Here is a 72,089-nt window from a genome sequence, read left to right as displayed (position 1 = left end):
TCATAAATTTGTGATTAAATTGTTATCCATTTTTGAGCCAATTGCAACATATTTACACAAATTTCCAATCAATTTTAATAAATTTTAAACAGATCCCGAACAAATTTATCACGAATTAAGCTTCAGACAAGTCTGAGCGCTAAAGAAAATTTGGATTTAACAAATTTTGCAAACTATTTCAAGAAGTTTTCATAAAAACTAGGAATAAATTTTGAAGAAATTCTGAACAAATTTCAATCAAGTTTTCAACCCACTAATTATGTTTTAGCCGTACTTGAACAATGGTTTATCAATTTTTAAATCTCACAAATGTTGGACCAAATTTGAAAACGTTTTAATCAAATTCTTTTTTTATTCTGAATTAAATTTAACAAGTTTTAAACATTTTTTTTGCTAACCTATGAATGAAGATTTAAATAATTTCAAAATAAATTTTCATGAAATTTTGAATTGATTCTCAGTTATTTTGGAAGCAATTTTTATCAATTACTGAAAAAAAATTCTTTGTGTAATTTGCTTTAAAACTTTTGAGCAAATTACAAATAATAATTTGAAACAAAAGATTCTGAATAATGTTTGAACGAATCTAAAGCAAAACTTGAACATTTCTTTAACAAATTTAAACAATTTTGAAAAGGTTTTGAACACACTCAATATTACATATTATTGATATATATTATATACTAGCTGAATGACCCGGCGTTGCTCGGAAATGTTTCGGGAAGAAAAGGCCGAACAAAATTCCCGAAGTTTTCCTACTCAGTGTAATACTCTGAGCAGTTTTATGTTGTTATTAATCAATTTTACCTTACACTTCCCATGCTTGGGTAACTTGCTGCACTCCCTCTCCCTTAAAATAACCTTTTAATCTGCATTGACATAAAAGTAGTATCTGTATTTGTCAAGATGCATCGTTTCTCGTAGAATAAATTTTATATTGAGCTCCCCTTTTTAGTGAACTTACAAAAGCTCTTTTCCATGACAACCCTTATGACCACCTCAATAAGGGCAGCAGTACTACTTAATTAAAATTAACGATAGCAATACTATCTAGCACGACCTTGACATTCTTGCCCCTCTCTTATTTTATAAAAAATTCAGGATGAAAATTGATTTTCAAGACCCCCTTCTCCTAGTCTGAATCCTTCCCCCTATCTTGTTTGACGACGAATAAGAAAATGTTACAATAAACCTTTGTAATGAATATCTCCCCACCTTAAAATATCCAACCTAGTTAGGTGTGGTGAGTTTGAGTTGTTTTGGAGTTACGTTCGATTATATTAACAATTTAAACTTTGCTCCCCTCTTGGATGAGACCCTTACTTTATCCACCCCCTCCAACTCCCTTTTTAAAAATGCTCTTAGGATCATCTGAAGCGCTAATAATATCTCTTCTCAGCTAGAAGTATCGTTTTATTGCAAATTCTATAAACTTCACATTAAACTTCCTTTTTTAGAGGCACTCATTATATCCACCCCCCACAAATATCCTTAAAACCATATTTGAGTTTTTCAAAATGTATGCATGGTTTTAAAAAATATCAATTTTCTTTAAATTAGATCAATTTCGACATGACCTCCTCAAGTTAAGAACGCTTGCTACACACTCTCTCCCCTGAAAATGTCCTAATGATCATCTCTGAAGAGCAGGAAGTACCTGTGCCAAGTTTGATAGCAATACGTTCAGTAGTTTTGCAGTTATGCCGTTAAAAACATTACACCCCCCTTTTTAAAAGTACATCCAACTCCCATTTAATCATACCTACGAAACGCAAAATGTTTCTATGGTTTTCAAAAAGTATCGATTCTGGTAAAATTAGATAAGTTTGGTCATAGACCCCCCAACCCCTCTTTTAAAGACCCTTGCTACGCTCCCGCGGTAAATGACCGATAGGTTAAAACTGGGCTAAAATAAACCACTAACTAACTAACCCTTGCTACGCTCCCTCTCTCATAAAAATACACATATGACCATTTCTACAGAGCAATAAGTGCCCAGTTTGGTGGCAATACGTTCAGTATTTTAGGAGTTATGCCGTTATAAACATTACACCCCCCTTCAAAGGTACTTGCTACATCCACTCCGCATATAGTCACATTTAAGGTATTCAAAATGTATCTATGGTCTTCAAAAACCAACCCCCATCCCCCCTGTTAAGGACACTTGATACGGAGCGTGGCACATGATCATGAGGGAGCCTCCCCCACAAAAATACCCTTATGACCATCTCTTAAGAGCAATAAGTATCTGTACCAAGTTTGATAGCAATCAGTTGAGTAGTTCCGGAGTTATGCCATTACAAACATTACACCCCCTTTTCAAAGACACTTGCTACATCCACCACCCATATAATCATATCTAATATATGCAAACTGTTTCTATGGTCTTGAAAAAGCATCGATTCTCGTCATGTTAGACAATTTTTTTCATGACCTCCGCCTGTTCAGGACACTTACTACGATCCCTCCCTTATTTAAATACCCTTATGACCATCTCAGAAGAGCAAGAAGTAGCCGTGCCATGTTTGGTGGCAATCCGTTTAGTAGTTTCGAAATTTTGCCGTTTTAAACATTACACCCGCCCCCCCTTTTTAAAGGCACTTGCTACATCCACCCACCGTATAGTCTTATCTAAGGTATGCAAAATGTTTCTATGGTCTTCAAGACGTATCAATTCTCGTCAAGTTATATGAATTTTTTCTTGACCCCCTCCTGTTATTGATTCTTGTTTTGCTCCCTTCCCTATAAAAATACTCCTTAAACCATCTCTGAAATCCAAGAAGTAGCTGTGCCAAGTAAGGTTGCAATCCGTTAAGTAGTTCCGAAGTTATGGCGTTACAAACATACAAACTTAAATCCATTTTTATATATATTTATAGATAAAGAAATTATAAACAAACTTTAAAAAATGGTGCATAAATTTTAATCAAATTTGATTAAATTTGGAGCAAATTTTGAATGAATTTTTAACATGGTTTTATGAAATTCAGGTCCGAATCTGAATATATTAGGTTTTGTTTTAGGCAAGCTAGAATTTCCAAAAAAGTATGCAACAAACTCCTAACAAATTGCGTGCGAATTTTAATGAAATTTTTCATTATTTTTGAGCAATTGATTATTGATGTAGACAACAATCAGATGGAGCTAATAAATAAATAAATAAGTAATAGAAATAAACAAATAAGTAAATAAATGAACAAATAACTAAAGATATAAATCAATAAATAAATAAGTAAATAAATAAACAAATAAATAAATATACAAATATATGAAATAATAAATAATTGAATAAATAAAACAAAAACGAAATTTGAAAGCAGTTTAGAAAAAAGTATGAATAATTTACTTATAAGCTGCTGCAGCGCATAATTCCATGAATTTGTGATTTTTCAATATGCTGTAGGGATTCGTTTCTAGCATTCAGAAGGACCAAATTGAGTAACTCACTACGATATTCAACACTTTTCGGAACATTTTTCTCGAACGATTTGTTGTACAGCAGCAGATATTTTGTTCTCTTCCTTAGAACGCGTTCTGATTGGCTGGTGTTAACATGGAGCAAATGAGACAGGTTTTTCAATAGTGTACTATTGAAATACTTCAATGCTTTTGCTATACACGATTAAGTTGAAAAATTTCGATTCTATTGGTAGTTAGATTATATAAATCCGTTCACAGATCACTGAGCTATGAGCTTTAAAAATACGAGCAAGGCAAACGCGCCTTATGGATTGTGCCCTTTGGCTTTGATACTCGTTTATACCAAACATTTCAGAAAAGTTTAATTTTGAATTATTTGAGATTATGTCACACAACTTAAAATTTTATCATAAAATTGTGATCATATTTCCGATGGCATGTAGCAAAAATTATGTTGATTCGTTAGATACAACAAGAGATATTCACGATCAAAAACTTATCACTCTCTCAGAGGGTAAATTTTGAAAAGGAACCCCATAGTAAAGTAAGTCGTATCCACGGCAAAAAAAATCAATTTCGTCAACTGTACGATTGTATCGCCGAAACGTGAAGTGTCTGCAAACTTCGAAATCGACCCACAGCCGAATTTGAGGTTCGAAAGAGCTTAAAAAATTTTTGGTGTCGGTTAGTGTTTCTGCCTATTCTTTCGCACTTGCTCACTCCCCATAGTGAAGACAAGGGAGACAATGAAAAAGGGTAGACTACTTGGCACTACAAACTGAGCAAGCAAAATTTCAAGTGACTAGGTAAGGTTATTAAACTGACGATGAATTCTGGGAGCTTCGGCAATAGAAGTAAAATGAATGAGAAGGGATCGTATATTTATCCTGAAACTGAACAACACATTTTACCACAGATAGATGAAGATTTTGCAGATCCATATTTGTCGCTGTTGTCTAATTTATATCTATAGCTTTAACTCTATAGTGATTGAAATTTGAAATATTTGTTTTTCTTACATTATCCTAATATCTTTAGAAAAGTCCACTTACATCATATGAAAACAGCGAGGCTCGGAAAAATCAACAATCATGTTAGTAGAATCGATAACTTTTCCATCTGAAACAGCCAAAGCAAGAATCAACAATTGCAATCCGTATGAGTCTTGGACGAAATCGAAACTAGGAGAGATCAAGTTCGTGGGTCGCCGATTCAAAGAAATAACAATAAATCACATTTCCAGACAAGGCTGTCCCAATGACTAAATGTCAAAAATATTATTCTTGAAGGTGTTGCGAAACCACCAAATATCACCGAGTGACACTAAATCCCAGTAAAGACTCGGTACACGATTAAACCTTGGCTGCACTTTGGATGTAGGAGTAATCCAGCTCCGGCAAATCAGGCTTATCCAAAAAGAGCACCAGTAAACGGGTTCAACTGAGAAGTTGTTTCCTGTTTTCGACGGCAACAAACATTCAGCCCCCGCCTTGGCGCACCGCGTCGGGTTTCGGTGAGTGGTGCGATTGCTCTACTTTACGTGTTACTCAGACAGTATGAATTATTCATTTTTGATCTGCAGTTTGCATGTTGCGATACCAAACTTGGGATGAAATTAGTTGAACTGTTGAATTTTGAGAGAGAAAAAAAAGTGCATTCAGAGACCATCGGAAGACACGCGTAGATAACGAAAACAACAGCAACAACAACATCAATAAAAACATCCAAATTGACGGTTCGTGCATATCAATTATAATGTTCAACGATATGGGTACTGCAGAAGGCAAACAACTGCACATCCTCCGAAGCAGAGAAAATAAAATAAAATAAAATAAAAACAGAGTACTTGTCACAACAACAGTAACAGCAAACAGCAACCAACAAAAAAACAAACGAAACAAAACCAGAAGCATCACAGCACAGCACAGAACGTAATTCAACCGGAACACCGCGCCGCATCTTATCATAACGAGCATGTGTAAGCTCGATATGCGGATTAAATGAAAACTGTAGCACATGAGCAGCACCCCTAATAAATGGCATCAGATCAGTAGCGTAATGGAAGTGAGAGGCAACAACAACAACAACAGCAACAATCGCAACGAGAAAAAACCCCTCTAAAGTGAGTGGCATAACTGAAATGTTCAGTCGGGGGCTAGCAATAAAACTGAATGCTAAATGCTGACACAAAAAGCAAACAAATAGATTATCGCCATTGCAACCATTCTTCACTGTGAATACGCTCGTTTTTTTTTGTGTCGCGATATTAATAGCAAAGGAGTGTAATTTGATCTCACACTGTACGGGAATAGTAATGGCGGGTTTGCAATTGCTTTGAAGCTTCTAGCAACAACAGTGCCGATTCCATGTTTTATGTTGGGAATTGGGTACGTTACACACAAAAACCAAACGTTCTAATCGTTCTTCCATTCCTTGGTCGTCATGGGTTTTTGTCAATTTTTTATTTATGATCCAAGGTTTTCAACCCTTCAACTCGAGAGTCGTATGACAGGAATGGGCTTACGACTTCTGATTACTAGTTTAATGCCCTTTTGGATTGGGGCTCTCGGTTTTGGACACTTGGACTCTTGGACTGAAAAGTTGATGCACATCATGAAATGAACAAATGAAAATTAGAATATATGTTGAACTCAGTAACCTTTGATTATGTATGAAGTAAATTAAAATCATTTTAATTAGTTGTACCGTTCTAACCAGACGTCTTTTCCATTCTATCAGGTTATGGACCTGACGTGATGTCATAGAAACGGGTCAAATAGTTGAAGAAAAGTTTTCTCCAGGAGCTTTATGCCGATAGAGCGGTCTTCAGTGCGAAGTAGAGATGAAAGTATTTCGGAAGCGGTGCAAGGTTCGACTGTTTCCGGTATGGAGATTTCAAACGGAGAATCAAGGAGCGATGAACTCCCGAACGTCGCACAGTGGTTCGTGTTTGTGCATTAACTAGTTTAACATACAGAATAAAACAGTGCTTTGATTGCGTAGGTCATCCTTAAGAAAACGAAGTGGGTTCACTATTATACGCACTCCCGGCACCGAAACCCGAGAACCAGTATAATCAAAGTCGGTTCGTACGGCCACCAACTAACATGACATACAAACTCTACTAGTACGCACTCTAAATTACGATTTAAATGTTTGTTGCATCCGAAAATATGCAGTAATTTTTTTGTAGGACCATAAGACCTTTCAATTCACCCTAAAATTGGGAATAACGGTTTAATGTCCAGTTTATAACATTTTTTACGGTTTTGTTCCGCCAGTTTAAGGTGAAATGTAGCGGAATGCGAAAATCGCGTTTTTGATCAATTATTCAAAAACTTGACCGATTTTCGAAAAACCAAAAACACTTAAGTTTTCGAAATCAAATTTATCATAACTGAGTATTCTTAGAATTTTGAAATTTTGCTTTGGCGAGCCGTAATTGGTTTTTGAAATGTATAAACGGTCACTGTTCCGTTTCACGGGGCTGATTTTAGAACTGAAAAGTAGTGTTTGTAGCAGAATTTCACAAAGAATTTGAAAACGCAACTCAAAATTATAAAATATTAGCTAAAACAACCGAAAATTAAAAGTTTACATAAACCTTTCCGCATTTTTTTATTGCTTGCGCGCTGCTGTTTCGTATTGAGGTGGTGTGAGAAATGCACGGTGGGCACGGTGGCATTATATCGTGAGCAAAAATTACATATAAAATTATGACGCGAATTTATGCATCATTGGGTTTTGTGTTGAAATAAAAACGAGTTGAATACAATAAAATGGGTATTGTAAGAAATTGTTTATTTTCTAAGTAACTGTCATTTATAATGCTAATAATGTCTAATTCGGTTGAGTTCAATGCATTGATGTAGCTGAAGCAATAAAGCTTGGCTGTGTAATATCGTATAACAGGTATTATTTTAGATTGTAGCAAATTTTATAGCAAAACTATTACTTCATCATTGACAAGCTACTGAATGAAATGAATACAAGCCAAGTATTATCGTTAATTAACCTGTGATACAAACAATGTGATAAAAATTTAGAGTCAGCTTCGAGTCAGCTTATGAATACAATGAATAATAATGAACTGCGAAATAACTTTATATTTAATTTCGTGCCCCAAATATGTGCTTGAGAAAAGATTCACTAAATAATTTTAACTGCATGGTAAGATGAACTCATGCGAGTCAAGTAAAAACTTTTACGTATATTATATCACATCGGCGGGAAGGGCCTGGTGAACTACTGCAAAGATATCGAAAATACTTGAATGTTCTCTTGTCTTCAATCGTTCTTTTGAAGGAGAATCCATGCTTGCTACTAAACTCAGGCATATACATGGTTAGCAAGTTATTCAATACATATACATATAACCTCATGTTAGTCATTCATAATTACTCATGATTTATAGCTCTAGTGTAAGACTAATCACTAACAATAACGATTGAATTAGCATATATTCAAAGTGTGAAGGATTCAAAATCCATTACGTCCAGTCTTTTTTACAAGCCAACATAACGAGAGGTAAACCCACTGCGCTCAATCATTGCAAAAAGTTCTTGTTTCTATGTGTTCGTTTTTCTTGGTATGCTTTGTGCGACGGTTCGTTCAACTGAAGCGGATCAAATTTTGCGCGCATTTTATGACGCTACATTTCACCTTAAGTGACGGTGTACAATATTGAACACACTTTACCCTATAACTCCGGAACCGGAAGTCTGATCCGGATGATATTCAGGAATTCCGCATGGGACCGGAAGATCTGGAATGTGGAAATTGATGGTGAGACTATTGATCGCGTTAGAGAAATGAAGTATCTTGGAGTCATAATTGATTAAAAGTTAACATTCAAATCTCATATCAATAACATCATCAAGAAGATTGTCAAAAAATATGGTGTGTTATGTCGTTTGAAAAATGACTTAACGACCCATAGTAAGATTCTTTTGTATAAAACAGTCATTTCACCACACATTGACTTTTGCCCATCCATTCTGTTTCTTGCTAATAACACACAAATCTTGAGATTACAGCGACTGCAAAATAAAATCATGTGATTAATTCTAAAATGTAGTAGATATACCACCTCAGATTTTCTACTGAACGCATTACAATGGCTTTCAGTGAAACAGAGAATTTACTACTTAACCATGGTATTTATTTTCAAGATCTTAAATGGCATGCTGCCTCGATATTTGTGTGATCGAATTGAAAGAGGAACTGATTTGCATAGGTACAATACTAGAAACGCATCTGATGCTAGAACACTAAGCATTTTGTTAGCCAGATCGCAAAACTCATTATTGTACAGGGGAATAAGTGCCAAGAGAAATCAAACGCGCGGCGACATTGGTGGAGTTCAAAAAGTTATGTATTTCACACATAAAGTTCGCTTTGTAAGCAAATATTTAGTTAGTTCAATTTTTTTAGATTTTTTATTTTTTTTACGTATTACGAAGATTGTATTTTTTTTTGTTTATATGTATTATTGTGAGACGTATTAAGTTATTATGTTCGGTATGATGATGATGGATTTTTAGTATGTTTGAGAGTTAAAAATAATGAGCAGTCTACAAACGTTTGAGCCTCGCGCGCGAAACAGGTAGTGACTATTTGGAAAGCGAACAGGACTGGCCGAAGAGCCTTTGCATTCGGTGTGTTAAGTTTGCTCTTGACCTTGATCGCAAGGTTTGATTAATAATTTAAGGAATAGATTCGGTAAACTAATTGGGATCGACAGTTGTTGATGGAATTGGACTTGGCTCTGCTCATCCGCAGTCTCGTTACTCCATCGTAGCTGATGTGTGTAGCGATGAACTGGTCCGGCGGGAAGGGCCAGGTGAATTACTGTCTGATACTGGTAAAGATATCGGGTTCGATTCCTGATGTGATCAAGGATCTTCCCGGGTTGGAAATTTTCTTGATTAACCCTGGATAGTAAATCCGAAATATTTGAATGTTATTTTATGGTCAGTCGTTCTTTTGAAAAAGAATCTACACCTGCTAGATTAATCAGATCGTTTTCTTTTGTTTACTGGTTAAGATGTGTGCAAAAATATTAATTATCATTTAGATAACTCGTTCTGCTCACACCTTTGTAGGGGTATGAGGTGGGCCATCATCATCATCATTTTTCATTTAAATCTAAGTTTGTGGAAATCGGTCAAACCATCGCTGAGAAAAGTGAGAGATTCATTTTGGTATATATGGCCACTATTTCCGGTACTTCCGGAACCGGATACCGGGAACCAGGATAGCCGGAATCGGTTTGTTTAGTTGCCTACTGATAATGACTATCGATTTGTGTAGTTTTGAGACCAGTTAAGAATTTTTTTTTACGTTTTTTGTTTCGCCGGTTTAAGTGACGGTGTACAATATTGAACACACTTTACCCTATAACTCCGCGGAACCGGAAGTCGGATCCGGTTGAAATTCAGGAATTCCGTATGGGACCACGAGACCTTTCATTTGAATCTAAAGTTGTCAAAATCGGTTTTGCCATCACCGAAAAAACCTACTGAGATTATTTGGCACATACACACACACACACACACACACACACACACACACACACACACACACACACACACACACACACACACACACACACACACACACACACACACACACACACACACACACACACACACACACACACACACACACACACACACACACACACACACACACACACACACACACACACACACACACACACACACACACACACACACACACACACACACACACACACACACACACACACACACACACACACACACACACACACACACACACACACACACACACACACACACACACACACACACACACACACACACACACACACACACACACACACACACACACACACACACACACACACACACACACACACACACACACACACACACACACACACACACACACACACACACACACACACACACACACACACACACACACACACACACACACACACACACACACACACACACACACACACACACACACACACACACACACACACACACACACACACACACACACACACACCGACATTGTTTAGCTCGATGAACTGAGTCGAATGGTATATGACACTTGTCCCTCCGGGCCAATTTTCACTAGTCGGTTTTTCAAGTGATTACATAACCTTTCTATATAAGAAAGGCGAAACGTGGATATAAATCAGTAGCTGTCAAACCGTTCTTTTAATGCATATAGTTGCTTTTAAGAAATTATTTACAAATATATACCGCGTAATTTGGTTCTATCCCTAATTGTTCATGGCCTACTTTGACAAAAAATATAACCATAATAATTTTCTTCTGCAAAGTTTTAGAACTATTGAAAATAATTTACTTTGTCAAATGTACCAAAAGTCTAGGTCGCACCGTTCCGGATATACAAAGCGTTTTTATGGCAACCCCCTTAAAATCAGTATATTATTTATAACTTGTTTCGAGTTATTTTTTTATGCATACTTTCATTGGAATAATTGAAGAAAATAAAAAATTCCATATTTTTGTTGAAGGTAGTACATAGGTTTGTTGTTTCCTGGCAAAGTTATACAACATTTTACCTTTTTTTACCTATCATAAACCCTTACACCGAAGCGAAATATGCAACTTTATGCAGCTGATTTTTACAAAATTTATAGGAAAAGATATGCCCAACACTATAAAAAAAATCTAAGTGGAACTCTATGCTTATCTAATATTGCGAAGAAGTAAGAGCTCGGCACACAGGTCCAAGATTTCTGCTTCGATCGACTTGAAAACTTGACAAAACATTCTTGAAATGTTTCATTATAAAAGATAACAAAAGAAAAAAAATGATTTTGTGAAAATGTTAGACCCTACGGGCTTCCTTGATTAATAAATTGTTTCCATTAATTTTATAGACAAAAAACTTTGAACGCATTTTTCTCGAAAGCAGGTTTTGAAAGTCCGTGTCCATCGTCATTCAAAAACTACTGAACCAATTTTTTTTTTCAAATTTTGCATACCCTTTCTACATGTAAAAAACCAGACCCCAAAGTTTTCCTGTTCCTTACTTGTTACTTTGGGGAAGTTTTACAGCTACAAAATGGCGAAATTTTTCATGAAAAATCATAGTTTTCACTTTGAAAATTTAAAAAATTAAAAATAAATCAAACAGAAACGTTAGGGTCTAGAAAAACATCTACTCTATCAATGCTGCTTTGATTTGTTGACTTCTTATCAGTCTGCACTGAGATACAGTGGACACCGCAAATTATGATTTTTAGGAAGCGTTCACCAAAATACCTCTTCACCGACCTATTTCTCAATATTTTCCCAAGAAAATATTACAAAATGTTGTTCGAATGATGCTTTTTATCATGCAAAAATATTGAAAAAAGATGGCTTAATCGAATTTCACAAACTACAAAGGAAAAGTCTTACAGTTTCATACGGAATTCCTAAATTTGTTGTGGATACTACTTCCGGTTCCGAAACTACAGGGTAAACAGGATTTGTAGAGTTTGCTAGATTAAGTCCAAACTTCAATGAACAGTTTTTCGCGAATTCCACAGTATGATGTATGATGTTATAAGTAATATGCGAAAGGCATCATTACACAACTAGGTGGATTAAAACAGGTTTTTTGTTCTGTCTTAGAAATGCATGAAACGTTGAGATCTGGTATTATCTCGATTTTTTTTAGGTCAACTCTCTGAATTTTCGATTTTTTCCTGATTACACCAGATCTCGACGTTTCATACATTTTCGATCTTCCAAAGTCGATTTAAAAAAATTTTTTTGAGGTTACACCAGATGTCAACATTTCATTTGGTATAAAAAAAAATTTCGAATTAAAAAATCTTAAAATTTTCCATTTTTTCGTTTTTTTTAAAAGAGATTACACCAGATTGCACTAGATGTATTTCGTAGATATTTGGCATCGAAAAAAAATTTTTTTTTTCAGTTTTGCGATTTTGTACGCGAATTTTCAGAGTTACGCGGATTTCCAAAGTTAGACGGTTTTTTTACGGCGCGGTTTTTATGCAGTACGTATCGTTCGCATAAAAAGAGACCTCGGTGTCAGTAAAGGAAATAAGAAACTTCTGGCAGTTTGAAGGGGAAAAAGTTTTTTACCCCCAAATTTATACTAGACGCACAAAACAAACTGCCACAATCTGTACGACCAGCAAACCGAAACTTGTTCCGTTCGAGACGTCAGTTTAGACGTTACACTTCTTGTGTAATAAAAAAGAGTCCTGCAAATAGCATTAACTTTACATCTGCTCAGCGGATTATGTTGATCCGGGGGTTTGCGTCAGCTGACGCACTGATGAGTCGAAGACTAAACGTATACATATGAAGAAACTTCTGCAATTGTCGCCCTTTACGACATGGAAGCAGGAACCCAGTACCTATTCTTGGATAAGTTTTTTTTCCCACATGGCATCTAGGCTGCTCCTGTCCGGAGAAAGGCAATAGGTACTAATAATTTCCTATTGGATCCCAGCTCCTCACAAAGTTGATTAATCTTTTCATTCCATACACAGTTTTGAAGCAAAGTGTTTAGTTGTTTAGCATTTTACCGTTTTTTTCATCTTCCCTCTAAATGACGGTTTGAAATTTTAAAAACACTGCACTCTCTAAGAATAATGTTTGACATTATTTGAAACATACACACACAAACACATCTCAACTCTACAAACTAAGTGAAACGGTATAATCAAATTGGCAATTTTTACAAGTCGGGCTTTCGAGGACAATATTTCTATTTTTCTCTTTCTCATAAAGGGATTTTTCTCTTTCTCGGAGGGCCGAGTGTCATATACCATTCGACTCAGTTCGTCGAGATCACAAAATGTCTGTGTGTATGTGACAAATAATGTCACTCAATTTTCTCAGAGATGGCTGAACCGATTTTAACAAATTTAGATTCAAACGAAAGGACTAACGGTCTCATAGATGGCTATTGAATTTTATCTTAATTCGACTTCCGGTTCCGGAATTATAAGGTGATATGTACAAATCTTTGAGGTAATGCGCACTCAATTTTCTCGGATTTTCCGCAACCGATTTTTACAAACTAAGATGCAAACAAAAGGTCTTAAAATTCTTTAAAAAGTCTCTGATAAGTTGATCCAAATTCGACTTCCATTTCCAGTACTACAGCGCGATAAGTGAAAAGTTTTCTTTTTCATGAGTATTTTTTCCCAAAGCGAAACGTGGTGCAATTTTTTTCAAAACTTGCTGATAAATTCATATAGTTGGCAGACCTGGTTAGTTAGCCGATACATAAACCTACTTTTACCTAGCACCGATAATAGTGAATAAAAGCTTCAAAAACGGAACTTACTTCGATTTCTCATTGTCTTAAAAGATACTGTACAATTTCATCCAGATCAGACCTCCGGTTCCGTAATTATAGGGCGATGAGTGTCAAAACTACGGGAGAAGAAAACGCCACCGCACAGTGGTTCAAAAGCGCAATTTCACGCTCTTAATTGATAACTCATAGGATAGTGGTTTTTGAGGTACAGTATCTTCAGCAAAGTTGCTCAGAATGCTAGACGCCATCTTTTGGCAAATTTTATTTATGTGATTAATCCCCCTGAAAGTGAGATAAACATTTTATTTTGGCTCAGGGCCAACATAGGGGCTAAGTTACTTCGACAAAGTTGTGCAGAAAGTTATTTCAAAGAAGTTTGCTGAAGGTACTATTCTCGTAACTTGAGTGTAATTCAAGATATAATGTATTTTCTGAAAAGGGTGTCCAAAAACCAGTTTTTGTAAGAAAACATATATATTTTCAATTTATATGAGTTTTTCATGTCATACAAAGTTTTTCATCTTTAAAAACTACACAACTTTCTCGAACATACTATGCTGCTATCATTTCAGTTTAATGAAATAGAACAATTTTTCATGTTTTTTTAAATAAAATTTCAACTTGTTTATTATCCAAAGGCGCAGGAAGGTGCAGATGAGACTACTTACATATTAAAGTACTTCAAAAGAGCTTTCATACCGTGGTTGAATTACTCGTCTGCGATCGTCTGCAGGCGAGATATGTTCTTTTCAAATATCCTTGTCCCTAACATTTGCAATGATAAGGTTCATTGTATTTCAGATCAGATTTCAGTATATATTCGTTACCATGGAAACTCTTACAATAAAAGGTTTTTATGGACATCGAAGTTTACAAATAGAAAAGTTTAGTAATAATTACGGACGGTTTTTTGAAAGTAACTGCACGACGTTTTTTAAAAGTGAGATAAGAAGCCACGACTTTGAAAAAAGGCGATAATTGCCTGTAATGTCGAATTACGTTATGCCATTTTTTGGTAAGTTTTTTTCTATAGAAAAGCTCTGTGGATTCTTCTATTCATCAATTAAAGTGGAGATCGATAAACGCTTGCTATATTGCACTGTTCATAATGATTAAGAAGTTTTTTTGATACAGATGTCGGGAGTAATACACGCGAGCAATCCAGATCACTTACGAATCGGGATCCCATGAATTGGTAATTAGTTTCATTGGATCATTTGGTTACAAATATTCGTGAATGGCCAAAACAGTCCAAGAAGAATCTGTCGAACGATGCTAAGAGTCTTTTAGCTCTTTAAGAACATTGCCAGCTATCATAAAATAAATACAAATAACTAAAAATGAGTTTTGATCATACTTTTCTCTACCAGAAGATGACATAACTTAATTCGATTTGATGATGACTTTTTTGAAAGTCGTGACAAAACAGTTACTAAACTATTCAATTTATAGACTTCAATGTGCAAAAAAAAATATTTTGTGGCAAGTACCATTGTAATGAATATATACTGAAATCTGATCTGAAATACAATGAACCTTATCATTGCAAATGTTAGGGACAAGGATATTTGAAAAGAACATATCTCGCCTGCAGACGATCGCAGACGAATAATTCAACCACGGTATGAAAGCTCTTTTGAAGTACTTTAATATGTAAGTAGTCTCATCTGCACCTTCCTGCGCCTTTGGATAATAAACAAGTTGAAATTTTATTTAAAAATACTTGAAAAATTGTTCTATTTCATTAAACTGAAATGATAGCAGCATAGTATGTTCGAGAAAGTTGTGTAGTTTTTAAAGATGAAAAACTTTGTATGACATGAAAAACTCATATAAATTGAAAATATATATGTTTTCTTACAAAAACTGGTTTTTGGACACCCTTTTCAGAAAATACATTATATCTTGAATTACACTCAAGTTACGAGAATAGTACCTTCAGCAAACTTCTTTGAAATAACTTTCTGCACAACTTTGTTGAAGTAACTTAGCCCCTATGTTAGCCCTGAGCTAAAATAAAATGTATATCTCACTTTGAGGGGGATTAATCACATAAATAAAATTTGCCAAAAGATGGCGTCTATCATTCTGAGCAACTTTGCTGAAGATACTGTACCTCAAAAATCACGATCCTATGAGTTATCAATTAAGAGCGTGAATTTGCGCTTTTGAACCACTGTGCACCGCCTAGCATACAGCGTGCTTGGTTCAATTTGTATAGCATGCAGGGCTGCCACACTTGAATCTATATTAATTAGACATAACTGTTTACAAATTGAAAAGGTTATGGTAGTATATACCCAAAAAATTTTTTTTTGATTTTTTTCAACTTTGAAAAAATTATAATCTTCTAGTGATGTTTTTAAAAATATAAGTAATATGAAAAAGCTTTTTTTACAATACAAAATTTCTACGATTCACGCAATCCTAAGACACACGACATCAAATTTTTATGTTAATATTTGATACGTATTTTCAAAGTAATACGGATATATTGCGGTATTGTTCAAGCGGAAGAAAAACAACTAGAACAGTACATAATGCATCGTTTTGCCTTGAGATAAACCTAATTTTTTGTGATTAAGGTACATAACCGATAGTTAAAATTCCTTACGTTTCGTCTTTGACTTGTCCGGGCATAACAGCTTATGTTGAACATGGTATGCAACATGGCAGTTCAACATTTTCCCATTGATTTACCGTAAGAGGAGGTTTCTCGCTTATCACACGCTAGTGGCAGTCTTTATCGCAATTCAGCTGTAATCTTGCGTTCACAAAGGATTAAGTTTTCCATTTTAAGTGATATCGTGATGCAAGGTTTCAAAATCCTGTAAAGCCTTTGGGAATCAAGCGTTTGAGCTCAAATTAAATTAAATAAAATCATCACTTTACGACGAGCTTGATCACATAAAATAACAACATCCATTAGTCAGCATAATCCGAACCATTATCGCTATAAAAATACATTTCAACAAAAACGTATCGGTTAAAAAATATTAATAATCCCTTCCTCGAGGAGAGTGATAAAATTCCTGACCCATGTTTGTGCTGATAAATATCAGGCTTCAACTTGGGGATGTATTATTTGTGGTGTAACATTAAATTTAAACTCTCCTGGATGACAAGCACCGACCTACCGAGGAGAAATGATTATCTGCTTTTCACAGAATCATTTCATTCCAGGATTAATGCCCTCATTATTGGTGGTTAACGGGATGTACTGTAATTCTGAGTAATATTAAATAGTTCGAATTCAATTGTATCGCTTGCCGAATGTATTCATTTTTTTCCATAATTTATGTTAATTGATGAACAAGATACGAATCTAGGAAGTATTGAATTTCTGTTGAATTGAATTGAGATTTAAATAAAATAACATCAATTACGGTTTCACAACATTATTTCAGTTCATTAGACTCCAACATCGGAGGTGAGTGTCCAACACCGAAAACACGTTCGTATTTCCATCCATCAATCCGCACAACATAAACAATAAAATCAAACGATTAACTTTCTCAGAGCACCCGTCAAATAAATCTGCAATTACAATTGATGGAAGACAAACCAATATTTAAGTTAGGCGAACTACCTCTCAAGTTTTTGTGCTCTGGACAACTTTCCCGCATCCGAGGAGTGATACTTTCTACTACTGCATTTTCCATCATTTCCATCCGGACGGGTGCGCTACTCCACCGGCCGTAATAACCGTCTTTGCCGCAGCATCGTTGTTAAACCATCCGACAAAACTGATAAAACACGCGTCATCCGTTGTGCGTCGAGAAACGGCGCGCTATCACAAATTAGAAAATGCAACCGTGTCAGGTGCAATGGCTGCCGGTGCCATCGGTTTTATGGTGGCGCACAGTTCGTTCGAATCGTCGCCGTCGCCAGTCGAGTGGGGGCGCAAAACAACGACCGACTGATTTCTCCCGTAGCGCACCGCAGCAAATCGGGGCTGCGATCCGATCCAATCCAACGATTATTGGAGTCCGAACGTATTTTTATTTCGTTGCATTTTGCAATGCTATACCGGTTACTTACGAGAGCGAATGGTTGGTGACGATGAGTTTGACGAGTTTGCATCGGACAGAGGATGTTTGCACCGTTTTGCGGATCGGTTGGCTGCTGATTGCAGATTGCCGAGTAGAGCAGAGCACACTTCCGTTAATCGAATCAATTGCAGCGCGCCAATCGCTTATTAATCAACTGCTCGCTCCCTCGGTGGCGCAATTATGCAGGAAATTGGAGAGAGTTGTGAAAAAACGGTTTTGTTTGTTCGTTGAGATTTTTCCTACTTCGCAATGGTTATGATTTTTTTTTGTTAAATAATTCATTGCTGTTTCTAAACGGCTAGCAATCAACGGATTTAGTTAGGTGTGAAAACAAAAACTTGTCTGTTGTCACGAAAGACAGTCGGAAAATCAAGATTGGTTAGATAGTAATTACAACTAATTTTAACCTAACAATTTATTTGATCAAGATGACTAGTCGACAATTGCAATAAATTAGCGTTTCCATGAAAAAATCGACTTTTTTCGGATGGTGATAAAAAAATGCTAAGACAGATAATTGTTTTTGATAAATTCCCCATGAAAAGTAATTATTTAAACTTATTTGCAAAAAAAAATACGCCCTTCTGAGCGGTCTTCCGGCAGTTGAACGGAACATTCGCCAATGTGGACGAGAATCTTCTCCAATGATCACTTCGAGTAGTGGGCCGACACCAGATCCGGCCCGGAAACTGCGTCTTCGCCCTTATGGCATTTCTTGATGAACGACGCAACTTCCGGCAGGCATTTCATACTATAAATGGGGGAAGTAAAACACAAACTGCTCTGCCAGTCGTTGCCATCCAGGGTGAGATAGGTCTCGTCGTTGATCCGCCATGTCGCGATTCGCTGGAAAATTGAATTGCCCATCTTATCCAGTCGCTGCCGCTACGCCATTGCCTTCAAACCAGTGGACGCAACTTCCAGGGCTGGTGAGAGAGGTGGGTACGGTGGGTAGTACTACCCACCCGAAAATTCCAAAGGTGGGTAATTACCCATCTAAAATTTCTAACGAAAATAATAGTAATATTAGTATCATTAATAACAATAAAAGTAGTTTTATTGTACCTGAGAATAATAAATAAAATCAGAATTATAAAATGCTAATACTCAAGGTAGAGCAAGGATGTGAAGATATACAACAAAAAGGTGACGCCTCACCCCTGACAATGGTCATTTGAGCATGCAGAAATCTTTCTGTGACTAGGGTCGAGTTTAAACATCTCATTCATGCGAATCACTCGAGTCTCTGGTATGCCGGAAAGTACCGAAAAAGGTCTTTTACCATTTACTATACGAACCGGTAAAAGAAAAGTTACCTGAAGTTGTCAGTTTCTATATGCGACAACATTCTTATACACATTGAGTTCTTCACTGTATGAATATTTTTCTCAATCTCTATACAGCTAGTTGAACTTCAGAATGAAAGGTTTGTTCGAACTATTGCTTAGGCCCCCAGAGTCCAGCGTGTTGGCTGTTTAGCCTAGGTTGTAAGCGGTATTCAGTAGCGCTGTACTCACCGCTACCCGGTGATGGCCCAGCACACGAGCCAGCTCTCATACGGTCCGTTTGCTGGACCTTTTCAAAAACACGCAAACGAAGTCTGAAGCACACGCCCGTGTGCCGTGTTGCTACTAGATCGAGAGTCGTATGCTTCGAAGAACCAGCTCGCGATGCTGGCTCATCTGCTGGCTCATGAGCTGGAATGGGGAGCTAGCTCACGAGCTGAGTTATGTGTCCGTTTTTTTAATTTAATAATATAATATATTTTTTAAGCACACAGTGTCCGCTCTTGTATTGTCTCTTGTCAGTAGGTGGACTACACAAATAGCACACGCTCATGAGTCTGGTTTGAAAAGCACAGCACACGAGTTTAATAGGCACACACTGCAGGTATAGAGCAACTCCTGTGCTGAGCTCGGACATCACTGCCGCTACCTGATGGAAACCCATCATGCTATTTTTACTTTTTCACTATCAGAGATAGTGAAGAATTAATCGTGTACGAGAATGCAGCCGCAAGTAGAAAGTAACAACTTCTGATAACTATTCTTTCAGGGGACGGGTATAGCGTGATGGGTAAGTCGATGCTTTTCACGCAGCCCGCCTGGGTTCGATTCCCAACCCCGCACATAGGTACTTTCCGGCATACCAGAGACTCGAGTGATTTGCATTGATGAGATGCTTAAGTTCAACTCCTCTTGCGAAAGTTAAGTTAGTAAAAGTTTTCGATTTTCTAAAATCAACCTTGTCACATCTAGCCGTTCTTTATCTTCACATAAATGAAATCACTCAAAATCTTTTGACGTAGGATTGCGTCTTTGTTTTCTATACCGGGGTACAAATTCAAAATATACCAGTAAAACCATATAGACAGTGGTTAGGTTTTGAACATCTACAACTCAACCACGAATAATGTCTAATTCTCCCTGTTTTTCAAACCATTGTCATTACTCTAATTGATAATGCGGTTTCGCATACATAAGTTCACGGATTCCATATGATTTCTGCTCTTCAATGAGTTTGTTCGCATTTGAGAAAATTACTCACAGAAAACCAAATTCAGTGTCGAATCGACTTGCCCTCTGTGCGGTTCGATACTGCCGTAGAGAAGGTTGCTTCCACGTCGTCCAACAAGTTCAGGAACAAACTAGAAAAACAACATTACTTGAGAAAAATTTCTTTATTTAATATCTAAATTTTTTATATCATACTTATAGAATGATTTGTCCATGGCCTTAAAATAGGCTTCAGTTGCGGTGATGACTCTCTCAGATCATCAAATGACAAGTAGTCGCTGGGGGCTAGGTTATTGAGAATAGGGTGGGTGAAGAAACAGATCGGTGCGCAATACGTTCAATTTGGCCATTATTTTCATTGAATTGTGGCTCGGTGCATTATCTTGGTTAAAGATGATTTTTTCTGCTTCATATGAGGCCGTTTTTTACGATTCCATACTTCAAACGCATTAATAACTCCTAACGGATTAATAACTAAAAACTTTTGTTGGTACTTCCTTTTCAAGATAGTCGACGTTAATAATACCTCGAGCATCTAAAACCTGACGCCATACTTGTTGCAGCTACCTGTTGCGTTTTCCCCGCCTAAATGTTGAAACGACTTCGGAGAAAAAAGATAGATCCATGTGTCGTCCACTGTTTCATACCAACGCAAGAAATCCTTTTTACTGCGACTAAACAGTGCCGACCAGCTCTCTGGATTATTGATGCGTTGTTGCTTTTGATAGATTGTGAGCGAAGGAGGCACCTATTTGGGAAAGAATTTTTTCATGCCCAGATTTTCGCATACGATCATAAAAGCACTTCCAGTTCAGTCGGATTTTGATTTTGCGTTCATCCATAACGATTATCAAAACATGCTCACATTTTTTTCCCGATGACTGCTAAATTTGGTTACGTTAGAATCAGAATACCACAAATTTTTGTTTTTAATCTGAGTGCGGGTAACACTTCTTAAACCATTGCTGGACCTGCCCGGTTTTTCCTTATAGGAAGCAATGTTTTATCAAAAAACGGAATTCGTTATTTTTAAGTTTTCGTAAATCAAAAAGTAACGTCACTTATATGTCGGTAAGTTTAGTGTTTGTGGTGCGATTGACGTAAAAATTCGACACTTGTCTTCTGAACGATGATGATAGTTTAACATTACAAACGTTATCTCAATCGGTCCTGGGACTTTTTTTAACAATGTGCTATGCACATCAGCGGCTGGATTTGTTTTGTGCACCGTTCGATTCATCCGGGTTTGCGGTTCAATGCATACGGCGCTGGTCTTATAAGCCAGTTGTCATATGTTCGAGCCCCGACGTGGAATGATTCATAGTGTGTCAGTAGGATCGTAGTACTAGCCATAAAATGATTCTGTATGCTAAGAATCGGCTGCGAAGTCTGTTGAAACAGAAAGGCCAAATTCCACAGAAGGAATGTAATGCCAAGACATTGCTTTCGATTCATGCGAGACATCTTTCACCATCAACCCCAACCAAATAAACGATCAGGGTAACCAAAATTCTCAAAGAAATAATTTCGAAAATTTGAAAACACAAATATGTTTATATGGAACCTAAAAGACTGCTGACCTAATATTCCAAACAAATATTGGCAGAAATTTTGTAGTTTGATATTGTATTTAACCCTTAAATGTGCAATTTTGTTTTACAACAAAATATCGAGAACGCTTCAAGCTTTGAATTTACGCGTCTCATGCAAAGTTATATCGAAACAAAATATTATTTAAAAATCGACTAAATAATACTTCAAAATAGTAAGTCGTTCTCCCCGGTACGAATAATTACCCACCTGGGCTTAATATGTTTCACCGGCTCTAGCAACTTCCACTTCCTGACATGTATGTTCATAATCGCCATGGAACTTTTTCACTGTTTGGATGATTGCAGCGACCTCTAGGCCAAACGCCCTCGGGTTTTCTTCCGATGCTCTGATTGTTGTCTAATAAGGCTAAGATGTGGTAGATGCGTATCCGGCGACCACGAAGTGCCGTACGATGTACGATGTGCCGTTTTTTGGACGTGCACACTTCTGAACGGAGTTGCCTCCACTTTTTTTGCCATGACGGTTAGAGCTCGACGGATAGAACTGTCGAATTTTGTCTGTTGACTCATGGGTTACTATGATTGATGCTGCATCCCATACAAAATTTGCAACTTTTGTCCATTTTAGAGCAAATTCAGCAGCTGCAAGATTCATATGGGTGGTCTAAAATATAACTGAAACTGAAACAAACGTATCCCCAGCAAGCCGTTATAGTTTTATTTATTCGACCAGTTCTACTGTCAAATTTAAAACTGGTATATACTGCCGTTCTATTTTTTCTATATTTGGAACACAGATAAAACGCTGCTGGGGCTGCCAGATTATTTTGTTATAATTTCTAGATTTAAATTTTAAAACTGACATAAATTATGCATCTAGAACTAGAACACTCCTGAATATGCCCTTACGTTAATACTTGCTATTATTTTAAGAGTCAGAATAGTCTAGTTCAGCCCGGGTCGGCGGTTCAATACATAATGCGCTGGTCTTACAAGCCAGTTGTCGTAGGTTCAAGCCCTGGAAGGATTCTTAGTGGCAGTAGGATCGTAGTATATCATCAATAAGAATATAATGCCAAGACTTTGCTTTGGTATGCCGTTCTCATTTCAATCATACTATCATATATATAATACTGTGGTATTCATCAAAATAACTTTCTTCGATTCTTGAAGGAATAACCAAAATCGGTTTGTTTGGCCGTCTACTGATAATGACTACAGTTTGGAGTAGTCTTAGGGTCGATTTAGAAATTTTTTTACGTGTTTTGTTTCGGAATTGGTATAGCATTTTTAACACGCTTTACCCTGTTGCTCCGGAACCGGAAGTTGGATCCAAATGAAATTCAGAAGCTTTGTTAGAGATCATAGAACCATTCATTTTTAACTGAGATTTTTGTAAAAATCGCTTTTGCCATCTCTTAGAAAAGTAATTTGAAATTGGAGTTTTTACACTAATCACCCTGTGATTACGAGAATTCGGAATTCAGATCAAGACGAGATTTAGGATTTATTCATAAGACTATAAGACCTTTCATTCGGAACTGATTTTGTGAGAATCGGTTCAGCCATCTCCAAAATTTTGCATACTTGACGAACTGAATCGAATGGTATATGACACTCGGCGCTCCGGGCTTCGGTTCAAAAGTCGGTTTTCACAGTAACTGCATGACCTTTTTATGAGAAAGGCAAACAAGTAAGTTGAATAACTTCACCAGGAAAGAGTAAACCTATTCCATACCTTCAACAAAAATATGGGATTTCACATATTCTACAATTATTCAAAACAAAGCATATATTTAAAAAACCCTTCTTAATCCACCTAGTGGTGTGATAATGCCTTTCTCTTCTTTCATAACAGTCTTATTAAAATATATTTCATACTTTTATTAAATAATTTCGGATACTAATTTTGACACCAATTGATTCAGATTGAATCGAGTTATTCACAAAAGTATTCTTCAGTGTTTATAGCACATAGCACATTCAACCAAGCGCTTGACATTTGCGTTGCCTATTTGTATGAGAACAGTAATGCTAATCTAAAAAACGTGCTCAATCCACCTAGCAGTGAGATGATACCTTTTTTATCAATCCGCCTGTGTTTTTCGCATGAATATTCTTCGGTGTTTCAGTTTTCATGACATTATTTATTGGGGGGTTTAATGGGTTTATTGCGCCGAAAGGGTCATGTCTCCTGTATAACTGATGTGGCCCAGCCACGTAACCGAAGCCAAGATGGCTGATTCGGCAGCGGCGACCACTTGCATACAAACCTGTAACCGTCCCGCTTGCCCGGTCTACTCAAGCTAGGTTTCTTTGCTATAGTTAGATCCGAACGAGCGGTAGCGAGGTCGGGCAGCACTTGAACCAAAATGATGTAGCGTAGCCGCATTAGATATTTTTTTCATTTTCACTTAATAAACGGAAAATACTACATACATTTGCCTGGTAGATACACCTATGCAATTGCTTTGATGCTAATAATCAACAAGTTTTCTTGGGAACTCCGTTCTGAGGTTCAAGAATCAATCTTTATACAAGAAGTACAATTATAGGTCAACAAAACAGGCGTTAACGGTATCATCTTTTATTTGTCTTTATTTTAAATCAATTCCAATTACGATTTTAAGACGATTTCAGGATTCAGCGAAATGACCCTTTCGGCGAAATGGCTTTCGGCTGAATTACATTCGGCGAAATGTCATTCGGTGAAATAACTTTTTCGGCAAAATGACTTTCTGCGAAACGGCTTTCGGCGAAATGACACTGATCCATTATATAATACCAACATTTTGTTAAAAATATGCCGTGGCTTAAGCAGCTCTTTGAACATTTTCTTGATTTGAAAATTATTTATCAGGTATACAACTTTGCTTCCGCCGTTTTTTTCCAAAATTTCAGCTTTATTGCGAAAAAGGGCTTACAGTTGTATTATTCAAAGTATTGTTCGTCGCTAGCTCGAAAAAAGGAATGCTCTTTTGACGCTATCCATGAAGCAATCCATTTTCCCAACTCTTCGAAGGATTGAAAATGTTGATCTGCCAGGCCGTGTGCCATCGAACAGAATAGGTGGAAGTCAGAAGGGGCGACATCTGGGGAATACGGCAGGTGGGGCAAGACTTCCCATTTAAGCGTTTCCAGGTACTTTTTGACCACTTTTGCGACGTGAGGCCGAGCGTTGTCGTGTTGGAGGATGACTTTGTCATGTCGCTCTTGATATTGTGGCCGCTGTTCTTTTAGCGCGCGACTAAGGCGCATCCGTTGCGTTCGGTAGCAATCTCCTGTGATGGTTTCACCCGGTTTTAAGAGCTCGTAGTGAATCACACCGAGCTGATCCCTCCAAATACAAATCATAACCTTGGCGCCGTGAATATTCGATTTTGCCTTCGACGAAGTACCATGCCCGGGCTTTCCCCGTGATTTTCTGCGTTTAGGATTATCGTATCGAACCCACTTTTCATCACCGGTTACGATTCGATGTAAAAACCCCTTACGATTTTGTCTTTGAAGCAGTTGCTCACATACAAATAGACGGCGCTCGATGTCCCTCGGTTTCAACTCGTACGGTACCCAGTTTCCTTCTTTCTGAGTCATGCCCAGGGCCTTGAGATGTTTTGAAATGGCTTGCTGACTCACTCCCAACGATTCGGCAACAGCTCTTCTTAGGTTTGACACGAATCTTCATCAAGCAATGCTTCTAGTTGTTCATTTTTGAAGGTTTTTTTTCTCTTCCACCACCATGTTTGTCGTCGACATCAAAATCACCATTTTTAAAACGTTGAAACCACTCACGACACGTTCTTTTACTCAGAGCAGCATCAGCGTAAGTTTCTAAGAGCATTCCATGAGCTTCAGCTGCGTTTTTTTCGAATTGTAACAGAAAAGAAAAACTTCCCACAAATGGCGAGAATTGGGCACATAAACAGACATTTCTGAGCGTGCATAATACGAAAACAAGAACAACTGTCACCGAAACGGCGATGACAATTCATTAGCCACTGTACATACTCACTTTAAAGGCATTCGCCCTTATTCTGAATAACGACGTATTGATTTTTCGATCGAATGTGGTTCATCTATGTATTTTGACCAGCCTCAGTCGGTACAGCCATCTATCGGAAAACGGCGGAAGCAAAGTTGTACACCTGATAAAATAAATCGAAGTAAAAAAATTTTGTGTTCTAAGGACACTTGCAAACATGTTTCCATTCTTTCGTTTTTTTTTACACAGATAATTATTTCTCTATTTTCTCATCACCACTCACAGTATCGAGGCTCCAAAATCGTTGCGTTTTTGGTCCAGTTATCCCCACTGTGCACTGTCCGTCAGTAAGGACATTTTGCTGAAAACCATTTCATCGAAAGCCGTTTCGTCGAATGGATCATTTTGCCGAAAGTCGAAAGGCATTTTACCGAAAGCATTTTTCAACGCATTTTTTATCGTTCTGAACATAAATCAGTAGCGACGACCTCTTGCATACAGTACTGCAACCGCCTCGTTTACCCGATCTACTTACAGCTAGGTGCTTTGTCTTAATTAGATCTGAAGGAACGGTAGCGAGGGATCATAAACTGAGATGAAAAATTCAACCACGAAACTGTTTTCTCTGAACTAAACACTCGGTCATATTTTCATCAAATTTTTTAATAAGAAAATATTTCAAAAGTACGATTTCAGGTCATCCAAACGGGCATGAACACTATCATCTTCCATTTTTCTTTATTTTAAATCAATTCCAATACAATATCAATACAATTGTACGATTCGACGAAATGACCCTGACAATTAAGCATTTTTTTTTCAAAATCAAACATTGCCAAACTACACAGCTAAACTAATAATTCACCAACCGAGTTCACAATTTTTCATCTCGCCCTCTGTGCCAATGAACTGATCAGAGATAGCTGATCTTACTGTAACTAATGGCTCCACAAAAATTAGGAGAATGGTCAATTCAAACCGTCTGAAACGTATATCTACGTACTCAATTTAAATACAACCGAACAGCAGCTTACTAACGGTGATAATTTGTTCAATTTCATGCCAATCATACCTCGCACATTAAAGTTCACGTCCAATAAAGCGAAATTATCCTGCGATGATGTCGCACTTTATGGAGCCAACAAAAGATCATTCCGCGATCAAATGCGATCCGTACGACGGCCGGCCGCGAGATACGCGGAGATCCGGAGATTGTTGTTCACATGTTTCAGAAATTTTTCAAACTAATTGTAGGTCCTCAAGTGCCGTGGTCAGGTAGCACGAAAAATCCGCTGACCAAGTGGCTAACCAACTCAGCTGCTGCACTATCGGTTTTCTCTCCGACCAGCAAGGTTAATACGCACGGCGCCAAGCACGCGTGCCGCAGAGATGACGATTGGCGTAAATGTAATTAGAGGTGCCAATTTATAGTCACGACGACGACGACGACGGTGCCTTTGTGGTGTGCCGCGCACCCGTCGAGGCTTTCTGCCTCCCCGCACCCTGGGGGGGTTGGCTGTAGGGTGTTATTTATTACATGAATGGACTGACAACTTTGATCTGAGATTAGTTTAAAAGGCTCGTCAAATTGACTTTGACACGTTTCAAGTATTTCTTCTGCGATTTTCATCGTCTTTGATCTTGATGAATTGATTTATGAAAAGTGTCAGCTCCGGCTCAATCAGCCGTATTTGTTTGGTTATTAAAAAGAAAAATGAGTTTGCGGATTTTAACTCAAAAGCAAAAAAACGGCGCACACTACGGCCGAAAGGTGCCGTTCACTGTCAGTCGGATCTTGTATGCAAATTCTGCCCCCGCTAATTCATCCCCTAATTATTTGTTCCAAGCACTGTGTGTTCCGCCGGTGGTCAAGTATGTCATTGAAAACTGTTGTTGATGTCTTGCAAACCAACAGTGAGTAGAAGCACTCTATGCATGACGGCTCGTAGATGCTGCTCACCGAAATGAGTTCTGCGGTGTAGCCTTTCTAATTGGACGCAGTGGACGCTGAAAGCACAGCTTGAATAATTACCCGTATGCATTCGCACTTCTTTGTTGTGTATGCGCTTTTCCTGATTATGGCGGTGCCAATTTCATTTCGGTTTCTCAGCTTCAAACATCAATGTTGGATGAGACGGTTGCGCGTCAAGAGTAACGTACTTCGGTTACATGAGTTTAGTTCTATTTATTTTTTTCTGTTTTTGCATTAAGCGAAAGTTGGTCACTACTGTTGGACAGTGGTCGCAAATAGAACTGAAGCTTTTATATTAGCTTTCGTGGTATTTGAAAATCAATGAAGCTGAGTCGTAACTAACTTCATGAATTTTTACGATAGAATCAACATCTGATCATGGACAGACATTGCGTAACTGCGGTGGAACGAACGCCTTTCGCACAGCCTATCTGTGTGCCATTCCGATGAACATCGCAGTTCAATCAGAACTGATGATTCAATCACTGATAAGCCGAAGACGAAACGTGAAAAAAACGCCTACTGAATCAAATAACAGATCGGCTGAAAAGTTCGTATCGTTTCTATGAGAGGGCGCCACTAGAATTAAATACATACCATTTTCATTTAGTACCAACCTTCAAAAGATACGTGTATAGATTTGAGAGCTGTCTGATTATTAGTTTGTGAGATATTGCATTTCGAGTGAAGCTACTTTTGTTATTGTGAAAAAAAAATGGTAAAAAAGGAATATCGTGTGTTGATGAAACACTACTTTTTGATGAAAAAAGTGCCGCCGATACCAAAAAATGGCTTGATGAGTGTTATCCAGACTCTGCACCGGGCAAAGCAACAATTCGTAAGTGGTTTGCAAAATTTCGTACTGGTCATATGAGCACCGAAGACGATGAACGCAGTGGACGTCCAAAAGAGGCTGTTACCGATGAAAACGTGAAAAAATCCACAAAATGATTTTCAATGACCGTAAAGTGAAGTTGATCGAGATAGCTGACACCCTAAAGATATTAAAGGAACGTGTTGGATATATTATTCACGAATATTTGGATATGAGAAAGCTTTGTGCAAAATGAGTGCCGCGTGAGCTCACAATCGATCAAAAACAACAACGAATTGATGATTCTGAGCAGTGTTTGGAGCTGTTATATCGAAATAAAACCGATTTTTTTCGTCGATATATAACAATGGACGAAACATGGCTCCATCACTTCACTCCGGAGTCCAATCGACAGTCAGCTGAATGGACTGCACGCGATGAACCGAACCCAAAGCGTGGAAAGACTCAACAATCGGCCGGTAAGGCTATGGCGTCTGTATTTTGGGATTCGCATGGTATAATTTTCATCGACTACCTTGAAAAGGAAAAAAACATCAACAGTGACTATTATATAGCGTTATTAGAGCGTTTGAAGGACGGAATTTCAAAAAAACGGCCTCATTTGAAGAAGAAAAAAGTTTTGTTTCATCCAGACAATGCACCGTGTCACAATTCGATGAAAACCATGCTGAAATTGAACGAATTGGGCTTCGAATGGCTCCCTCATCCACCGTATTCTCCAGATTTGGCCCCCAGTGACTTTTTCCTGTTCTCAGACCTCAAGAGAATGCTCGCTGGTAAAAAATTTAGAAGCAATGAAGAGGTAATCGCTGAAACTGAGGCCTATTTTGATGCAAAGGACAAATCGTACTACAAAAATGGTATCGAAAAGTTGCAAGATCGCTATAATCGCTGTATCGCCTCTGATGGCAATTATGTTGAATAATAAAATCGAATTTTGGCAAAAAAATGTGTGTTTCTATTAAACGATACGAACTTCAGCCGAACTGTTACTTCTTCGGGAATTTGGATCCGAATCTTTGTCCGGAAATGTTGGGCAACGACGTTCCTTCGCATTGCGGTAAAAAAAGCCAGACCCGGAAGCAGGTTGAAGTCTTTGGACAAGTGTGTTTCGCCCACCAAAAATTTATATAATACTCTTTGTAGACACCCTGTCCTTGCCTTTGATTCACTTTTGGTAAGTATGATTATGAATTCCCAACTATACGAACCATATTTTGTCGGGAGCATACTTTTCGAATTGTTTCACTTACAACCTTCCGATTCACAGTCCAGCACTGGATGAATGAATAACAAACTCAAAACGAAACACTTTTCGGTAGTTTTAGCTTCTAGCAATCAGGAATCAGAACTAATTGGCTCAAGTGACACGTTCCCGTAGTTATTTGGAGATTTGTGCCTTGCCGGGGTTTTTCATTATTTTCCTGGTGGGAAACATGGAAACATGGAAGTGAGATTTGAAGTAAGTGAGGTGGGAATACAGTACAAAACAAAAAGAAAGAAATAGTTCTGCATCCACCAAAGGATGCCGAACGATCTGCAGGTGCCAAAATGCACATTCAATACAATTTTCAACCCCTGAGAGGATTTAGAGATTTGACAGAAGCGACACAATCTGCTGAAACCTTTTAGGGTAGAAACAGAAGGAATTCGTTCACTACATAAAGAACGATTAACTCTTCTGACTATTGCTCCTTGCTATATTGGGTGAGAAACGATAGAATATTCTTCAATTTTAGCTCACCATACACAGACTCAGCCATGTATTGAGAACCAAAAACTCGGGTACGTAGTTGCGTCGATGCGGGACAGTTACATATAAGATAATATGACATGTTCAAGAGAGAAAAGAAAGGTTACGTAAGATATCACGCCTGGCTTTAGCTCCACTGGAATTCATATAATATGAATAATATGTAGTCGTCGCTTCGGTCAAATATGCCGAAAAATAGACATATCTTCTGTCTATGGCTTTAATAAGTCAGTCTAACTCTAAAACGGATTTTTGAGCTCCGCAAGGGCAAAGCCCACAAGTGTTCCATTTACGACTGCCTTTTTTACGCTCCGACAGTCATTCAGTTATCGACACGGAAATACACCTTGACATGAGAACTCTCGTTTTAGTGGTACGCCTTATACGACATGGAACAGGAAACCAGTGGATCAATTCTTGGCCGGTAATGAACTGCGAACACAAAACACGGCACTTATCGGTAGTTTCAGTTTCTAGGCAAGATCGCATACCGATAAATGCGGGTAGTGGTGAGCTCACTTCGTCTGCGTCCCTTGACGCCATTGTATTCTTCGTCAGCAAGGCTATCATTTTTCATCAGTTCGTATCTCATTATAAACTTTAAATGTATTCTAATTTTATCATCAACTGTATATTTTATGTCTTATGTACGCGAAAGAGATGGCATTGTAAGGAAACACCTATCACCATCGGTGACGCCATTTGAGCCCACACATTTTCTTACTAGACAGGAAGCTTTGATACTGGTTTAGTGTTTTGTATGACCAACTAGGAATTTTTCTAACGGTAGGGGGCTGGGATACACTAGTAGATTGATAGTACCTATTATCTTATCCGGTGGGAAAAACGACTCATCAAAAAATAAATCCACTTGGTTCCTGTTTCCATGTCGAAAAAGGTGGCAATCGAAGGATTGTTTTTTTTTTTTTCTTGCAGTTATCATATTATTTTAACTATCCTCATCTTAGCGTTATTTATGGCCGAACGAAACAATTTGCATCATCAGTTTGCCATTTTAACTCTAACTTTACTTTTGAGAAGGGACTAAGAAAAAATCCCTTGAAAACTTTCAATAATTTATGCAATGTTTAAGGTAATGAGAACTATGTAACAAAATTTAGTGCTGTTGACAAAATCTTTATGTTTGTTTATTTAGTTTAAAATAACACCAAAAATGTATATATCTCAAAACACGCATTTATGATTTTTTTTTAATTTTTTGCTATTTTGTACCTGAAGTCCCACGTGAAATACTGTAAAATATTCAGAAGGAGAAATAATATTTGAAAAAGTCGCATGTTTCCAAAATAATGTAAATTTTTGAAAAAGAATGAAAACTTTTTTTATTTATATATTCTCAACGAAGTTTCATGAAAGAATATATATTTTTAGTATAGAGTGAAAAAATATGCTTACTAGTTTTCTGAAAAACATATTTGTTATTTTCTTAGAGAAGCTATTTGTTATATTTTTCCTGTTCTTACAAATATGCAACTGTTGGTTGTTACAGGTACCCATGTTTGTATATAAAACAATCTGATGCTGCAAATAAACAAGCTAGTGAGAAACAAGTGCCAAGCAAGTGATAATCAAGTGAAAACAAGAAATAGCTCAGAATTGAAGTACAAAATGGATAGCTTCACCAACAGGGATTGTATAAACGTGTTTTTACCTTTTTTTATATATATAAAAAATAGGTATAGAATTCGCTCAAACTTACGAAAAATTTTCCGAGGCCCGGAGGGCCGAATGACATATACCAATCGATTCAGCTCGACGAACTGAGCAAATGTCTGTGTGTGTGTGTGTATGTGTGTGTGTCTGTATGTGTGTTGTCAACTAAGAGGTCGAGATCTCAGAGATGGCTGGACCGATTTTGATCAAACTAGTCGCAAATGAAAGGTCTCCCCGTCACCCAGAACGCTATTGAATGGTTTTGAGATCGGATGTTAACTTTTTGAGTTATACGAAGTTTTATGTCAAAATTTTCAGTTTTTTGACAGTATCTGTCACAATTGACCTTGAAAACAGAATATGTTTCCAGACTTAGATTCCGCACGGTAATAGCTATCCAACAAGCCATAGATTGTTAAAATCCGTCCATTTTTAACGGAGATATCGAATTTTTTGTGTAAGCGACTTTTCCCCCATATTCCAGCAGTAGAAGTTCTGAGCGCTGTATGGCAAAAAAGGCTTGGGAGCAACGTAAAACACGATTTTTTATACTGTTACATACAATAGTTTCTAAGTACCAAAAAGACTGTGAACAGCATTATTTTTCATGATATTTTGCCTCGGACCAATTTTAGCACGGTTCGTTTTTGGCAACATAATCGTTCGAATATGACATATTGGAAAGATGGCAGAACTTCCGAATTCTGAACAATTTTATAATTATATTGATTTAAACTGCTTACAGCAATAAATGCTGGAAGAACAAAACACCCATATACCATTTGAATCAGTTCGTCGAGATCAGCAAATGCGTATGTGACAAATAATTTCACTCATTTTTTTACCTTATTTTCGAAGATGACTCAACCGTTTTCTACAAACTCAGATTCATATGAAAATTCGTATGCTCCTAAATAAGGTTCCTGAATTATGTTTGGATCCGACTTCTGGTTCCGGAACTATAGGATGATATGTGAAACGAAATTAAAATTGTGTAACTTATTTTCCTCGTAAATGGCTGAACCGATCTAAGATTCAAATGATATCTAAGAATCATCTAAGATTTGCTGATTTGAATAGTCGACAACCAAATAAACTTATTTCAGTTTTATTGGTATTCAGTTTTCGATTCGGAAGGCACCCAACAATTTAACTCGTACTACGATTTCTCAAAGATGTCTACACTGATTTTTAAACATTTTGAAACAAATGTAAACTACTCAGGTGAATTTGTCTGACTTCGGCTTCACCGATTTTCGAATTCCGGCTCCAGTATCGAATCGTTTCTCAAAGCTAAATCGTTTTCTCAAATAAAACCAAATCGAATTTCAGAAACAAAAATTCAAATTAAAAATCAACTACTGGGACTATCCCACACAAAATTAATTAATTTTATTCAATGCTGACTTCCGATTCTGGAATTACAGGTGGATGAATTTTTAAAATTCAAACCGATATAGAAAATGATAATCCCGAAAAGCTTGAAAGTTGGACTCAAAACTATTGCAATTTATTCGTCATATGGCCATACGAATCGGTTTGGTTTATGCTGGTTCCTGAATACCGGCTCTGGAAGTACCTTAAATTACCGTAAATTCTAAAGTGGAAATCACTTCGACATATCATGAAAAGTTTAATCGATTGTAACCTTTTTAGATAGAGTAATGAGTGATTAAAATGTCAAATTGCAGCTTAAAACGACGGTCGTTAAAATAATGTCATGAAAACCGAAGAATATTCATGAAAAAAACACATGCGGATTGATAAAAAAAGGTATCATCTCACTGATAGGTGGATTAAGCACGTTTTTTAAAAAGTGTTCCGAAAATTGCTGAGATCTCACGGAAAGCAATATTGCCAAATTAGTGGAACTACGATATTTTCAATGAAACAATCTCGAGTATTGTCGTGGCCCGAATTGACAAAACGAGAATTAAATCTTAAATGTATTATGAAAAAATACCACGAGATAATAAACAGCACTAGAAGACATAAATTTACTTTAAATAAAGAAGTTAGTTTTGATGAAGGAAGAATCGACGAGGTGTATGAAATAATTGAGCAGCTCAAAGGAAAGTTTCCAGTGAAGGTACGACAAAGGCTAAACAATTTCAACTCTTAACTGTACTGCCTAAGTCATGGACAACCAAGAAAAAAGATTACTGAATGAGAGCGGTGTGCATTCTACTACTGGAACGAGGGCAGCCGTTCCTTTAAATTTTAGAAAAATATAAGGCTGAGTTTTTCAGTAAACAACAAATATACCGAAATCAGCAAATCCTTCTGCCGAGATTTCGAACACCACGTAGCCATTGCTGGTGGAGCGGGAGAATGATTTATATTCGATGAAGGTAAGAGACTCTTATTTTTCTTGAAAAGATAAGTGAAATAAAAATCTCTGCTGTTCATATATACTTACAAAAATCTTCTTATTTTCAGGTAAATGCGTTGAAGAGCACTGAAAATAATTGTTTTCAACCGCTTTTTTGTATACTGCATTAAAATGGACATTAATAAAATACTCTCTTTCCCCAACCATAGCTTTTGTAATTATTATTTCATACAATAATAAAGAAAAACCCTTTCTACGTTCGATTACTGATGGCCCGGCAATTCATTATTCGATCATAATCGCTTTTGCCGAGCTAACAGCAAAATTGCCGCTGACGAGTTCGGCAATAATTGACAGTTAACAAATTTGGTATTGCCGAGATACTCAGTAATTATTATTTTGCCGAGATGATTACCTGATCTCTCGGCTGTGCAAATCTCGACATTTTTTTGACGAGATTCAGCAATAAAATATAAGTGTGTAAGGGACCATTATTTAACATCATTGTAAAAGAGTTCCTTCGGCTTTTTCTATAAACTCAAATAACCTTCCGAAAGTCGTTGCTAAAACTTTTTTTTTCAACCTCCGTATCTCGAGAACGATAGCATATGGCAAAAGTTTGATTATCATCGTTTTTATTTGGAAATGTAGCGTTCTTTCATATTTTTTTGAGAGCTGTAAAATTTTTTCTTGATTTTCAAAAATTTACATTATTTTGTAAACATGTAGCTATGTATTATTTCTCCATTCTAAAAAACTAAACAGTATTTTATTTTTCTCAGTGAATTCATTTGTTTTAATAAAGTTTCCGCCAATTTCTTTACGATCAATTTCACAGTAAATTCAATTTGAACAAATAGTTTCAAATGAACGGGTTTCAAAATTTTTAGTTGTAACCAGGTGCGTATACAACGAGGAAGCGACGGGGGGGGGGGGGGTTCTTGGTTCTTAGAGCACAGTAAAATTTTTCAAAAAAACTTGTTTTATTTCACCTAGTGGTCTAATGATGCCTTTCTCATATTACTTATATTTTTAAAAATATCACCAGAATAAATTTCTTTTTAATCTGGAATAAAATGAGAAATTTTCGTTGGGTATAAACTAACATAACCTTCTCAATTTATGAACAGTTATGTCAAGTTAATAAGATTTTTTCTCTTTTTTTAATCGTCGCACTAAATGGTTAAACACACTTTACCCTATAGTTCTGAACACGGGAGCTGGTCCCGGATGAAATTCAACACCAGGCTATGAAACTATAGGAACTTTTATTTAAACCTGTTTTTCTCGCTTTAAACTGCACGCTATACGAAATTCAACAAAGCACGCTGCGAACGGAGCAAAGCCGCACGTACCGTCGCCTACTAGTTTTGCAATAACGATTTGATTTTTTTGAAACTCATCGTCCTATAATTTCGGAACCGGAAGTCGGGTCTTGATGAAATTTCACAGTACATTTTAAGACAATGAGAGCTTTAATTTGAATCATTGTTCGTGAAAATCGATTTAACAGTTGATGAGAAATCGAAGTGAGTTCCGTTTTAGGAGATTTTCGTCACTAACACATGGATCAATGAGTCCCGAGACTAAAGCAGAGATGGGGCTCGTAGTAAACCAGTAACCACGTCTTTCTAGAGTACTAACCTTTGCTTGAAACGGGTCAAAATTTTAAGTTGATCCGACCAGAAACAGCCGAGTTATCGAGGTTGGAGTAAAGTCGCTTTGTAGTTTGTTTAAAAAATGAAAAAAACCGAGTTTCGTGTTTTGATAAAGCATTGTTTTTTAATGGGTAAAAACACCGTGCAAGCGAAACAATGGATTGAAAAATGTTATCCGGACTCTTGTCCATCAAAAGCAACGATTTGTCGGTGGTTCGCCGAGTTTAAACGTGGTCGTACCGACACAAATGACGCGGAACGCTCGAGTAGACCTGTGGAAGCCGTTACACCGGAAAATGTGAGTGAAGTGACGAAAATTATAATGAAAGATCGTAAAGTGAAGCTCCGTGAGATTACTGAGATGACACAGATATCATATGGAAGTGTATTTACTATCCTTCATGAAAAATTGAGCATGAAAAAGGTTTTTTCCAAGTGCGTGCCGCGATTGCTTTCGATGGAACAAAAACAGCAACGAGTCGATGATTCAGAAAGCAAAACAACAATGGCGAAATTGAACGAATTGGGCCCCCCCCCCATACTCGCCAGATTTAGCCCCCAGTGACTACTGGCTCTTTGCTGATCTTAAAAAAATGCTCCAGGGAAAAAGATTTGGCTCAAATGAGGAGGTCATCGCTGAAACTGAAGCTTATTTTGAAGCGAAAGATAAATTTTTTTTATAAACATGGTATTGAAAAATTGGAAAAACGTTGGAACCATTGTATCACCCTAAAAGGTGATTATGTTGATGAATAAAAAAAAATTTCAAAAAAATGTTGTTTCCATTGTTAGTCTCGGGACTTATTGATCCATGTGTTATTATCGGTGCTTTCGGAAGCGGAAACCGAGTACTAGAAGTCCCGAAGTAGTTTTATATATTCACTAACTAACAAGATCTACCAACTAGATGAATTTAGTAGTAAGTTTTATAAAAATGTACAATTCGTTTTGTTATCGCTTGTGAAAAAATACTCATGAAATTGAAAATATTCGCTAATCGCACTATATTACCGGAACCAGAAGTAGGATCTGGATGAACTTTACAAAGACTTTTTAAAGAATTTTAAGACCTTTTACTTGCTTCTTAGTTTGTGAAAATCGGTTAAGAAATTCCCGAGAAAATTGAGTGCGCATTTTTTAATAATTTTGCACATATTTCCTTGTAATTCCGGAACCAGAAGTCAAATCCAAATGAAATTCAAGTAAATTTTATGAGGCCATAAGGCCTTTCAATTGAGTTTAGGTTTGTGAAAATGACATTATTTGTCACATTCATTAATACACACACATACACACACACATTTTTATAACATCGTGCTTGACACTTCACTCTTCTTTTATTACTCTTTTTGTTTTTCTCATATAAAAAGATTATGCAATCACTGTGAAAACCTACTTTTGAACCAAGCCCGAGTACCATATACAACTCGACTCAGTTCGTCGAGTTGAGTCATGTCTGTGTGTATGTGTGAATGTATATGTGTGTGTGTGCGTATGTGTTTCAAATAATCTCAATAAGTTTTCTCGGAGATGACTTGACCGATTTTCACAAACTTAGATTCAAATGAAAGGTTATGTAGTCCCATACGGTATTCCTGAATTTCTTCCAGATCTGATTTCAGGTTCCGGAGTTGCAGGGTGATGAATGCTAGAAAACTTATACCATTGCGTTCTGGTGCCTTCTACTTACAGAGAGCGAGCCTACCCGAGCGTCTGTTCCCCATGTTTGGGCGGCTCGAAACAGCGTCTGTTCACCATGTTATGAGCGGCTGATTACCGTCCTTGTGTCAGTGTGGGACTCTAAACAGTGCTGACACGATGGCCCTCCGGCGAAACAGAAGGTTAGTGCAGGCCTGACAAGCCGCCCGGAAAAAGAAAGCTACGAAAGAAAGAAATACGACTCGGAATAATCGGCAAAGACCTACGCGACGAAATAAGGACTACGAATGGAAGCTTGGCACATGGAACTGCAAATCGCTTGGCTTCCCAGGATACGACCGAATGCTGCATGATGAGCTTTAAATCCGCGGCTTCGATGTCGTAGCACTGCAGGAACTTTGTTGGACGGGACAGAAGGTGTGGAAAAGTGGGCATCGAGCGGCTACCTTCTACCAGAGCTGCGGCACAACCAACGTTCTAGGAACAAGATTTGTAGTAATTGGGTGGCAGCTAATCAGTGATGGGATGTGCGTATTGAAGATCAAGGGCCGTTTCTTCTTTCGAGACCCGATTGATTGCGTATTGAAGATCAAGGGCCGTTTCTTCAATTACAGCATCATCAACGTGCACTGCCCACATGAGACGAGACCCGATTGATTGCGTATTGAAGATCAAGGGCCGTTTCTTCAATTACAGCATCATCAACGTGCACTGCCCACATGAGACGAGACCCGATGACGAGAAGGAAGTATTCTACTCGCAGCTGGAACGAACCTACGATAGCTGTCCACGGCGGGATGTAAAACTCGTCATCGGCGACATGATTGTTCAGGTAGACCGGGAGGCAATGTACAGGCCTGTGATCGGGCTGGAGAGCCTGCACGCGGTAATAAACGACAACGGCCAACGATGCGTGAACTTTGCAGCCTCCCGAGGAATGGTAGTTCGAATCACTTTCTTCCTCCACAAAGATATCCACAAAGCCACCTGGAGATCACCTGATCAACAAATCAAATCGACCACTTTCTCATCGACGGGCGATTCTTCTCCGACGTCATCAATGTCCGCACTTACCGCAGTGCCAATATTGATTCTGACCACTACCTTGTCGCGGTTTGTATGCGCTCAGAACTATCGACGGTGCACAATACTCGTATTACGGCTTTCTTTAAAAAAAAAGAACACAATGAATTATATGTATGAATTGATAGCGAACTTCCCGACAGCCGGCTGTGCACAGTTTAACGAGTTTCGGATGAAATTTCGTATTTTAGTAGGAAGCAAATATTAATACAAAACGCGATAAAATTGCTACGTATTCTCGGCAGCCGGCTACCCAGACCAATAAACACATGATCATCTTATTCGAAAATTGACTAACAAACAATCCCTTCCTGTGGTGCATCAGCATGCACAGATCAATGCAGTTTACACAATGTGAAACTACGTGCTATTCCTGAGCAAGTAGTTTCAGAAAAAACATTTTGCAAGCTTCAACGGTTCTGATCAATAACGGAACACAAGGGCGGTCTCTACTGCTAATGCTATCGCTTGAGGTAACTTATCGTTTCAAAGCATTGAAATGATTATTATATCAACCGAAAACTTAGCTCTAAACTCATTTTTATTAGACAAGCGCGGGGCGCAAGACGCCATTTAGGCTCATTTTGCTAATAATTATGCAATTTCATTTCCATAAAATCCAAAGAATGGTAAAACCAAAGGCAACGACTCTATGCAGATCAACTGTCGATTGACTTAGTGACCAGTAGTAAAACTAATTGCGTCATCCAAAAACGGTGTCACGGTTTGCCGGTGCACATAATTCGTCAAACGGACGAACCTCTTATCATTATGCGCAGATGGAATTTCAGGTATTATTTGGAAAATGGTTCAACGCATTAATGGGTTGTAAAAGTTTCTTTACTTACTCGTTCTAAGGCACTTCCAGAGATCTATATAAAGTCGGTTTCGAATTGGAGGTAGAGTGTAGTTCCGCGGTCTAACGTTGAAGAACCAACCCTTTAGAGATGATGTTCAAAGCCACAATCTACTGCTGTCTGGCAGCAGCTGTTGTGCTGAATTCTGTTCCCCGGACGGATGCAACTTTGGTAAGTGTTAGCTGAAAAGTGAATAGAATAGAACCTCAAACAGCATATTAACATTTTCAGGATTTTTTACTCGATATTTTTGATTCGCTCTTCGGAGACAGCAGCGAGGAGACGGAGGATATGATAATCAATACCAAACCGAACGCCACCGTGATGGTAGTTTGCACTACCTCCTGTAATCTGAACGTAATGTGTGTCAATTGCACGAAAATAAACGGAGAAATTATGAAGCCTCCGATGACGATGCCCAGTATGGATGATACGATGAGCACACCAAGGAGCACAACTACGACTGTGAAAACGATGACAGATAAGCCACCGGAAAGTGTTTCCGAAGGTTCCTCGAAACCAGCAAACGGCGAAGAAAATGAAAAACCTGCAAATTCAACGAATGGCGAGGAGCCTCCAACAAACAGCAGTTGACATGTGAAATAGTGATACCCCAGAATAACCAAAATTCTTTATTAAGTAATGTGTCTTTCATCTATGTGTAAAAAGAATTAAAATTTAGTTAACGAATCTCCTCTATATTGTTACTAAATCACTTTATAAGATTGTTTTCTCGTGTCTGCTCTCAATTTTGAAAGTTACTGATAGTGACAGAGTCCTTGCAAGGAATAAAACTCATATAACCAAGTTCTAGACGATTTTGTTTGTTTGACCTCGGGGAGTCTTTCATTGGTCTTCCTGGACTCTGTTTGTTGGTCTGATTGGTTTCTCTCATTAATTTTACTGTTTTAGTTGCCAGATGAACCTTTTCTTTTATTGCTCATCGGTTCCTGTTCTGGTGCATCGAAAACTTATTTCCATTGTTTTTTTAATTTACTCAGCATCTAAATGCAAGGAACAGTGTTTGCTACTTGGAAAGTCGTCCTAATCAGGGTCGGTGAAACATGTCAAGCCCAGGTGGGTAAATTTTCGTACCGGCAGGACCGACTCGCTATTTCGAAGTTATCCTCAATTCTAATGGAAAAAAGCAAGGTCGATTTATTAATAATATTTTGTTTTTATATAACTTTGCATGAAACGCATAAATTCGAAGTTTGAAGCGTTTTCGGTATTTTGTCTTAAAACAAAATTGCACATTTAAAGGTCGAATACGACAAAAACTACTGTGGGGTTGTTCGAGGCGTTGACATAGGACTATACAACTAGCTTTGCCAATATTTTGTTGAATAATTAGACAGCAGTCCTTCGTGTTTCGTATAAACTTATTTGTGTCTGAGAATTTTCGAAATTATTTCTTTGAGAATTTTCGTTATCCTGACCGATTAATTCGTTGAGGTTGATGATGGAAGGTGCAGAACTCGTTCTTCCAGTACTCCATGATCGAGAACATGCTGATTTTCCTCGAATACGAGACCACAGTTGATTTTAGTTCAAAATGTGTTTCGTGCGTATCGAACGGCGTGCAAAACAAATCCATAAACAGTTCAGCCAGTGAAGTACCGAGGAAATTTGGCGCCCGGGGCAAAATGAGATTTGCCGCCCCCACCGATGGTTTAGTGAGCAAAAAAAATAAGCAGAGCTCCGGAAAGATGACTTGGACGAGCAAAAAAAAAGTACCAAGGATTGGTTTGCCGTCCCCCTAAAAATGTTGCCCCCGGGGCGAGTGTCCCCCTTTACCACAATGAGATTCACGATAAGGTGTGCTGAGATGGTTAGCACATCAACTGGATGTGCGTATCCGATCTGGGTATGAAAATGATCTTTTCCAAACGTCACAACGCATCAACGATCCAGAGAACTGTTCGGCACGGTTTAGTCGCAATTAAAAAGATTTCTTGCGTTGGTATGACACAGTGGACGAAACATGGATCCACCATTTTCTCAGCAAGTTTCAGGCCGGAAAGGCAACAGGTAGCTGGAACTATCGTCAGTACATCTAAGAATAGTTTAAAAATGGTTAAGATGTAGATGTTCAAAACCTAACCATTTTTTTTTGTGATAAAATTTTTATTCTGGCCGTTTTGCGTAAAAGCTTTACGTGGGCGATTGGCTTACATTTTTGTTACTCAAAATTTTTTTTGCTATTGGATCTCGTTGTCACCCTTTTTCTAGGGGGAGATGAGTTTCCATTTTCATCCAACGAGGATCGGGGGTCACTTCGTCCGCGGCTAATCTCATCATCCATTGCTTCATCGTCGGTGTTGTGTGTGATTTCCGTTTTCTTTTCGTTGTCCTTGTTGATCGTAGTCTTGGGCTCGTTGAGAGTTGCTGTAGATGCGCCTTGTTGTACATTGGTTTCAGTTGTATTGTTGGTGACTGTCACAGGAGTACTGGGGTTGCTTGGGGTTGGTGTGAAGGAAGCACCGTTGTCCTTTGGTGTAGTTGTCTCCTTGTCCAGTTTATCACATGGCTTACCGTAGTGAACAGCTTTTTGACAATATTGACATGTGGCCATCTGATTGTCATAGGTAACAAGTGATTTGCACGGAATTCTTGTATCTTGACCGAAAATCACATAAGAAGGTATAGGTTTCTTCAAGTGTATGCGTAATAAACGTACGCCATTTAGAATACCGAAGAAAAATTTTTTCCACTTTTCTTTTTCGATAGAGAGAATCTCTCCGTATTGGGACATAGTTTTGCGAATATTAGGATCGATGACGCTTGAGGGAAGATCATGCACATGCACTTCTATAGCACTATCTTCCATATATACTGGAATGTTGTCCTTGATGCTCTCGTGCTCCACATAGTGCACATTGTTATTGTCTTTTGCGAATTGAATTGCATACAACTCTTTATAAAACTGGATGTAAACAACATTATTCGTCTTATTGCATTGAAGTAAATGCACACGTTTAATGTCAAGATGCATTTGCTCCTTAAGCAAACCTTCAAGTTCTCGTATCGAAGGTCGAATTTTGCACTGCCCGAAGTCAACAACAATTGTTTTCTTTCGTACCGGCGGTAGCTTTTGTTCGTTTGGTTCACTCATTTCGAGGTCGTTCTATTATTCACTACACAATACTGTACTTGGATTCTTCAGTCCCGAACGTAAACGGTTTTGTTATATCGACTGACTTGGATGAGATGTGAAAGTGAACTGAGAACCTAACCATAGTTTGTATGGTTTTATTTTCTGTATTTTGAATTCCCAACTCGACAAGGTTCATTTCAGCAAGTGGAAATCTTTTAGTAGCCTATCTTTCACATTCCACCAGAGGAGTCGAGCTTAAGCGTCTCATCCAGAGCTACTAAAAGTCATTTTCGCTGACTCAAAATGAACGAAAATGACGAGAAATTAATGTCACAAATTGAGAACAAAATCCATGTCCAGTCAATGACATAAGCGGAACAGTAGTTTCAAAATTGTGTTCTTTGCTTTCATTTGCCCTTTCAGTCATTTGCTGTTTTCAATGAAAATCCCATAGTATGCAGTGTCAATATTCAACCGAAGCTTTGAGAATCGAAAATGACAGAAAAAGGTTTCACAATGACTTTTACCTGTTTGGTGCCCGAATATGTAGTAGTTTTGGTTTCCAAAGAGGTTTTGGGGTGTAATTACTTCGATTTGTCATATTTTAGTTACTCTGTATAGCCAAGTGCCACAGATTTTCAATACGAGGTCTGTTCAAAAAGTTCCCGGATTTTTTTAATTGCGCGCGTCTGGAGAGTCCGGTGGTCAAAATTTTTTTTTATTGTGTTGGTACATATGTCCCTAATGTATGGTGAAATTTTCAGCTGTATTCATTGTTTACATTCTGTCTTGTAGCGGCTGGTGTAGACGTGTTTTTTTGAGCTCGGCGATTTTTGTTAGTTTAAACAATGGAAGAATTGAAGAGTCAAAGAATTTGTATTAAATTTTGCGTGAAAAATGAAATAAAGTGTAACCAAGTGTGCGAAATGTTACAGAGAGCCTACGGTGAGTCTGCTATGAAAAAAAAAAGTGTTTACGAGTGGTATAAGCGTTTCCAAGATGGCCGCGAAGACGTTGAAGACGACGAACGCTCCGGTCGACCCAGCACGTCAATAATCGATGAAAATGTGGGAAAAGTGGAAAAAATGATTATGGATGATCGCCGAATCACTATTAGAGAAGTTGCTGATGAAGTTGGCATATCAGTTGGCTCATGCCATCATATTTTTTCAAATGTTTTGGGCATGAAACGAGTGGCAGCAAAATTCGTTCCAAAACTGCTTCTGCTTATTCGTGATTTTTTTGGCTAAAAACAAGACTTTAATCATGCCCCAACCTCCTTATTCACCAGATATCGCTCCGTGTGATTTTTTCCTGTTCCCAAAGTTGAAGAGACCCATGAAAAGACATCGTTTTTCATCGATTGAAGAGATAAAGGCAGAATCGCTGAGAGTTCTACACAGCATTACAAAAAGTGACTATCAGGGGTGTTTCGAAGACTGGAAAAAACGCTGGCATAAGTGTATTATATCTAGGGGGGATTACTTTGAAGGCGACCATATAGATGTAGACGAATAAATAAATATTTTTTTAGAAAAATGAGAATTCCGGGAACTTTTTGAACAGACCTCGTACATCCATGAAAGAATGAGAATTGAAATTCGGCTGATGCTCTCTGCAAACGTCAGTTTGGTTTCGTCTTGTCATAGAGACGTTGGAAATTATACTCTCTCTTTTTTCCATGAGGAACGAAAATCTTTTCGTTTGTTCTGCTGTCGGTCATTTACGAATGAGACAGTAAAAAATTCAATGATGCTATTAGATTGGTTTCTTTCATTGAGAATGCGTGACAGTTTTAAGCTCTGATCTCATCAATGCGAATCACTCGAGTCTCTGAAGAACTTATTATGTATAGGAATGCTGTCGCAAGCAGAAAGTGACAACTTCTTGTTTCGGATAGTTAATGGCCAAATTCCTTCTCGGTACTTACATACCAGAGAATCGAGTGATTTGAAATAATAAGATGCTTAAGCTCGACTCTTCTGGTAGATGGTGAAAGTTCAGTTACCAGCATATTTCTGCTTGATCAAATGAACATTGTCACATCTCACCTTACTGCTGTATATCTTCACATCCTTACCATCCAGGTAAGCACTAATAATGGCAATAAAATAGCATTTTATGAGCACTAAAAATTCTCAAAGCTCTATATCGGCAAACTGGAAGCTCATCTGTTGTAAATCAATCATAATTCATTCCCGCGGACCCACACGAACTGAAAGGAAGCGGCCATAGATAGCACCAACTGGAAGTCATGCAATATTCAATTCACCGACCACTGCCGAACGCCAGCTAAAAGCTTTTTCCAAAAATTCTAGACGACATAATCTAATGATACTATTCTAGTTTTAAGTTAGTCGTTAATTAAGATTAGGAAATACCCTTGGCATCTTAGAGCTTAAGCAGTGTGCCTAAAAATATATATTATACTATTGAATAAAAAAAAAAATCATAATTCAGCTTTCAGAATGCACACTAGTCATAAATAAGCATTATCTATGAAGAGCCGTATATTTTTCCAAAGTCGGTCCTTATTCAGTCTCCAGAGCGATTGAAATGTCTATAAACGATTATTTACAGTCATAATTCGGCATTAGTATGTGCTTATTGGTTACCTGGGTTGCTCTATCTAGAGTACTAACATTCTATAAATTTGATTTTATTTATTATTCCGAGTTACAATATGTTTTCTATGTTTGTTTTTATCTTGGATACGGGTAGTAACTGGAAAAGCCAAGAAGATCTATTCCCTTGGTCTCGGTTTAATAAAGAGGTGGAGTTATTTTTGAATATTTCTAAACTTTCGAAAAGATGCTGCAATGAAAGAGAAAATCTTTATTTTCGAAATTGGAAAGTTCAATGGATCCATTCCAGAGCATACAATTCAAATCATCTTCGATAAAAAATTAGGACTGTTGAAAAAACAATCCGCAATGACCGCTGAGAAAACTGTAAAAAAATGCTTTTCATCTCACTGTTTTCAAACAAATTTGACGAAGAACTTGAAAATCTTACAATTTTGATTGCAGCTTTTGTCAAAATCGTTTCTTTTTTTTCATTTTCTTAACAATATCAAACTAACTAGAGATTGGAGAGGAGAAAGAATATGAAAATTATAGAGCCAAAATACTCAAGCAAGAGCAAGGATGTGAAAATAAAGTAGCCTTGTGCCAGAGAAGTCGAACTTAGGCATCACCGATTCAAATCATCCGAGTCTCTAATATGTTAGAGAGTAAAGGTAAAGGTTATTTACCATTTACTATCCGAACCGTTTTATTTTTAACAAAAACGGTGCTCTATAGCAAACAAAAACATATAAGACATAAAAAGTCTTGGCATTACATTCCTTTTGTGGAATTTGGTCTTTCTGTTTCAACAGACTTCGCAGCCGATTCTTAGTGTACAGAATCATTGCATGGCTAGTACTATGGATCCTACTGACACTAAGAACCCTTCCAGGTCGGGGCTCGAACATACGACAACTGGCTTGTAAGACCAGCGTCCTATGCACTGAACCGCCAACCCGGGACACATATTGCACATATAAGACATGTTCGTGACAAAATCTGGACACCACTGAAAATTGACGTATATCTCTGGAAATACTTCATCAATGCGTGAAATCAGTAGCGTACCTAAGAGGGGGGAGACGAAGGGGGCACATTTGAAGGGGGCGGCAAAGTCATCTTTGGGAACTTTTTTTTTGCTCGTCGAAGACCTTTGCGGATTTCCGAATTTTGGTTCACCTTTTTTTTTGCTCTCCGAGGATCTTTGCGGATTTCCGCACTAATCCAACGATGGGAGCGGTTTAACTCTTATTTGCCCCGGACGCCAAATGTCCTCGGTACGCCACTGTGTGAAATCTTTCGTTGACTGATGATCGTATGTCGATTCATTGTGATTTTAGATCTAAGATGGCGTCGAAAGCAGAGAAAGTGCGAAAAGCAATTGTGTGCGGTCGCAATGAAAATCCGGATCTGCCCGTGCGTAAAGCTTAGTTTCTCTAAAAGCACTGTCTATAGCGTTCTTAAATCTTTCGATACACGTTTGACAACAACCAGGAATGCTGAGAGTAGAACAAAAACGAAACTCAGAAACCACCAGAAGGACGCGAAGAAGAAGCAAATATTGGAGAAGAGACCAGCTTTTTCGGGACGTACTGTGGCCAGAAAAATTAAAATATCTCCCACTTTCGTGCATACTTTCTAGCACCGGCCAGGTAAAAACTCGTTCAAGTTGCAGTTAGAGAATATATTAAACTACTTTGGGACTACAAGTCTCCGATTTCCGCTGTTGAATCAACCGATAATAGTGAAGAAATGCTCCAAAAACGGAACTAGTTCGATTTCTCAGCAACGGTTTAACCGATTTTCACGAATCATGAAAGCTCTCATTGTCTTTAAATACACTGACCAATTTCATCCAGATCCGAATTCCGGTCCGGAAATTATACGGCGATGAGTGTCAAAACATTCAAATCGTCATTCAAAATGACGATGCAAAACGAGTACACGACGGTACGTGCGGCTTTGCTCCGTTCGCAGCGTTTTTTATTCAATTTCGTATAGCGTGCAGGGTTGCCACATCTAAATTTATATTTTTCAGGTGTAAAAAATGTAACTTGTTAGTATTATTACAAAATCATGCTAACGATGCTATTCTATAAAAGTGCAATGATTGCCTTTCTCATACAGAAAGGTTATGCAATCACATGAAAAATTGACTAGTGAAAATTGGCCCAGAGGGCTTATTGCTCTATATCATTCGACACAGCTCATCAAATTGAGCAATGTATGTGGCTCTTGTGTATGTGTGCGAGTATGTGTCAAATAATGTCACTCATAAAATAAAAAATCTCGCAGTCCCATAGGTTGCTATTGAGTTTCATTATGCTTTCATAGGGTAAATACTGTAAAGATTGCGACGTAGCTCCGGTATGGATCGTTTGGGCGACAGTGAACCGGAAGTCATCCATCAACCGGAATCACTGGACCGACCCAGGCATCCTGCCGTACGACCCGTTCACGGATTTTGAGAGCGTCGGTTCCGGAGAAACTTCCATAGTCGGGGAACTTTTCCGTCGTTGTAGGCTAGATCCATCGTCGGGGATTAGTCGAGTAGTTCGTGACGTAGACCAGTAATGGGTCGTCGAGGCGCCAGCGAACCGGAAGCCAAGCTCCAACCGGAATCGCCGGACCGACCCCGACATCCTCCTGGTCGATCCCCTGTAGCGAAACGAGTGGCTCAAAGTCGAAAGATAAATGGACCAGAAGTAGGAGAGAACGACGCAGACGTCCATGGCGATGCATAAGGCCGAGAAGGGTGCTTTGAGCACCGATAGCCTTCCACCCCGAAGTAATGCCAAACGGTAGTTCCGGGGAGGTAGGGTTGAAGATCCAAGGTGTTTTAGTGTGTAGTTCTAATTATACAGTGGTAGTCCTGCGGAAAGTCCTACACTCTGTGCGTAAATGCATTTCACCTTGTAAAAAAAAATAAGCAGTGATGGCATTTCACCAGAGTGATACACGATGGTGTAAAATTTATGTCTACAATGAGGATGCAGTAAGCGAATCCCACAGAAAAAGACAGACTTTGTATTTAGAGAAGCTGGTGCGAAAGAACCACATTCTCTTCGCTTGCATCGCTCTCACGCGCTCTGACCTAAATACACCCAAGTGATCACTTGTGTGTGCTAGTGAAAGAACACTGTAATTTTTTTTAATTTATGCAAGATATGCCCTTGCTCTGAAAATCGTTTTCGGAGGAAGGAAAAGAGGAATTTTAACGATAAATTACTGAATATACGTAACCCACGCTTCTCTTATGCGAACCGTACACAAGAGTGCTCCCAGCGTGCACACTTCGGTGAAAGTATCACCTAAGAGAATTTTAGAGCTCTGCTCTAGCGATTTGGTGTGATCCAGTGCTAGAGTTTAAAGAAAATAATCACGCACTCTCATGATGCGTGCACACTTTTTATGTATATGTGTGAAAGAGAAGAGCTCCCATTGATGTTGTCAGTGCGAGGGGAGATATTACACTTGCTCTTCGTCGGACAGAGGAGATGGACATCTCTGGTCATAGGTCATTGTCATTTTTTACGATCTCAAATAACATAATCTGTTTTTACGAACCTACTTCGTAAAAAGAAGTTTTTGCAAACAAAAAAATCATTTCCGGCTCATTTACATTCCATGGAAATGACTACAATATGGGTATTTTTGGAAGGGGTTTGATGAGTACATGTTGGAAAACGATGTTTGAGGTGGTTCTGAATTCTGCTTTAGTTCCATATATGTAGAATTTCGCTTTATTTAGGGCACTTGTTCAGTAGTAGTAGTAGTAATAGTAACATTTCTAGTATATCTTTACTAAATCCGACTATAATTTAGATCTGCCGCAGATATTATACTACTGCTTCAAAACTGTAAATACCTACTCATGAAAACCGTTTTCTAACATGTACTCATCAAACCCGTTCCGAAAATACTCATATTCTGATGGTTTGTAACGAATATCGATGAACCGGAAGTCGCCATCTTGGAAATTGGTGCGACCTAGAACATTCTTTTCCTGCAAATACTAATAATTTTTGTTCCATAGTTATCCATTTTACATATCCAATAATATACATACATAGGTTGAATGATCCAATCGAAGTTTCCAGACGAGACGGTAGAAGCGACAGCCATTTAATCTTCGAATTTGATCAAGGTCACAATTGTAGCCTTCAAATGAGCCTAAGTTTGTTGAAATTGGTTCAGCAATCTTTGAAAAAAATGAGCGTGTAAACAAAATCGATGGAAAGTTCAAACACATACATACACATAGACATTTTGTGATCTCGACGATTTGAGTTGTATGATATATAACACTGAAGTTTTCTAGAGTTTAATTTGATGTTAATTGATATAAAATAGATTTTTGCTAATCCTAATCAATCCTCAAATTCGCCCCGATTTATTTTATATTCAATACATATGGTCTTCAAACTTGGTCGTAGATTCTTCGAGATCTTTCGAAATCCAAAAATCTGAATTTCAACCGTTGATCTTTCAAAATTGTTTCTTTCAAAATTATCTCGGAGATAGATTCGATTTCAGTGTTCAAGTAGTCAACGTAGCCGGTTCCCTCTGATATGAAATGCATGTAAGCAACTAACAATAACAGGATTACAGAAGAACGTTTTGCTAATAAAATAACGAGTTTTTACGTACTTACTGTACTTTTCCCGTTAACTTAAAATCTACAGAATGGACATAGTGACAATCGTGCATTTTTGGTTGGGAATCGAACCCAGCTTGGTTGAAATTTTCTGTATCCATTACATTCGAACTGGTGTAGATTTTATTAAGATAATGTTCGTGGAAGACAGAGTAATGATTTCAAAATTGTCCAATCCATAGGTTTGCTTTACTCTTGAGCATCATTCTGACATCCGAAGCAATGTAACGAAGTGTTTATGATCAACGAAAGATAAAAAATTTCCCTATACAGGGATCATATTTTTAATACAAATGCGATTTTAGTTATTTATGTAAAACCTATAGAATTATTCTTACGTTTAGTGCCTCGAAACAATAAATTCATTTTTAAATTCATTTAGATGCCTTACTTTTACGTCATCGTCCGATGCAATGTTGTCTTACTTACACGAAGGAGCGTATTCACGTCACTGTCACAGTTCGAATTCAACGCCATAAATAAAAGAAAAATTCAGTAAATATTGAAAAGTTTTGATTCAAGAATCACGGAAAAGCCAGTGATCGCAAAACAACTAAAATATTAGTTGTTTTTCTGATTTTGATTGGTTAAAATTTGGTACAACTAATCGACTGTTGTTTTAACTAATCCGTCATTTTTGATTTATCGTGCTGGCAGCTTATGCTTATGACAGACATGTGATATCGGTATCACTGTACACCATGAAATCACATGTCTGTCACCCTAAATCACGATGGTATCACGCGAGCATCATGATACAACGGTGATTTCCGTACTACGGTCATTCATCGTTTTACTGTGCAAAATCACATCACTGTTTACTGCTACTAGCGCCATTGGCGAGCGATAGTGAACTCATGAAACAATATTTCCTTCTTCTGAGCATCAAATAATAAACAACCATCGTCATATTTTGTAAAAAATCTCGGTAAAATGCTAGCAAGTAGCATAAAATTTTTATACTTTGTAGCATATTTTCAAAAAGCAGTTAAACCAAGAAATATTCATTAATTTGGTGAAGTTTTGAAATACAAATAAGGAAAACAATTTATTCATTTTTGTACAAAAAATCAGCATTATTGAGTAATTGTTTTCTATTCAATAACAAGTAAGATTATTGTTGAAATGGATTTAAAAACATAATGATTCATATTTTGAATGCACATGTGGTAATAATAAACGATAAATATCCAATACATGAATAAACCAATAGTGTAATCATCCTGTTTATTGATGACCTATAAAAATTCCATTTATAACATTGGTCCCCTATATTCACTTCTGGAAACTCTAAATCTTCTTATTACTTCGTCTTGTGTCATGTGTCAAATCTATTTCGGAATGATTAAAAATTCAAGAAGGTTTTAAATTCAGTTTTATGAAAATTTCGTGATGAATAAACTGTTACGTTGACAGAATTTTTCTGAAATATTTGTGTGCCATGCCGTTTCTGATGGTTATATACTAATAATATCTTAGATTTGTTTACTATTTTGAGACTCAATCTTAATAGCTTATGCGCTCTTATTTTTATCGTGAATATGCGGGTGAAAAAGGAATTATGACTGAACACCTTGAAATTTATGCGGATTTGGCAAAAGTCGGTAAGATTTACAAACAAAATTTAGTGATTCATCACCATTTTGGTAGAAATCAGCGTCGTTGCAAAAAAATAGTGCTCGTGTTCCAAAAATTAGTTCTAAAAGCCTTTCATATTTCCTCCATTCTATATTTATATTTGTTTTTTTTTTATTTTTATCAGTGAATGTTACGGTAGAACATCAAAATTATGAACATCTAAATTTCTCTAATGCTAATTACATTTAAACAATGATATGAGTGATACTGTCGTCCAATGAACACTCACACACAAATAGTTTAATAGCTAAGACAGAGAGACAAGATTATATCTGTCATAAATTAGTTGCTAGTAATAATCTTCAAACCACAAAAAATTTTATTTTCAATATTATCGATCATCGGAGCTGGGAAGTTAAGCTAAATTTTGAGTTTTTTCGTTTCACTGTACATTTATTCTGTGCGCAAAACATGTCTGTCACCTCATCGTTGTACGCGTACAACGTTGTACAGAAATCATTGTACGGAAATCACATGTCTGTCAGCGGTATTAGCAACGACACCCAACAAGTAATGAAACGTTTCAGTTGAGCAATGCCAAACACCCTGAGCGAACAATGAAACGTTTCAATGAGATGTCGCTCGTGCAATTGAGCAAAGACACAATCCCAGCAAAGTTACTTGTATGCATGAAAGCAAAAAAATGCCTCAGTTGTTTCAACCAATTATTCAGTTATTTAAACTTAAAACGCCAATTGCAATAAATATTTTTTACTGTTAGCCTCTTCGGGGGGCAGCTAATCGTTCACTGCTTGAACAGAGAAATTTTACCTAATTAACTGCTTATATATTCATCACTAAACTCACAAAGGATATGGAAATGAACCAAAAGATTACAATTCTCAAAAGGGAACTCACCAGAAAAATGGTCACAGGGAATTAGGAAATTTTTCCTTCACTTGCAGAATGGCTCGCTGGTAAACCTAATGCTACAGATACACTTTCAAGAAAATACAAATAGTACCACTTCACTTTAGCAACAAATTTTCATGCGTTAAGCGGTTTTAATAACATTGACATGAACTGTCCTAGAATACATTACTCTCAGATGAAATTAAAACATGTATGCTGTAGGAATATCTATTTAACACAGGGAAAACTTGTTTTACAATCAACTGTTAAATTCTTCTGCATACTTTCACTTACATAAAACGACCACTACGTAACTAACATAAATGACGTTCATTTACCATTGAAAATTTTCAATATGAAACGCTTCTGGTGAAATGCAGAGGTTTTTTGTTCTGCCTTTTGCTGTCTTCGTTCTCCGCCAAGTGACAGCATTTGAATACAACAATTTCGGTTACCTGAATGGTTATGTCAAAATCAACAGATATGTTAGTTAAATCAACAACATTTTAGTTGAAACAACCAGGGCGTGAAACAACAATTGCAATATTGTAATTTTGTGATCTGCGGGTTCTCCGTGTACAAACACTGAAATTGTTTTATGATGAATCGGTAACATTCATTCATTATAAAAAAAAACTCTGAATTGTAGAATCAAAACTCATTTGAAAATAATTAATATTATGTTTGTTTGCCGAAAAATGTGCTCAACCATATCGATTTGAAAAGCTTTGATAGTACATGGAAATATTAATCAACCAAGGCTTGGCAGCAGAGAAATGCCACTTTCTTCTCTGATATCACAAAATGCTGTTTAACAACAAGAGCCTATACAACCAATCAATCAACCAGATGTCCATAACTGAAATGCCAGTCAATGCATCGTAATGGCATTTTAATAAGACGTACGCAAATCATACTTCGCTGACATTTTCACCCGTCCTTGCGATAGAATGTCACGTTAGCGAACTTCGTTCGGAATTGGATTTTAATATTCATTTGAAATGTCGTTTCTGGGAGGTCCAACAGTGACTTTAACTTGATTCAATACCATTTATCGATTCTTCTAAAGTTAAAACCTGATTACCCTAAACAAAAACAAAACAACACCAGTGCACAGTACTTTGCATGAACCGGCACAATGTGTGGCAGCAAAGATGGAACAGCTCCAATCCAATGATGTTCCAAGTAGTTGACATTTGTGCTTGCCACCATACGAATGCCGATTGCCCACAGCCCCAACGTGGGCTGAGAGGAATTAGTTCCGTCGTTAAACGTCAAATATATTAACAACCAATCATATTTACGTTTTACAAGCAATGGCATTTTCACGGATCATTTATGAGCACAACTAATAGAGTCTGTGATCAAACTGAATTTGAAATGCTAACCATTCTGCTACTATCTATCGAAGGAGTCTTAGTGTTGTTTTATGGAAATGGAAATTAAGACGAACCATGTCTAATTTTCCCTGTTTCCCAAACCATTATCGTGGTTTGCTTTATTAGATACGACAGATTCTTATACGAAAGTAAACGGTTTCCATAATATTTCTGCTTTTTCATGAGTGCGTTCGCATTAAGTGTTAAGTCAAAAAGTCCAGGAACTAACTGGGAAAGTAACATTTCTTGAGCATTGTTCGTTTTTATTCATCAACATGATAATCTTCCAATGCAATACTTTCATTCTAACACTTTTCTAAATTGTCCATGAGCTCAAAATAGGTTAGCAAAGCACAAGTAGTCGCTGGGGGCTAATTTCTTGATAATATGGCGGGTGAAGAAACAGATCGGAGCCCAATTTATTCAATTTGGCCATGGTTTTCATTGACTTGTGGTGCATTATCTTGGTTGAATTTTTATTTTTGATTTTTTTCTTATTCATATCTAATCTGACGCCATGATTTTTACAGTTACTTATTGCGTTTACGGGCGACGTTTCGCATCTGAGTGCTGATATGATTTCGAAGAAAATTGAAAAAAAAGAAATTGTGGATCCATGTTTCGTCCGTTGTTTCATACCAACGCAAGAAATCCTTTTTATTGCGACTAAACAGTACCGTACTGCATCGTTGATACGTTTTTATTTCTGTTCGATTGTGAGCGAACCCATTTGCGCTTCCGGATGATCACGTTTAAAATCAGAATAGCACTTCTCAAACCATTGCTAGGCTTCCGTTTTGCCTTTCTTATTTAGAAAGGCTATGCAATCACTGTGAAAACCGATTTTTTAACCGAGGCTCGAACGGCCGAAAATTTTGCACTCACTTTTCTAGGAGATGGCGTAACCGATTATCACAAACTTAGATTGAAATGTAAGGTCCTAAAGTCCTATAGCATGCTATTGAATTTCATCCCGATCCGACTTCCGGTTCCGGAGATACAGGATGATATTCACCAAAAAAACCAAACCGATTTTAACAAACTTAGATTCAAATGAAAGGTCTTACGGTCCCATAGCTTTCTATTGAATTTCATTTTGGATCCGACTTCCGGTTCCGGAGTTACATTGTGATATGTGAAAATAAGAGAAAAAATGTTCACTCAATTTTATTTGAAACGGTTTAACCGATTTTTACAAACTAAGATTCAAATAAAGGGTTTAATTGTTTTCTAAAAATTTCTACAACATTTTATCCAGATCCGACTTCCGGTTCCGGAACTAATGTGTGATAAGTGGAAAATTACCAATTTCATGAGTATATTTTCAAGAACGATGGTCGAAAGCAGATACAAATCCCATAATACTGTCTGAAAAATTCTTATACTTTACAGAGCTTGTTAGTTTGTGGGCATAAAAACTTAATTCGGTACTACTGGTCCCTCCTTTTCCTATTCCGAAAGCACCGAAAGTGGTGAAAAAAAACTCTAAAAATAGAACTCACTTCGATTTCTCAGCGATACTTGAACCGATTTTCACAAACAGTGAATTTTTATCCGGATCCGACTTCCGGGAGTTTTCAAACCGCCATATAGAATGACAATATGTACAACACCGGAACGTGATGGTACGGTAGAAGAAGAAAACACAAAACGAACGATGCGTGCTTTGTTCTATTTCATACACGTTATAAAGAAAACGAAACGGTTTCGGACGTTTGCTACTAGTGTGTGATATTGGTGCTGCGGGTGATAAATTTTTTTTTATATAAATGAAGAATAAAAGAATGTTAATGAATTGATTTTTTTTAAATATGCAATTTTCACAGCCAATAGTGCAGTAACACCGTGCCGGTTGTGTAGCGATGTCAATAATAATAATAATAATAATAATAATTATAATAATAATAATAATAATAATAATAATAATAATAATAATAATAATAATAATAATAATAATAATAATAATAATAATAATAATAATAATTCTACATGTTTTATGCTGCTGACTAATGCTAGCTTGACTTATATGTGTCATATTATTATAATATGCACATTATTATTGAAAAAAACATATTTTGACATCAGTTTTCGATATATTGTAGAAAAATTACATTTTTATGCATTTCACTGATCATATTTAAGAAAATCCTAGTTTCTGTGAAACGCTCGCACTTTGGACTTGACATTCTTCATTAAATTCTGCACAATTACTTTTGTGACTGTCCTTTTCCACGAATTTCACATTATTTTTTGACAACCACTGTAGAACGGAGTTGGCGTAGTGGGCTGAAGCCAAATCCGGTCAGAAAAAAAAGGAGCCTTATGCTTTCTGTACAGTGGCAGCATTCTCTTCTTCAAACATTCTTCCTCGTATACCTTGGCGTTAATTGTGCCCTTCGTGAAGAAAATCGACGACCGCAAACCACAGGTACAAACTGCTTGCCAGATCAACACCCTCTGCCCAAACTTTTTCATCGCAACCGTGGTGTCAGCGTCGTCCAGGTTCTGGTACACCGATTTCGTATAATATTGCGATCCGGGCAGCGCTCGAGAATCTTCCTTGGCGTAGGTTTCGTCATCGATCAGGATGCATCCGTCTTTATTCTGTAGAATCCGGTTATACAGTTTTCGCGCTCTTGTTTTGGCCTGAACTTGCTGTACCAGGGACTTTTTCGGCACCTTCTGTTTCTTGTACGTTTTCAGGGAGTTTCGACCTTTGATCCATCGAATCATCCCGATGCTGGTGTTGAGCTGCTTGGCCAAATTCCGCGTCGAAGCCGATGGGTTTTTCCTGATATACTCAACCGCTTTTAAGTCCCGGCCGGGCTGGCTGGGACCCGTTTTCCTACCGGATCGGGGCAAATCCTTCATGGTCTTTCCGAACTTCTCGGTAATATTTTTGGCACTGGTGTGGTGAACCTTCACCCGTTTTGCAATTTTGTTGTACGTCACTCTCTGAGCACCAAGTGTGCAGAATTTTCTTTCGCGATTCGATTCATCATTGAAACGATAAACCGTACCGAAACCAATCGATTGCGCAACTGTTATTGACATGTAAACAAACATATCACCGCACAACACGCTGCAAAAAATTAAGCCATTTCAGAGTAATAATGAATGTTGCTAACAACTTATCGATACACTCTTTATGCTGCTGGACAATTCATGGATTTGTTTTCTGCGCCGTTCAATTCGCATGAGATACATTTTGATCGAAATTTGTCTATTTCTTCGTATTCTAGAAAACACAGGATGACCTCGATCATGGAGTACTAGATGAACGAGTTCAGTACCTTCCATCATCAACCCCAACAAACTCAGGGTAACCAAAATTCCGAACTTTCATTTTTTTCACAAACGGATCACCTTATTCAGCCGCTGCCGCTGATTTATTGCCTGCAGCTCTGAAACCAGTGGACGCGATTTCCGCTTTCTGACATGTATGTTCATGCTCGACAGGTACTTTTTCACTGTTTGGCCGGTTGCACCGACCTCCCGGCGAAGCTCATCGCTCGGGAACCGGACTTTCTTTCGATACATTGATTGCTGTCTAATACTACCAAGATGTCTGTAGATGCCGGAACGGTTGTATCCGGTTCTTTGAACGCGCACATGTCTGAACGAATTTTTTTCACTGTTTTTAACATCACGATTAGAGTTCGACTGATAGAAAACTGTCAAACTTTGTCTGCTGACTCATGGGTTACTATGATTGATGCTGCATGGGTAGTTTCGGCAGTGTGCGGATAAGGTAAACCCATGAAAAATCGACAATTTAAATACACTTTTCAAATGCAACCGTTAGTAATAAGAACATGAACAGAATATTCGAAAATATATGCTTTTTAAGTAGTTTTTAGCAGCTAATCATTTGATTTAGAGCAGCTAATTGTGTTTTCTAGACAACATAGTTGATTATTTGTAGTGACATATTAAATAACATTTCAATTAATATTTCCGCATACCATTTGATGATTTGGACATTAGTCATTTGCTGCGAATCTATCGGTTATTCAAACAATTCGAGTAAAAAGAAATAAAAAAGTTCTTGAGCTCTATTAAATTAAATCAAACAAAGTACTTAGTGCAATTAAAAAAAGTAATAAATTTGAAGTGAAATGCGAATCACTTAAGTCCTTTTATAATTCTTCAGTCTGAATATAGTTCAAATTCGGGTGAACTCATGATTGCTTTGTACCCAGATATTAAAACTGGGAGGGACAAATATCTCCGGGACAACTAGTAGTGTATAGAATTGACCAAGAAACTTGTCTTAAGTGCGCGAATCTCAGACACTATGTGAGTGTTCAACACTTAGCCACATATTAACGTACAAACATATTTGCAAGAAAAAAAAAAGCCGTTTTCTTTTTATTTATTTAAATTAAATTATGAGAATCAATTCTTTATACAAATTTTATATTTATGCACAGTAGATTTATTTTCATTGTGTGAACCGTCGATTTCGAGAAAACACGCTTCAAAGTTTAAGTGCTTCAAAGGAATGGCATGGTGTGAGTAAATTTAAAGAACAATATCTTCGAAAATATTACGACTTTGTAAACTGTTCGCTGACGTCTATTGATTGAAACAAATAAATGAAAATATATTTTTTATAAAATGCCCCCCTTAAGGAACTATATTTAGTGGATGCTACGGCGAAGACAAACTGATGTATTTTTTTTAAATACGGTAGGTATGAAATACGGTAGGTTTGCAATGACTGAGTGGAAACATATGTTGGAGAAATCAAATGAATGAAAAACTTAACAGAAAAGATGATTTATTGGAAAAAGATACGCTCAGAGACAGGACTCGAACCAGCGTTCTTATGCATTCCGTGCATACGCGCTACCATTTCGCCACTCTGAACCTTGTTATAAACACAGCTCTAAAACATGGTTAGACATGGTAAAACATCTTCTCTGTCCATCAAACACTAGTCTTCTCGCTCTATACCTATTACCTGTTCAAGCAATGAGTAGGAGAGTGAATTTATGATCGCTTATCACCTTCTCTACTGCTGGACATCGTCAGCGACAGACCCCTATGAAGCGTCGAATATTTTCATTATAAATGCTCGGATTTCAGGTATTTGTATCCGAAACCAGACCCGAACCCGACAGGTACGGATCGGATTCGAGTTCTGGTAAAATGTTTATCAGGCTCGGGTTTGGAAGAAAAATTATTCTCGGGTTCGGATCGGGTACAGATAAAAGTGTTGGCATTTAAAATGCCTTACTCTTCACTATACGAGGCTGGGTGTTAATTTAAAAAAATGCAAAACTAACCGCGTAACCTTTTTCAGTCATAATTTTGAACGCATAAAACTCAGTTATTTGTTGATGGATTTATATGATTTAACTACCAATCGATTCGGAAACATTTAATTGAAACTGCAATATATTTTGAGGTGACGTCGTTTAACTATTTCAATTGCATACCATTGAAAAATTGTTTTGAATTGATCTATGCTTTCACAAGCCAATACAGTCACAGTCACAGTGCGTCAGTGATGTCATCTTCTCGTCCGATTTGCACAGTATGAACTATAGCACAAAAGGGAATCTATAAATATATGCTGGAATACATTTCTGCTTTAGTTTATCCCTGGCTGCCAGCGAGAAAGGGTGAGTGGTTGTTGTCCCATCAGGAATCAAACGCTTGAAAAGATTCGGAACTTAGTACAAATAAGTTGCACAGACTCACATACATAGAATTATTAGATGCATTACAATATAGTATCAAAGATGAACTCAAGATAAGCTGATCTGCGATTTTACATTTATTTATTTATTTCGTCAAACAAATGTAGACTACATAGGTCATTTCGCCGAAAGAGTAATTTCGAATACATCAGATTTTTTTTTGAGTTATTATGCCACCCGTACAACTGATGTGGCGCAGCCATTCGGTGAAATGTCATTCGGCTAAATGGCCCTTTCGGCGAAATGACTTTCTGCGAAACGGCTTTCGGCGAAACGGCTTTAGGTGAAATGACTCTGATCGTTGTTGTGAAAGAATCTTTTTGTCAATTTGATCATTCGCAAAAAACTCTAAACGCTGAAAGTAGAGTGAGTTTGTAATTTGTCACTGTTTAGTGCATCCAATTATTTAATTTTTATGTAAACGTGCTCGGTTGTGTCTTGAATACAACCCTTTAATTTTTTAATTTTCGATCGGGTTCGGGTTTAAGAAATTTGCTTACTCGACCACTTTAAATTTTCATATGCAACGCAGAAAAATAATTCACAACTAACGATAGCTACACAGTTTTGATAAAGCAATTTATAAATAATTAATAATTTGGAAATCGTACACAATCTGAACCAATTTGAGCAAAAAAATCGTCGAGAGTTCTGATTCAACCTATTACTTTCAGTATCTTTTCATGTTTAACATTCACAATCAAATTCGTATAATTCGGTGGAAAATTTTCTGATCTGCAGATCCGTAGAATTTCGTACATCTGACATCGCTATTTCTAACCACCTACAAAAAATTTCTCTGACCCGATAGGCTATTAAGGATATAACGTTATAACGTGCCTTCGCGTGTGCCACCATTTTGCCTCAAAATCACTTCCAAAATATGTCCCGCTTCGTGGTGATTTTCGAACTCCAACCCAACTCCCTTAGGTCTTTAGCCAAACTCACTACCGCACTCACAGACCAGTTGCAGATTAGTCGGCTGTTACACACGGTCTTTAGCCAAACTCACTACCGCACTCACAGACCAGTTGCAGATTAGTCGGCTGTTACACACGGTGCGCCGTGTGAAGCTTCTTCGCTGTTGCATCCAATTTATGTATGCACGTTGCAAAACGCGGCCCAAAAGCGACATTTAGGTAATTTTGGACATTAATTTAATGTGATGGCGTGCCAACCAGCAAGCCAGCCAGCCAACCTACCCAATTCCAATCCCAACAAGCCTAACGTTGGGCAGGCGCGGCCAGACACTGCCGAAAGGGGGAAAAGTTTAACCATAAATGTGTTTTATGAGAGGCTTTTAGTTTATGACGTGGGCTGTTCGGCCGGATTCACGAGAAGCTATCGGCTTTTCTAAATGGCGGCGAGGGCCCGCGCTGTTGAATGAGAGATAAACTACGGGGGATGGAATGTGAAGACGTGCTTGGAATAAATTCGGTATGTGGGTAGATTTTCAGCGTGTGATCGATTCACTGGCACGGTGGTGCCGTAGTTCTAAATTTATGAACACTTGCGGGTAGGGAATTTTAAAATTAGTCGTAATTACCGGTTGATTTATTAATAGGCACCTTGAGATTTGATACTTGAACACTTGGAATTCGCTTTCGCGAACGAAACACTGAACGATCGAATCGGTACCAGTTTGCCCCTGTGTGGTCTGCTGGCTGGCGTTATGTAGCCAAATTAGCACATAATTGGGATGATTACTTTGTCGTGGAACAGACCGCAGACGCCTGCATCATCGTTGACCGGCGTGTTTGGCATCATCGGACAAATTTACTCGTAACAAGAACAAAGACGTTATTGACTCGGATGCAGCCATTGTTGCGAATCCAGCGATTCAATTAGCAACAATTATTAGTTATTATCTGCGTCAGTAAACAGTTTATGTCGTAGTTGAAAAGCAGCCAACCGGTCGCTTTGGCATGGTTGGCATGGTGATGAAAAAGAGTCAATCGAAGCGGGTACTTTGTCGTATTGACGTTTATTGATTGAATTTTCGCTCAATCTATTTGCTTTGTGTGATGCGGCCATTCGAATGAATTAACCTTTTGACGTCTAATAAAACTTGGCAGAATCGAAAAGGTAATGTGTAAAGTTTATGTAATTATTCACTAAAATTTTGTTTACCTTTTTCTTTTTACACTGGTGACGACTGAAAGACAATCGGTTCACTTACAGTATGATAGTACAGGGTTACCATATAAACGGAATTTCTCAGTATTTTACTGATTTTCAAGTGCAAAAATTTATTGAATTTGATATGGAATTTTCCAAAAATACTGATTTTATACAGATTTTTTAAAAATCCGAGTTTTTCCTGTAAATGTTACAGAAAGTTTTTCCTGCATTATCATATGATGGTAGAGGAACGTGATCAATTGATTCGAAAATCGGATCGATTACGGCCGATAAATATCACTAGGTTAAATCATTGAAAACCTGCGCAAGTTGAACTTAGAACGCACCCAAATTTTGTAATACATGTACAAGCTTTGTGCATTCTGCACATTCGATATACGTATGGGCCTTATTTACCATCAGTTGCTCTCACCTCTCGACAGATTTTTGAAGACTCTATACATTGATGTAATTAACGCTGAAAACTGTGTCAGTTTTTTTCTACGAACAATGAGAGAAAAAATTACACCAAAATTTCATTTATGATAGTTTTTTATACATTCTTCTATTATTGAAAATGATGAAACTCTCTTTTTCGACCGAGATGTTTTCTCGTGAATAACGCGCATTTTTCCATACGCACTTTTTCAAAAAGTCTTACTGATACTTTTGATTTCGATAATGTTCTCGAATATGCGTGTAAGCCTTGAGTTACGCTTTTCTGAACTAACCAAAACAATCTGAATGAATTTATGTGAAAAAATCAGCCCGAAGTTCGTATCAGAAATTACCCTAACGAACAAAATATGTTCTAATAAGACTGTTTGAATGACAAGAGAAAGGTATTATCACACCACTAGGTGGATTAAGAAATGGTTTTCCTGAATTGTATCTGATGTGGTGTTTTGTCACCTTTAAATTTCACAGGTTTGTTGGGTAGTTGGTTTGGCGAATCGATTTCCCCGGATAGGAAAAGTTACAGGTTCCAGTCTTGTCTCTGTGAAAGATGTTTATTGGTAATTTTCCTTTCGGATTTTCATTTTGTTAGTCTTTTCTAATTTATTTATTCGTTCATCGATTCGTTTACCGTCCCATTCGTGAATGATCGTCTCCAAAACGAATGAAACGAGACGAAGCATTTTCGTCTCTCATTGAACCAAAAGAGAGTATCACTGTCAGCTTCTTTCGTTCCCTTACGAAAAGACGACATCAAAATAATGTCTGCAGGGAGAATCATCTGAAATTCAATTCATTCATAATGAAATTCTGTCATAATGAAAATCTGTGACGTTTGGCTATATAGACAGTCTACAGTATGATAATTTGCAGTAATTATTCTTCAGAACCTCTTTAGAAACGAAAACTATCATATATAATATTTTCTTGGATGAAGCAATTTTGAGTATGTGGGCCCAAGTGAAGCGTTCCTGATTAGGAAACACAACGTGTCAAACATCCGGTAGGGGCAAATGTTCCTCTCAGAATGGTGATTTAGATGCTTGGTGCTTTTCACACAGAATTTAAATGCTGCGAATGTGCATAAAATATACAAACGATGCCCAACGAAGTCTACTGAAAGGATGTTTGGACTTGGTTCCTTCAAATGATTAATTACCCGAAGCATTCAAGCCACTTCTGTCACACCTGGAAGGAGGACAATTGCAGTGTCATTTTGGGGGTTAGCCAAATTTTGTGCTAGGGCACATAACCGTTTTTATTATCTTTACGTTTCGTCTTTGACTCATCAGTGCAAAACAGTTCAAATTGAAATGCTTAGTGCTAAACTCGGCAGTTTAATTTGAACCGCTAAGCAGACGTAAAGTTTCTGCTACTTACAGAACACTTTTTTGTTTTGCAACGGAGTGCAATGTCTTTTCTGACGTGCCGAACGAAAACGTGTTTTCGACTATTTCTGGCCAATGCAGGTTTGGTCATGTAGGGGTTAGCTACATGTTGTGCTAGGGCACATAACCGTTGCAAAACAAAAAAGTGTTCTGTAGATAGCAGAAACTTTACGTCTGCTTAGCGGTTCAAATTAAACTGCCGAGTTTAGCACCAAGTAGTTCAATTTGAACTGCTCTGCACTGATGAGTCAAAGACGAAACGTAAAAATAATAAAGTGTCATAATCATCTCTTGACGCAAAACTTATCAAAAATATATATATGAGCCACCAGAAAGATTCAAGTTGCTGGAAAGTCTATTCACGATTAAAAAACCTGTACAAGTAGCTTACATTGAAGCTCACAATGCAATGGACCTGTAAATATTTGACGTGATTTGAAAAGTTTTCTCTACAGCAGAGAAGTGCTACAGTGATGTCGAGATAACGGGGTGGATTTATTAGTCAATGGCATCCATCCACCCAGCATTCCTCTATTCAGACCAATTGAGAAATAATGGGCTATTGTCAAACAGAAATTGAAAATGAATGCATAGGTGACTTGGGATCAGAGCTAATAAAAATCATTTTCATTTACTCAAAACAGACGAAAATTAAGGAAAAACAAATGTCATTCTCATTTCCCCTTGCAAATTAGGATTCCATGTCCAGTCAACAACATAAGCGGAACAGTAGTGCTCAAAACTGTGTTGTTTCTTTCATTTACTCTTTCAATCATTTTCTGTTTTCAGTGAAAATTGTGCATTGTGCAACATTCGATATTCAACCGGTGCTTCGAGAATCGATACTGACAGAAAACGATTCACAATGATTTTCACCTGTTGGTTGGTGCTCGTAGTTATGGTTTTTAAAGAGGTGGTGAGCTGTTATTATATCGATGAAAAAATGAGAATTTAAAATCGACTAATTCTCCTTGCAGACGTTATTTTGATTTCGTCTTGTCGTAGGGGTACGTTCTCATCGTTCTCAAGCACAAGTTTCAATGCGGACTCGAGTGGGGATGCCAGGATTGCAAAAAAAGTTCGTCGCCTAAAGACTTTCCCAGAAAGTATAGACGCAACCAAAAACCGCTGCCAGAACCGCAATGGTTCAGAATCGGTCAATTTTTATGGCTGCATCCTGTTGTTTACACTTTCCTCTAACCACTTGTGCAGTTGTTTATTCGTTTTTATTAGTTTGTTACGAAATGCGTGGACTTTCAGCAGAACAACGTCGAAAAATTGTGTACAAATGGTGCACAGAACGCGGACTGTCACTGAGAAAGATAGCAAAAATGGAAGGAGTAAGTAAAAAAGCTGTGCGGAATGCAATCAGGAAGTTCGGTGAGGATAACACCTTTGAGGATACATCGAAAACGGGTCGAAAAAAGGCCCTGCTAACCCCTTAATTTGATAAACGTATACTGAAGGCGTTCGAGCAAAAGAAGGAGGTTTCAGTTCGGGATGTGGCCAAAAAAGTGGGCACTTCGAAGTCAAATGTTCTTCGTGCTAAAAAACGTTTGAATCTTCGAACCTATAAGAAGCAGAAACAAACCAAAACGTAGTCCGAAACAAGAAGCATCGATCAGGCCGAGGGTTCGAAAGCTGTACAATACGATTCTTGCTGGAAATTTGAACTACATAATCATGGACGACGAAACCTACATGAAAATCGATTACAAATCCTTACCAGGACCACAATATTATACGGTGCGAGAAGGGCAAATGTTAAACCAGTCCGAGATACGATTGAAGTCGAACAATTTGATAAGAAAGCTATGGTCTGGCAAGCAATTTGTAGCTGCGGTAAGATTTCGAAACCCTTCATCACCACTGCTTCAATGAACAGCGAATATACATCAAGGAATGTTTACAAAACATGTTACACTTCTACCCATGATTCGAAGCCACAAGGATCCTGTTGTCTTCTGGCCAGATCTTACTTCTTGCCACTACTCGAAATCAACGGTAGAATGGTATACTACCAAAAATGCCCACAACTTCGACCAATTGTGGAAAGTTTGGGCATAACTAAAGCATATCTTAGGAAACATGTCTCGGCAGCCGAAACCATTCAACAGTTCAAAAAAGATTGGAAAAAAGTGTCAAAACTTGTCGCCAAGAAGCCTGTACGGAATTTAATGAGGAACGTTCGCAAGAAGGTGCGCCAGCTAGTCTACAATGGCTAAGTAGCAAATGTTGAAATTCTATGTATTTGATGAAGTCATGTTCGACACTTTATATATTATTATTTTCATCAAAGAATTTTGAATGAAAGCGGTTCCATGCCGTAATCTGTTTCCCGAGGATTTTTACGAATCGACAGTAGGCTACCAATGAGACGATCAGCACAGCTGTAAGTCGTCAATCGTCAAGACCCACTAATTAATGCAGTTTAATGACCATAATTTTCAATCCAATCCCACTTTAGGGATCAGAACTAATTGGCCTTGTCGTGGCTTCTCATCAATTTCCTGATGGGCAGTGAAGGATAAAAGGTACATGGGAGGGAAGTGGAAGAGGTGGGAAAATAGCACAAAAATCGTTCTGCATCCCCAAAAGGGTGCTGAAAGGTCTGCAGGTGCCAAAATTCACAGTTAATAAAACCTCTAACCGCCGAGAGGATTTAGAGATTTAAAAAAAGTGATACCATTCTTCCTTCCTGGAAGAATGCAGAACGATTCGCAGTACGTACGAGCAGAAGTAAATCCGGCATCCCATAAGGGATACCAAACAATCTGCTAAGCTCCATTAAGGCCAATGCAGAAAGGATTCATTCACTCCAGGAAGAACGATGAACCCCGCTGACTGTAGCTCCTTACCACATTGGGTGAGAAACGATAGAATATCTTTTAATTTTAGCTCCGCATACACAGATTCAACCATGTATGGAAAACCAAAAAACCCGAATACGTTGTTGCGTCAATGCGGGACAGTTACATATCAGATGACATGAAGTACCGTAATCGCATTTACACAAATCACACGACTAATATTTAGCACGCTGTATAGTAGCCATGTGATTATTGAGTTCACAATATCCAATCAGAGCTTTGATCAGAATACTGCAATGATGCTTGGAAAAATGCAGTAGACACTTTGAAATTTGTTTTTTACCAAATTCAAATTTGGTAAAAATGCGCAAGTTTGCAAGCTACGCCAGTTGCTGACATGTTTGGATGCAGCCCAAGAATCAATCTTGTGCTTTATCCAACTAGTTGAAAGTGGTAAAGCTAGTTCAGGATCAACGAAATCATTCGTTGCATCAGCTCTAGCCAACTCATCAGCCATTAATTTCCAGTAATACCAGAATGGCTGAATACCCATAAGAAGTGAACAGCTTTTAAATTGCTGAGGTCCTAAATTTGAGTTCGACATGCGATCTTTAGACTCGACCGTGAATCATTCGAACTGAGTGCTTTTAAGGCTGCCTGACTGTCGGAACAAAAATAAATTCGTTTATCACAGATTCTCTGCTGAAGTGCCGATTGTATTCCACACAGAAACACGTAGATTTCTGCTTGAAACACAGTACAGTATCTACCAAGTAAATGAGACTGCCCTAGCCTCATTTTACGACAGTAGACACCAGCACCAGCACGGTATTGGTGGCCAATTACTATTTAATTAGTCCGATGCTCGTTTGATGTCCCTACTTCATCTCGTTGATGATGTACGATGTGAAGCATACGAGACTTGTGCTTGTTGAAAGCTTAGGAACCAATCCATCCATGATCGACAGGTTGTTCCGTACACTACAAAGCTACTAGCTGCAAAGTCTGTTCTAAACGAAAGGTCAAATTTCACACCGAAGACTATAGTCAACTTGCTCAACTCAACTTGCTAACGTCATATGCCTAAGACTTTACTATTCTATTCTCGTAATTTATTTACTTTCCGACTATTTAAAAAGAATTGTGTCCCCTTTCATCAATTATTGGCTCTATCCCGGGTAGACGTAAATAACAAACAAAGATCGAAATAATAGCAAATTTTACCATCATATTTTGTCCGGATATTTTTGTGCTTCTGTCATAGGGATACGATTTCATCATATCAATCTTATATTATGTGTGACACAATACTGCTACATGGATCACCGTTGCTTGTCCTACGAGGAAGTTAGTTTTCCCCCTCACAATTGGTGAAAGCTTCGAACATAGTTGCGAGAAAATTGAAATCGAATTGGTTCTTGTTCTTGTTTTTTTTTTGTTTCTCTGCACTGCTTGAAAACTGATATCAAAATGAAATTGCTTGGGTACTCGTAAAATTGTCCCAGTTCAAAACGTTGGATATTTGAGCTATTTTTCTAGGGATGGATTGATTGGATTTCAATGGGATTCAAAACAATGTGAAAGAGCTAGTACCATTATATTGGAAGATCGACCTGGATTTTTCGATGAACTCCCATCATCCCTGCTCTTGGTGATACTTTTATTATTACAATCTCCGAAATGGGTCAGTGTCATTTGGAGCGAAGTCTTTGTATTACATTTCTTTTGTGTAATTTGACCATCTGTTTTCAGTCAACTTTGCAGCCGACTCATAGCGTACAGAACCATTGCATGGCTGGTGCTACGATCCTACTGACACCAAGAATCCTTCCACGTCAGGGCTCGAACATACGACAACTAGCTTAATGCCCGTCGTCCCCCTAGTTTTGATAGAAATCTCCCAATAAATCTCATCAGTAACAACATTGTTACGAGATATATGGCTTTGCTAGAATCCTATGACTTTTCGTGTACAAATTGTTTTACAACCAGACCAATTAGTAGATCATATTCTATGCAAACTTGATGACACTAACCGGATTCGTAACGTCACAACATATAATGAGTTGAGTGACTACTCTCATATCTTAACGAGCTTCAAATTATTTGTTGAGAGGGAACCAATGAAAATAAATTGAAAACAATCGTCAATTGACTAAAGAGTTCTTCAATTTCATTAATAGTATTGATGTCATAGACGACGTTGAATCTGTTCTACAATCTATACCCGATTAGATGCACATAACAAAATCATAACACATGTATATCAACAGTTGATATATATATATATATATATAACAATTTGTGTTATTTTGAGATATCTAACAAATGAAAACAGTTGAAAGTTAAAACTTATGATAACAATATAATTAAAAAATCATTTATGATGTTTTATTTTCGTTTGCAAGACTCATGATAAAATTCAATAATTGTAAAAATGAGCTCTTCCGTTGCTTCATATCGAAATATAATGATCAAAATTTCAAAAAACTAAAAGAAGGAACCAGATCACTAAATAAATGATTAAAAATGATATTGATTTCAGTGATATAGTTTGTTGAATTTGCTATCTAAATTATTACAATATCAATTTATTAGTCATATCAAATTCAATAATAATTGTGATACAAACGTTTCAAAATCTGTTACGAGTTTGTTTCAGCTAGAGTCTTTTTTGTTATGATTTTTGTTATTTTAACAGCTTATCAGCTAAAAATATTTCAAAATTTGTTATAAAATATTTCTGAAATAGATTCCTCCAGTTGTTATAATTCTGTTATTACCATCTGATCGGGTAGTGAATGTATAGGTATAGCTTCCTACTTGAAAAACATACGAGAATAATTACAAGAACAGTTAAACAGTCGAATGAGTGCCGAGGTCGGTCCTGAGATTCCGGTTGGAGCATGGCTTCCGGTTCATAAAAGCTTGTTAATGGATATCATACCTACTGTTAACACATTTTTGAAGCAGTTGACTGCAAAATGGTTTCTTCTTTCAACGATCGTATCTTTTGATGGCTAAGTTACCGACCGGGTTCACGGATACAATCACTATTCTGCAGTGGAATCATAGAAGTATCATCCCTAAAATAGATCCTTTCATATTTGTAGTAAACTATTTGTGAAATGTGACGCTTTTGCATTGTGCGAAACTTGACTAACTTCTGAAGTACCTTTAAGCTTCTACGATTTACCTCCCACTTCGAGACATCAAATGCAAACGAGTTACCGTTTTTTGATGGTAGAGTTCTCACTTGCGCTCTTGTCGTGTAACAATAAAGCCTCGGGGCTACACAGATTAACATTCTTGTTGAAAAATCTGCCTGGCTCTTGCAAACGGCGCTTATTGAATTTATTCGAAAAGTTCCTAAAGGATAATATTTTCTCACACGACTGGAGACAAGTGAGAATGAGAGCATATTTACATGTTTGAAAATTTAATCTTCCAATTTCGAAATTTTGAATAGTATTTGAGGCACTTGAGACAACTCTCCCGATTAATTTTATACATCAGACGACATAGTGTGAACGGGTAATTTTTCTTTAATCTGCCTCGAGAGATACACAAAATGTTATCCAATTTGATCTTTTTATTTGAAAATTTTTTTCGTCCTCCTCAAACTTGCATCTGAACATTTCCAGAAATGTGTGTCAGTTAATCAGTCTTCGTAAACTCATGCCGTTTTGCATTGATCCCATTCGCTCGATGCCAGTGTTTTGCCCTGAAAGTCAACCAATGAAACGGTTTTGTGAAGTTTTTTTTACAGGCTTGCTGTTCGGAAAAGAAGCGGACGCCCGCGAATTGCCCCGAAAGGGCATTTTTTTCGTGCGGTGCAAATCAATGAAACACAGTGCATCTGCTTTGATTACTTGACTGCACGAAAAGTGCACGAATGAATTTTTTTAGGCATTTCTCTTTGTATTGTAACTCGAAAACTGCTAATAGTACAAGTACAAATATGGTGTCGAAGAAGAAGTTGAAGTTATGTCGAAGAAGGGCACTCTAAAATGTGAACATGAACTTAGCGAAGGACCTATCGCCGATGATAATGCAAATAGGTGAATAATTTGCTGCTAATTAGATACGGTAATTTTGAATTTGTTGCTCAATTGCTTTTATTTTCTAGAAGACTTCGCTAAGTTCCTATAAAGTTAACGAGGCTAGGCTTGAAAACAAATCGAAACCCAGTGGATAATTCGTTGCTAATTAGTTAGGGGTGGTTTAAAATTTGTTGCTCAATTTTTTTATTAGTATTTCGCTAAGTTCATCTGATGTTAACGAAGGACCCAACTGTCTGAATGACTATTGTTCATCAAGAACTTGAATTTTTGAAAATAACTAAAAACGTTTCACTTGTCAACGTGTTTTTTATGATTAGATCTTTTCGGTCAATTTCTGAATTCTTGGAAAAGTGTTAGATTATTTTTTTAGTGTAAAGATTTTTTAGAGTGCCTAATCGATTTCTTACCACTTCTTTGGGCAGCATTTGTTCACCAAAACCTCTTTTAAACAATCGAATTTAGTCGAACTGGCTCATGGCTGATCCAATTTCGAAGAACTTAGGTTCCATTGAAAGCTATTATTAAGCCATCGATTATGTTCGAAACTCATTTAGGTTATCGCTTCTGGCTCCGAGATATAATGGTATAAGTGACGTAACCGGCAAAACGCACTTGATGTCTTACCGTACAATTTTCCCAAAGATTTATCCAATATCGGCCAAGAATTAGTTAATAATATTCGTATAAACCCAACTGTTTGTCCCACTGATAATGTTCGTCGTGTAAGTGATTCTATATTCTCACGTCCGTCATCTTCTAGCGAAGTCATTCTACTGATACACAATTTGGACAATAGAAAGAGCAGCGGCCCCGACAACATCTCTGCAAGTGTGCTAAAACGTAACTCTTTTATATTGTAATTTTTATGTAATTGTTCAGATTGGCTATTACCCTGACTGCCTCAAAGTGGGTAAAGCTTACAAGTCTGGTGATCGAAGTTTTGACACTTTTTTCAACCTTTTTCGAACTGTTGAATGGTTTCAACAGGATCCTTGTGGCTTCGAAACATGGGCAGAAGTCGTTTTTGTAAACATTCCTTGATGTATATTCGCTGTTCATTGAAGCAGTCGTGATGAAGGGTTTCGAAATCTTACCGCAGCTACAAATGGCTTGCCATACCATAGCTTTCTTACCAAATTTTTCGACTTCAATCGATGTCTCGGACTGGTTTAACATTTGCCTTTCTCGCACCGTATAATATTGTGGTCCCGGCAAGCATTTGTAATCGAGTTTCACGTAGGTTTCGTCGTCCATGATTATGCAGTTCAAATTTCCAGCAAGAATCGAATTGTACAGCTTTCGAACCCTCGACCTGATCGTTGCTTCTTGTTTCGGACTACGTTTTGGTTGTTTCTGCTTCTTATAGGTTCGAAGATTCAAACGTTCTTTAGCACGAAGAACATTTGACTTCGAAGTGCCCACTTTTTTGGCCCCATCCCGAACTGAAACCTCCTTCTTTTGCTCGAACGCCTTCAGTATACGTTTATCCGTCTGAGGGCTAGCAGGACCTTTTTTGACCCGTTTTCGGTTTATCCTCAAAGGTGTTATCCTCACCGAACTTCCTGATTGCATTTCGCACGGATTTTTCACTTACTCCTTCCATTTTTGCTATCTTTCTCAGTGACAGTCCGCGTTCTGTGCACCATTTTTACACAAGTTGTTCTGCTGAAAGTCCACGCATTTCGAAACAAACTA

General features: G+C 37.6%; 1 protein-coding gene across 1 annotated transcript; it reads left to right on the top strand.

Annotated features, from left to right (window-relative positions):
* Positions 1–39,714: 39,714 nt before the first annotated feature.
* Positions 39,715–40,347, top strand: LOC131432247 (uncharacterized). The gene is made up of 2 exons (XM_058598391.1): positions 39,715–39,828; positions 39,889–40,347. The coding sequence occupies exons 1-2, from the start codon at positions 39,748–39,750 to the stop codon at positions 40,249–40,251; spliced, it is 444 nt and encodes a 147-aa protein (XP_058454374.1). The 5' UTR covers positions 39,715–39,747; the 3' UTR covers positions 40,252–40,347.
* Positions 40,348–72,089: the final 31,742 nt, after the last annotated feature.

Source organism: Malaya genurostris, chromosome 2, assembly GCF_030247185.1.
Source record: "Malaya genurostris strain Urasoe2022 chromosome 2, Malgen_1.1, whole genome shotgun sequence".
Taxonomy (NCBI): domain Eukaryota; kingdom Metazoa; phylum Arthropoda; class Insecta; order Diptera; family Culicidae; genus Malaya; species Malaya genurostris.
Note: the sequence above shows the minus strand (reverse complement) of the source record. Positions and strands in the feature narration are given on the sequence as shown.

Excerpts from the sequence above, each read along its gene's own strand:
- LOC131432247 (XM_058598391.1), top strand. The coding sequence starts at position 39,748 with ATGATGTTCAAAGCCACAATCTACTGCTGTCTGGCAGCAGCTGTTGTG. Across the intron at positions 39,829-39,888 it reads CCCGGACGGATGCAACTTTG|GATTTTTTACTCGATATTTT; the intron begins GTAAGTGTTAGC and ends TAACATTTTCAG.